The 72089-nt window shown below is 38.1% G+C and overlaps 3 protein-coding genes, 2 non-coding genes and 1 pseudogene across 13 annotated transcripts; 4 read left to right on the plus strand and 2 right to left on the minus strand.

Moving 5' to 3' along the window:
• Positions 1–6318: 6318 nt before the first annotated feature.
• On the minus strand, positions 6319–13245 carry LOC135649913 (P-loop NTPase domain-containing protein LPA1-like). 3 transcript variants are annotated; one of them, XM_065168879.1, is made up of 8 exons: positions 12963–13245; positions 12635–12815; positions 11744–12069; positions 9692–9773; positions 8306–8725; positions 7379–8116; positions 7107–7217; positions 6319–6899 (listed from the first exon to the last, which is right to left on the minus strand). In XM_065168879.1, the coding sequence occupies exons 1-8, from the start codon at positions 13178–13180 to the stop codon at positions 6465–6467; spliced, it is 2511 nt and encodes an 836-aa protein (XP_065024951.1). In that variant the 5' UTR covers positions 13181–13245; the 3' UTR covers positions 6319–6464. The 3 variants fall into 3 exon arrangements, with proteins under 3 accessions (XP_065024951.1, XP_065024965.1, XP_065024958.1); XM_065168893.1 differs by having other exon boundaries at positions 12702–12815; positions 12963–12967; XM_065168886.1 differs by lacking the exons at positions 12635–12815; positions 12963–13245 and adding an exon at positions 12334–12584.
• Positions 13246–17117: 3872 nt separating this feature from the next.
• TRNAL-CAA (transfer RNA leucine (anticodon CAA)) lies at positions 17118–17201 on the minus strand. Its single transcript has one exon. It is a non-coding gene; the product is annotated as a tRNA-Leu (tRNA).
• A 733-nt stretch (positions 17202–17934) lies between these two features.
• Positions 17935–22108, plus strand: LOC135649926 (rRNA 2'-O-methyltransferase fibrillarin 2-like; annotated as a pseudogene).
• Positions 20600–20670, plus strand: LOC135672726 (small nucleolar RNA snoR60). The gene has a single exon (XR_010513082.1). It is a non-coding gene; the product is annotated as a small nucleolar RNA snoR60 (small nucleolar RNA).
• Positions 22109–22974: 866 nt separating the features above from the next.
• Positions 22975–29772, plus strand: LOC103972983 (ubiquitin carboxyl-terminal hydrolase 2). Of its 5 annotated transcripts, XM_009387415.3 has the most exons (7): positions 22994–23025; positions 23731–23848; positions 25611–25660; positions 27004–27050; positions 28561–28607; positions 28677–28779; positions 28857–29772. In XM_009387415.3, exons 3-7 carry the CDS (start codon positions 25627–25629, stop codon positions 29646–29648), a joined length of 1023 nt encoding a protein of 340 aa, XP_009385690.2. In that variant the 5' UTR covers positions 22994–23025; positions 23731–23848; positions 25611–25626; the 3' UTR covers positions 29649–29772. The 5 variants fall into 5 exon arrangements, with proteins under 5 accessions (XP_009385687.2, XP_009385690.2, XP_009385688.2 ...); XM_009387412.3 differs by lacking the exon at positions 23731–23848 and having other exon boundaries at positions 22975–23025; XM_009387413.3 differs by lacking the exons at positions 22994–23025; positions 23731–23848 and adding an exon at positions 23038–23088.
• A 1014-nt stretch (positions 29773–30786) lies between these two features.
• Positions 30787–39533, plus strand: LOC135649948 (protein BTR1-like). Of its 3 annotated transcripts, none has more exons than XM_065168941.1 (8): positions 30787–31055; positions 33136–33374; positions 33444–33544; positions 33885–34075; positions 37985–38100; positions 38574–38723; positions 39117–39178; positions 39268–39533. In XM_065168941.1, the coding sequence occupies exons 1-8, from the start codon at positions 30974–30976 to the stop codon at positions 39353–39355; spliced, it is 1029 nt and encodes a 342-aa protein (XP_065025013.1). In that variant the 5' UTR covers positions 30787–30973; the 3' UTR covers positions 39356–39533. The 3 variants fall into 3 exon arrangements, with proteins under 3 accessions (XP_065025013.1, XP_065025019.1, XP_065025028.1); XM_065168947.1 differs by having other exon boundaries at positions 33184–33374; XM_065168956.1 differs by having other exon boundaries at positions 33187–33374.
• Positions 39534–72089: the final 32556 nt, after the last annotated feature.

A 72089-nucleotide genomic window follows, 5' to 3' on the forward strand; every position in this document is an offset into this window, starting at 1 on the left:
AATAAACACAAGCTTGTATGTCATTTTTGATGTAGCATGCATTCCATTTTTATCCAAAGCATAATATGAACTCATAAACAAAGCTTTGGATATCATATCAATAAACAAAGAGGGCGTTGTGGGACCATATACATAATGTGATTCATCCATTTCTGGATGACCACCAAGCATAAGTCTCCCACGTCTGGGAGCTCCATCCACCCACGTCTGAGTGAAGTCAATGGGGCCGGCAGAGCAATCGCGGGCTCTAAGCATAACTCCCTTTACCATTTCTAGCAAAGGTTCACAATATCACACAAGACACCAGAGTACAAAAGGGTAGTATGAACAATAACATTGACACATATCAGAAGCACATGCGGAACAACGAAGATATGCATGTGCCTTTATCAAACAAGGAAATGCAAACAAAGCATTACATAATAAATTTCATTTATACAATAATTTCAGGATGAACAATACAAGAACTTCAAAGGACTAATATAAAGCTCAATTGAAGAAGAATTTAGCAGAAATCATATTTCCAATAGGATGAAAATTGAATAGGCAAAACCCAACAAAGTTTTCAATTATGACAGAATTTGAATGGTATATTTTCTGAATTGTTTGAGTGACCAAATATGCTCCAAATCACTAAAAATAGGTGTAATTGGAAAGCTATATCAATCTATTTTCCGATGAACTCAGATTTATAATTTTTTGAGTTCTTGACAGGAAGTTACAACAAATAGAGTAAAGGAAGGTCAGAATTGATCATCCCTGTTTTGCAGACTTGATAGAATCAATTTAAATAGATGTTTCATAAGGCAAACATACTTCAAAATTTCCAACTAGGTGTCAAAAGAAAGATATGCGAATCTAGTTTCCAAAGAACTAAGCTTTGTATAATTCAGAATTTTCTCTAGAGAGTTATGAGCAATTTAGTAACGGAAGGTCAGAAATTTCAGTCCATATTTTATAGAATCTGTTGGGTTAATTGAAATAGAAGTCTTAGTAGGCATTTAAACTCCAAATCATTCAATCTTAGTATCAAAATAAATATATTTGAGTCTACTTTCAAATATATTAGGTTTTGCCTAAATCAGAGTTTAGTGCTAAAAGTTAGATCCAAAACAATGTATAGAAGTCAGATTACCAAAAAAATTTCAGATTCATGGCTTTGTATCAAAAGGAAAGAACGGTTTGGTACTAAGCTGAAATCTTTTGAATTATGAAGAATTAAAAGGAAAACAGAGATTAGGAATTCCATAGGAAGAGGTTAGAACACTTGCCTTAGATGAGTTTGATTCCCAAATATAGGGAGTTGATGCAAAACCTCAAACAAAGTTTCCTCTTCTTCTTCTCCTTCTTCTTCTTCTCCTCAAACTAACGTTGGCTGAAAAGTTTCTTTTTAATGGTGCCTTAAATTACTTAGGTTTGGCTCATGCTAAAATAGTGAGGTGGCAAGCATGCATGGGGGTTTAGGTGTCAACTTTAGAATAAATGCTAAGTGGCTCATCCTTGTTAATGACACATGTCCTCCATTTTATTTTATTTTTATTTACTCAATTCTGAATATTCTATAAATCATCTTAAACTTTTAATATTTACTCTTAGGTCCTTAGCCATAAACTTTAATATAATATTATTTAATAAAAAAATTATTAAATAATCCTCATATTTACAAACAAGCATTTACTATTTTTTTTTTTTAAATAGGGGATGTTACAGGTGCAACCGCTCCAGCCAGGCGATGGCACCGCCTGGGGCTCAGTCTCCGAGCGAGACTGGGCGGTGCAACCTCCCCTGACAGGAGGTGGCACCGCTTGAGCTCGGTCTTCGAGCTCTGCCAGGCGGTGCAACCGCCTCAGTCAGGAGGTGCAACCGCCTGAGCTCGGTCTTCGAGCTCTGTCAGGAGGTGCAACCGCCCCTGACAGGAGGTAGCACCGCCTAGAGGCTCAGTCTTCGAGCTCTGCCAGGCGGTGCAACCGCTCCAGTCAGGAGGTGCAACTGCCTGATCCCGGAATTCCGAGAATTGACAGTTTTAAGCTCCAAATTTGAACTGGGTTGGGGCCTATAAATACCCCACCCATTCAGCACTGAAAGAGCAATGAACTTACACCGAAATCTTGATCTTTTTCTGTGATTCTTAGAGCTCAAAATTATTGTAAAGGCCAAAAGCTCTTCTCCCTCTGTTCTTCAAGTTCTGAGTTGTAAAGAGAGGAGAGAAAATTCTGTAAGGGTTGTCTCCTAAGCCCGTCAAAAGGAGTGAAACTGTAAAAGGGTGGTTGGCCTTCGCCTATTGAAGGAAGGCCTCTAGTTGACGTCGGTGACCTCGTCGGTGGAGGAAGCCAAAAGTGGAGTAGGTCAAGATTGACCGAACCACTCTAAATCTCGGTTTGCATTTACTTTGAGCATATTATCTGTACTGCAAACCTCCTCTAAAGCTTACTACTTTCTGCGCATATACGATCGGGTTTCAAGCTTTGCACTTTCCGAATCAGCGTTTAGACGTAAACCTGTTTTTTCGTACGATCATCATATTTCAGTTTGCGTTTACGTTTTGATTTCAATCATAACTGCAAACTGCCTTTATATCCTTGCTTAAACTATATCTCGCCTAATCAAGTGATTTACGAATCAGCATTTAGACGTAAATCAGCTTCTTCGTACGAACGTCGTATTTCAGTTTGCGCTTATATTCTGGTTTTCATCATAACTGCAAACTGCCTTCATAGATTGATTTTCACGTCATCTCGCTTGATATTAAGTTGAAGTAATCTTAGAATCGGCTTTCACACCGAAATCGTTTTTATCGTTCGAACGTGTTTTATCGTTGAAAGATTTCCGCTGCACTAATTCAACCCCCTCCCCACCCCCCCCCCCCCCCCCCCCCCCCCCCCCTCTCTTAGTGCTCTTGATCTTAACAGTATGCAGCTGGTCTCATAGCTGCTCATGTAGGGACACTAGGGATACAGTACAGGTGCTCATTGGAGAATGAGTTCACTGATTGATCCGCTTACGGAATGTTGGATGGTTGATGATGCTTTATTGTCAAATAGCGATTCCGTAGTCCTAGTGGAATATCTGGTCTTTAGACTTGAGATACTAAGGATGTCCTACATGAGTGCTCCACTCTTTGATACCAGACTTATAGGTTTGGCTATCCCAGATCTAGTACAACTGGTCATTGGGAGTGGTAGTCGACCTTACGAGAGCTATTGAGTGTCGATAGAGGATCATCCACTCTCGGCATCATGAGAGGAATATCACATGTGTTCTTGCTCAGACAAATCCTTGGCCAGGGTCATTCGGGTTGAGGTAGAAAGAGTTCTCCGGGAGAATCCGATTAAAGCGAGACTCGAGTAGAAACCATATGGGTCTGACAGCACCATGCTCGATATATGGTCTCTGGGATATTAGATGGATGAGGGACTATAGGTACACGGTAACTAAGGAAAGATATGTACAATGGATTGGATTCCCCTGTATCATATGGGGATTACGGCGTAGTGGCCTAGTACGTCCGTAGTCGATGAGTCAAGTGAATTATTATAGAGATGATAATTCACTAAGTTGGAAGGAGTTCTGACAGTTATGACTCACGACCAGCTCGATATTGGGCCTAGAGGGTCACACACATATGGTAGGCATTGCGATGAGTAGAGGTTCGGATATGAGATATCCGACGGAGCCCTTGTCTTATTGGATATCCAATAAGCCCCTGAATTTTTGGATCCCATGGACGAGATCCAATAAGAGCCCATGAGAGATTATTGGATAGAGATCGAGTAATCTAAAAGGCTTGGGTTATTAGATGCAAATCCAATACCCACTAGGGGAGGATCAATTAGGTCTTGACAGGGGACCTCTATAAATAGGAGGGATTCAGAGCCTCATAGGCTAGAGCCTTTGCTTGCCTCTCCTATTCTCCCGCCCCTCTCCACCTCAAAGCAGGCTTGGAGTTTTTGAGGAGCGTCGTCGCAACCCTGCTGTGTGGATCACCGCCAGAGAGGAGGACGCTTGACCTCCTTCACCCTCTCCTGCAGATTTGCAAGGAAATAGGGATATACGATCTCCCTAGGTAACACAATCTACTCTATATGCAGTTTTTCAGTTTCGCGGATTTTACGCACCAATCTTCGCACGACGACGAACATCTCTTTGGGAATCAGGGATTTTTGTTTTCTTGTTCTTCCGCTGCGCATGTAATATCGCTCCCAAGATTTACCAACAGTGGTATCAGAGCCAAATTGTTCGTGCGATAGATTGGTTTTGAACAGCGTGTGTTGTGTTTTGGAGAAGCTTTTGACATCAAAATCGTTGATGCAAAAGCGAAAAAGGGCAGCAACTATTGATGCCCTCGCCCATCGCAGATGGCAGCACACTACCATCTACGTGCAAGCAGGCAGCCTACTACAGCAGCTGCAAGGCCGCACGCGTGCAGGCAGGTAGCCTACAACAGTAGCCGCAAGGCCGCACGCGTGCAGGCAGCCCCCTGCGGCGGCGCCCGCAAGTAGGGCCACAGGCACGGCGGCCACCTGCAAGGGCATTGAGCTAGCGCGCAAGGGCAGAGGTGCCTGCGGCCGCTGCACTAGCGTGGTGACACGCCGTAGGGCAGTGGCGCCTATGGTCGCTGCTCCTGCGGGCAAAAACCCTGCAGGGGCGGCCACCCAGCGAGGCAGCACCGCCTGTGGGCATTGCCTCGCGGGCAGAACCGCCCGCGAAAGGGGGCGGAGCCCACAGGGGCGCCCGCCCGCGGAGGCGGCAACGCCCGCGGGGACGCCCAACTACAGGGGCAGCGCCGCCAGCGGGCGAGGGCAGCGACCCCACCCTCCGCCGGCAGGATGGCGGCGGTGGCGGCGGCGGCGGCAGCAGGGGAGGATGAGGACCGTAGGGATTTTTGGGCAAAAAGATAGTTTTGCCCCTGTGAATTTGAGAAATTTCAATTTCTATCTTTTGTCCAAATTATGAAAATACCCCTATGAATTCAGAAATTCCTTATATGTCCCTGATTTCATAAAATACTAATTAATTAAAAAGTTTAGTTGATTATTATTTTTATCATTATCTAGTAGTCCTACATGATGATGATTATTTATACATGTGATGTATGATGTGTGGACGGATGATCATGGACCGTGTGATATGTGTACTTATGATTATTATTATTGGGGTCTGCGAGCCTCTATTATATTTCTCGTTTATTATCGAGCCTGCATGCCTATGATTAAGTTGTAATCATATGAGGAGGCGTAACGGGAGCGTGGATGCGATAGCGAGACCCACGAGATGGACGATCGCGATGCATGAAGATGCATCGAGATGTCAATGAAACCGACAATGTCTGCTCCACTTGGTCCGATGCCCGAATCCACAGCCTGAAGCCTTTTGTCGATACGTCGACCGATCCACCGGCCCGACGTCCAATCTTCTGACATGTTCCTCCGGCCCAACATGATTTTTCTTGCTTTAATTGTCTCATCCTAATCAAAGCATCCTACGTCACTCAAAACACAGATTAAAACATAAACACTTATCGATTGGTTTCATCATCAAAATTCGAGATTCAACAATCCAAACTCAGATATATAGAGTTGTCTGAGGTGCCTCCAAGGTGGAAACGCTGGACTCCTAAGATGTCACCTGCATGAATATCAAGGTCGAAAAAGATTTTCCAACTCAGTCCTTTTAACGCCTAAATTAGTAACCTGAGATATTTAAGTGTAGACCCGAGTGGTCAAAAAGATACTCCTCATTCATTGTGTTGAAGATGAGTTTTTATACCTAATCGTAAAATAATAAAATATTTTATAGAATATTCTACGAGAGACAACTTCTAATCACCTCTAACAATCTCCCTTTAACCTTTTATCCATCTGAACAACAAAAGAGGAATAGTTTATAACCGACTTTCACCTTGGACACCATTAGGAGGTTACATATCGAATAATGATTGATTAACGATGTTCTTTCTTATCAAATCTCATCTTCATCGCTCATCTTTTATATAAATTTTAAAAAAATCTTCTACTTACAGAAAATATAGGAGGAGGGTTATTTTTGGATTGATATTTCAAGAATCTTAAGAAATGTAGGAGTATTACTTGGGATTACTATTTCAGGAATATTATGCTATGGGTTCCCTCTCATCACATGCATGCTAAATTACTGTGTATCCGCGCCAATCATCACGTCTGATGAATGGTTCCTTCTTCTTCTTTCATAGCCATATTTTCCCATCATTAGAAGCAACCAATTCAATACAAAAGCTCCAACAAAAACCTGCACGCGTGAGGCATCTCAACAGGTAAGCCACAACATTCCACAGAATCTTCCTTCGTCGTCATCCGGGAATTCAAAACCAAGAAAAAAATATTTTGACAGTGATTCAACATAATAGAATCCATCGTCAACCAAACCTTCCAAGTAATCCTTGGAAAGGAAAAAACTCACAGCTTGTTAGACCTGTGCAAGAGTCATCGTCAGCAGGAGGCCATTGGGCCATACCGAGTCACGACTGCAAGGGCCGGGCTTTTCTGCAGTGCTCTCAGCTCGTCGGTGGCAGCAGGAGTGCTCCGCGTCCGGTACTGAAGTTGCATGGAGTCACTCAAGGACCGTCTCCTTGTTCTCTGGCCCGTGCTTGTCTCGTTTATCTCGCATGGCAGAGTACAAGGGAGAGATGGTTCCACCACACCCTCGCTCCTCTTGAAGATGTGCTCGAGATTGTGTTGGTACTCGCTTGCTGCAACACCTTCTCCTTCATCTATTGGTTCTTGATCATCTGCTATTCTCTTTATGTTTGTTGACTCGGGACAATTGTCATCGGACCAATAACCATTTTCCAGGCCATCTCGCATGGCCAAATCATCATACTCCTCATCCGACTTGGTAGAGTCTTCATCAACAGAACCTTCAACCTGACAAATGGACATCAAGCAATGGCATTTATTTCGTACTCAAGCTCAGAACACGGGACACTGTAATGGAGTTTCTACATTGTAACACCATTTCCAAAATTACTGCACAACACTAAAGTCTAGGAAAGCTGTATCATGGGGAAGGAAGGTTCAGATCGAAGGAAGGTTTTCTTGGGAATAAGAGAATGACAAAGGTCTGGTTCCTACCTCATCATGGATCTCCTTGTGGTCCATGTCGCTAAGGTCCTCATCACTGTCACCATCAGGTGGATAGTCAGCTTCTTCTTCGCTACCAGATACAAAGATTTCTTCCTTAAGCTGAAAAGATTCATAGCACAATGCATAGCATGAGAGGATTTTTTTTTTTTTTGCCACTTAGAAAATGAAAATAATACATATATATTAGTGACATCCAGCATGACCAACTGCAGGATACAAATCAAATCAACAAAGCACAAAGGTATCAGCTAAAACCATACCTCTTTGGCAGGTCCATCCAATGCCTTCGGAGAGCTGCAACAGGAAGAAAAGTATCTGCTGCCAGAATCGGCGGCATCAGCCCTCGAGCCATCGACGCTCCCTGTTTGACTTGTACCACATGTATCATTCGGCCATGCACTGATCCCATAATTTCCAAATTGAAGATTAACTGGCTCAGCCTTCCCAATCAGTAAGGGCCCATACATGGGGTTTCCCAGGCACTTTTCTCCCCCATATCCAGAGAACTTCCCATTAGAATCAACTGATTCAACGGGCCAAGCCTTGGCAACAGAGCCATCCGTGTTGAGTAGCGCCATTAGATGCCTTGAAGAACCCTTTCTCTGGATCAACTGAAACATTCCCTTGGAACTAAGAGAATTTGCCACACACTGATTTCTGTATTCTTCATGTATCACAGACACTGTATTTGTAGTCGGATCATAGAGCTGCTCGCCTGCCTCCCGCCTGCGCAGACAGCCAAAAACTGTGGCATGGATAGCTGCCACACTCCGGTCAACATTTGTGTTATTTATTTTTGGAACCAGATGCTTATCAGCCCTTTTACAAAGATACTCCTGAATTGCTCTGATATTTTGAATATATTTTACATACTTATTCTTTGCTGGGTCCAATGTCATGTATTTGGCACGCACTGCAAATCTTTCCATATGCTTGTCTTCATTTGTTATGTAGATCATAAATGGTACAATCGAAGGATGCTTCTTCATGAGCCCCATCTAACCAAAAAAACAAGCATAGGACATCAATTAGGAATCAAACATGAAGAAAAACCTGGACTCTATGTAAGTTTGTGTGAAAACATCTATGGATTTGGATTTGAGAACTATGAGTCTGAACAATTTTTCAACAAATCCAAATAAAGAAAATTAAGTAAAGGAAATGTATTGCCATTGCCAGGTACCCACCACAAAATTAAGGCTCAAGTGAACACCCTCAACAACAACAGATTCTTTTCGCTCCTCCCAAGCAGTGATTAATCGATCAAGGCTGTCTATGACCATTTCACTTTGTGCTTTAAAACCTTCAATAGCCATTTGCTTTTTGCCAATTAACTCAGTTCCAAGGACCAGATCATGAGATCGTCTTTCAAGCTTTTGATTTAAAGCTCCATCAGATGTCTCTTCCTTAATCATTGTGTGTGAAACAGCAAGTTTTTTTGCTTTTCGATTGGCCTTTGCTTTCGCGACTGCTACTGGGTCTAGACATTCTCCAGCATGATAAGTTGAAGCCCAAAGGAGTGGATTTTGTTTCTCATCCACATAGCTCCTCATCATATGGCGTATTGAATCAGTAGAAATGACGGTTGTCACACCCAATCTGCTTCCCTGTTAAGAAATATGTAAAGAAGATGTCTTCATAAATTTGAATTGATTTTGCCCAACATTCAGTCTGTAAGATATCCATAAATAACATAAGACCGAAGTAGACTATTTTTAAGAGCGCCTAGCAAGTATGATGGTCAAGTATTTTCAAGCTAGAAGACAAAGTGACAAAGATAAATAATGTCAAACTCATCACAAATGTGATTGATTCTATGTGGTTTCTAAAACTGAATTAAGCAGATATTCTCTATAGTTCATTTTCTCCAAAAGAAAGATATATTAGCTAATTAAACGATTACAAACCATGCCTCTAGCTTCAGAGGCCAAAAGAGAGGATAAGTGCGAAGGCTAGTTACTCTGGTAGAGAGAATCTAACAAAATTGGCTAACCAATGATATTCTCTGTAGTCGAAATACCTACATAAAGAGGGCGTCAAAGTTAGAAGTTCAAAATGATCCACTGAAAAACAAGCTTACAAGTCAGCTCTCTTCTGTACACATAACTTACAACATTTTCCTATTAGTATATCAAATGCTGCAACTAAGACATTACAACATAAAAAGTTACTGCTGCATAGGATATATCTCAAGAAAGATATGTCTCTTCTTGAATTTCATTACCATACATTCGCCCGGAGAGGAACTGGTCCCTAAGGAGCCAAGAAGAATTACTTTTAACATGCTTTCACAGCAATTGCTTTCTGACAGGCATTTTAGGCCTTCTTGTTGTCTGTTTGTGTTGATTGTTCATTGCTATATTACCTTTCCTCTTTCTCTTTCTTGTTCTTTATGATAAGGAAACATATAAGAAAATTTTATTAAATTCATTTAGGAAGAATAATCGACGAAATGCATGTTCCAATTCATCTGAATGTAAATTAAACATTAGCTACAGAATCCCAAAATTCATAAATCACAAAAATAATGAGTGGAATTAAGCAAATGTTCACTAAGTATTCTCAGGAAGTACCAGCAAAGCAGACAAAGTTGACTTGCCACAGCCACTAGTGCCACACAAAAGTACTGTCACAGATTCCTTTCTTTCTCGAATCCTAAAAGAATTTTAAAAGGAAAATAATTATTTAGGAATCACAAGACATAAAAATGAAAGCAGAAAATCAAACAAAGAGCAGTTCAGTTCTTCAAAGTGAATAAATTAGCAAGTGCCTTTTATAATGAAAGATAGAAAACAAAAACCTAGCGAAATATTAAAAAACGATTCTATTGGTCAAAACTGAAGCCAACAACTTTAAATAAGGAATAACAATAAATCTAAGAATAGTTCATCACAATACAAATCTCAATTATTCCTTACAATACTACTTATGTCTGAACCTTACAGGATACGGAGAACCAGATATCTGTTTCCATGCTGCACTGTTATAAAGTGGGAGCTACAGAAAATTCTACAACAAGGGAAGCATAGGAAGATACTTAGCATGAAAATATGATACCTGAAATACACCTGTTCGCTTTAATGACTAAAAGTACACTGAATTTTAGATTTACGATGCCTGCTGTCAAGTGTTAACTGTGTCAATATGACTGTACTTGACGTTGATGATGCCCAGTTGAGGTTCAATCACACAGAGGATATTGACCTAAACATGCAAAATTTCAACTACAACCTCTCTTTCTAACCAGTTCATAAAGGTCACGTTTACAGATTATATAGTCTGAATAAGTAAATCACTCATGAGACAACATTAATTAAGATACTGCAAAATCAATGAAAATAGGACATCATTATGAGGCTTTAAGATCAGGACGGTCCTGGAACTGCTGGTCAAGCAGTATTACAGACAGATGATATCAATATGGCAGGCTGCTTGCCAATATTTTGTCATTTAGATCAACAATCTGCTAAAAGAATAAGAGACCTGATACTAGAGTGGAATGTCGGGAGGAATGGAGACATCAGACATAACAGTGGAAACTTGGGATCATGGTAATAATTTAATAGCAAATTGACAATTTTTTAACTTTAATAACCTAACCACTGATGTGCTGCACCTCACCATTAGGAGTACAAGCAAGAGAAAATCTGTCCAAAATTGGTAATGCAAGGAAAAGTGGACACGAGGTTCAGATCCTCTCTATCATAGCTATAGCTAGAACATATTGAGGTTCATTGAATGGTAATGTTACATCATTATATCATCTTTTTATTGATCACGAGGCCAAAAGTTGGCACACTCTACTATGCACCCAAAAAGTGACCAGTGACAAATCTAATCTGCTCAACTAGAGAAACATTAGATACAAAATTTCCATTCTAGTGGAACCTATTATGGTAACTTCAACTTTATATTTGCACAAATTTACGCTTGACTTAATGCAAAATTTAGGTATTTTATATATGTATGTACTAAGTATACCCATCACTTCGATAAACAATTTGTCAAAGTAGCCAACCACTTGACAGAAGCAGAATAAAAACTCCATACTGAAAATCTAAGAAACATGGTGAGTTGTTGTAGAGATAGGAAAATGAAGTAAAATTAACAGACATAATGAATTTATATGTAGAATATCTGATAAGATCTCTTATATATAGTTAAAATTTCTATTTACAGATATACAAACAACAAGCATATATAGAGTAGTTCTACAAAATGTAGTGCATGTGGATTAGGACAAGGATGCTTTTAGCAAGACAAGAAATAGAAACTAAGCATGTTTAGCATACTTCTTATTGCTTACTTGAGGGTAAAACTTATTGGAGAAAAACACTTCTAGTGTTCACTAGCAACATCTCATTCTTGATTGAACAAATATATTACCTAAAGGGCATGACATGATATTTTGGGTCACTGTTCAATGAAGAGAGAAAATCAGAAGCATGCAACTATTTTACATCGTATACAAAACATAAGGAAAATCTCTGTGAAAAATTTTGTTCCATCCTATACATAAAAAATTCAGGATCTGTTGCATAATTATTGAACTTTGATTTAGTTCTTTACCATTTAGACAAATGGTAACTCAGTTTGAGCAATTCAAGAGGAAACAGATGATATACCTGCAGGCTAAAAGCAAATCAGCTCTTTGATTGGGACCGACGTAATTATATAGGGCAAGAGCATCACAGACGATGTCCAAGAAGTGTTCCCTTGAAACAACAACAGTTGTTAGTCTTTTGTACAATTCGAATGAACTTCCACCGCTGGTATCCACATTCTCTACAGTCGACTGATGAGCCATGTTCCCCTGGCCCAAGCCGCAGGTTATGCTATACTCATGTTCCTCATTGGATGGAATTTTCCAGGCATCCGAGCTTGCAGCATCAGAAAGCAAGCTGCCGCCTGAGCACTCATCTCTCATCACATCAAATACTCTTCGGCTGATCTGGGAAAAAAATAAAAGAAATGTCACATTTAGATATCTCCTGAATCCAACGAAAAAAGAATCTCCTGAAGAGCCTAAAACTAATCTTCATTTAGATAGCGTAAGAGCATGAATTTGCAAATCCAACCTAACAAAACATGACAAAAAATGAATAGGCTAAACGTCCATTATTTAAGTACATAATTCTACATATCAATATCCAAACCTTGGTTTCAAATTCTCACAAAACCTTGTCGAAAACATCGTAAGAATTCAAAGTCATACCTATAGAAACTAAGAGTTAACATGACTTTCCCAACCAAGTGGTTCTAAGGTACATGTCCTATCATCTTGTCGAAGCATACACACGACAGGCAAAAATTCACTGTGGGAACAAGAAGAACAAAAGAGCAGATAATTCCCACAAAAGCAGAACGATTGCAATTGTTCGACGCAAGAATCAAGAAGCGGAAGCGTGTTGCTGAGGGAAAGGGAGAAAACATAAGACAAACGGGAAAGAAGCGAAACGTCACGAGGTAAAACGCATCGAACAACTAAAACCATGTCGCCTACAGGATCACGAAACCTTGAAAGCGTGACGAGCCTTGCAACCCATGAGCTGCAGCGTGCTCTGCAGCACGGGCCGCGCGTACCGGAACGACGAGCTCCCCTTCGCCTTCCCGCTCTTGCCATCGCCTCCTTCCCCCTCTCCTTCGTCCACCACCACAATGTACAGCAACTTCGTTACCTCCGCCATCTCCGAGACCCTTCAAGGAAAATTCGAGAAACGAAGATTGGAGAGTAAGGCCAAATCAAGAAGCGGAAAACCAAACATGAGGGTAAAGGATTCGAGGCCGGGGGGCAATGCGGGGGTCCCCGTTGCTCGATCGACGAGATCAGACGCGGCGACGAACCTGGGCCTGACAGGGAAAGACGGACGGTAGAGAGAGAGAGAGAGCGGCTGTTGCGCAAGAGCGATGCGAGGTCGGGTTCTAGGACTACACGGGGAGGGCGGGAGGAAGAGGAGAGGGAATTGGGTCCTCCGCCATGCCCAAGGCATGCACCGCGGCCATTGCCTCCGCCTCCCTGCGCTTCTCTTCTCACCTCGTCGTCTGACACGGCCCCCACCCATCGTTCGCGTGGGGCCTACAAATGGGGCCGGCTCATACGTTCCCCCTCCCTCCGCTTCCGACGGATCCGCTGCAATAATCCGTGGGGGAGGAATTCTAGTAAGGTTCGAATCCCTGACAGCTGTTGCTGTCTCGACCGTTCCCGAATCGTTATTTTCTTTTTTGCCTTTTTCAGGAATAAATAGCGGCTTTAATGACTAAATATCGGTCATTAGCTTCACATTATTAGCGTAGCAGTTCGTTACGTTACTTAATAGGTTCAATGAAACTTAATAGGCGACTCTTTTCGTTTCATTCTTCGAACCGGATGGAGAAGATCGCCTGAGAGATCCCAAACAGGATTCAGTTAGTTCCACCGATAGGAAGACAATGCTTCTTCCGCCGGCTGTGGGCCCCTTTGTTGGAATGGGCCACGAGATGGACCCCGACTCGTGCGATGCGCGTCATCCCGCAAACACCGCCCCGCGATCTGCCGGTCCCGCGGGAGCTGCGGATTGCGCGCTGCTCTTCACGTGTCTTTGTTGGCTCCGCTGAATGTTCCCGACGGGGAACCGGGGGGAGGGGATCGCCTGAACGATGCAGGACAGCGCTGACCGCGTTTCGCTTCGTTCCCCGAAAGTGGGCCCCGCAAATTTGCTAAGACCGAACAAGACTGGACCCCACCTGGCGCGGTACGGGTGATGCTGCCGCTCCTGCGACGCGCGGGCCCCATGGGAGACGATGATCCGCGCCGTGGGTCGCCGGGGAAGGTGAGCGTCTGGAGAAAGGCGACGCGTGGGCCGGGCGTCTGGAATCGAGGCATACGTTTTCTACGCGCCTCGCAGGTCTGTGACCGGCTTCGAGAAGCACTGCCGGGCCCACCTGTCGCTTGCCCCCATCTCTCTCTCTCTCTCTCTCTCTCTCTCTCTTCCCCCGTCTCGCGTACGACGGTGGGCGTTTAAAGAAGGGGGTGGATTTATTCTAATGAAGCGGTACTCCCCCTACACACACGCATCCGACCATTGACCCGACTGGGTGTCTCCTTCAAGTTTAGAATCATGACAATTACAACCAACGTACGTAAGAGACACTGCAAGAGGGATGAAAGGGAATTATTGCGTCCAACTCTTGGCATGTCGACTTCATATCAAGAGTAGACGACATGAACTCGATTGACGCCAAAGAAATAAAGAGGGGGCCAAAGGCGAATCCTCCCACCACAGGCAACACGTAGTCACCAACTCTCCCTACTAGCTTTTGTAGGGAGCCGTTCATTCGCCTGGCTTTCTTTTTGTTGGGAGCTGTTCATTGGAGTAGCCATTGATGATGATTGTCACCTTCCTAATCCTAAGTTTGTCATATCTAAACGGCAAATGTCTCGAAAAGGATAACATTTTATCTCATGTATGTGGTATTGGTTGTTTTCATAGTCCGAGTGATCGAGTCCATGTAACCCAATTCACATGAGAAATTATGAGGATTAAAAGACGACACAAAATATTTCCCTTCCATTAATAATGTGCTACGTTGTTTGGAAATCAAATCGAAGAGTTTGACAAGTCAATCCTGATGACTTTTGGCAAGTCAAACCCCAAAATTCTATGTCTCGTCTGACGAACAAAACCGACATGTTGACTTCCAAAACGAATCGCCCATTGTGAAACTAGAAATCAACGGTGACGGGTAATGACTGAAATGTCCATTCAATATATAATCGAGTTTGCCCAAATCAAACTAAGATAATTTCTTAGTTGGCTTCCATTTTTTCGGATCCGGTCAACGTTTAGTGGTCGACCTGTTTATGTTGACTTGGTCTCCGTCTTTAATTTAATGTCAAAAAGCTGTATTCTTTACTCCCGTGCCAAGGAAACTATGTCTCTTTTATACATCTTTCGGTGAGCCATTAGTCATAGTCAGGTACTCTGATCTGGTCAAACCATTGGGTCAAAGTTGGTAGAACCCATCCCAACGTACATGCTTAACTTGAAAAGGGGTATTTTCTTTTCAAACATTTAGATTTTATAGTATATTATTATTAGATAGATAGAGTTAGAAGATATCTGATTATATATATATATATATATATATATGAGATAAGTCTCATATTATAGTATGCATAAAAATAACTTCATTAAATATTTAATTCTAAATCGATTGAATAAAAAGACTAACATGCGATAAAAACTCAAAGTCATTTCTATCAAAAAAAGAAGTCTTTTAAGTCTATCTTGAAAAAGATAAATTCATACGAAGTCAATCATAAATAGATAAATCTTTACAAGCCCATCACGAAGATATAACATCCATCGTCACGACTCTTTTTATTGAGAGCATTCAATAAACATGTTTAATTTTTTAGTATATTTTATCATGCTCGATGAAGATATGTGATAACATATCATATCACATATATAATTTAATATAATTTTAAAAAATAATTAAAAGAAATTATGGGTTCATATTAGAGTCAACGTGTATGTGATTCCACAATCCAACTCATGTCCTTTGACTCCTTCGTTGCGAGTAGGAGTTAATGGAGAAGATGGATGATGTAGTTAGAACACATGCGACGTCCAACACGCCCACAATATTGTAACTTGGATTCGACGAGACATGGGCGGTGGTCGGACTTCACACGTTATTCCATGTCAAAGAAAGTACTTCACACCTTCGTCGTCTCTTCCATGCGTGCTTTCTCATTTCCTTTATTCCTTCGTTGGCTTGGATGTCTTACTGGCTTGTTGTTGGTGATATATAATAACTTAGATAACTTTATTATAGATGTGAAACTGCTTTGTATCATCGCATTTTCCATTAAATTTGGTTCAAATACATATGAGGTAATTAGGGAGAACATTAGTGGGTGCGGTAATAATTCAAATTGAGCCCAATTTGTCTCTTATATGGGCCTTCAGCCCATATATATATATATATATATATATATATATATATATATATATATATATATATATATATATATATATATATATATATATATATATATATATATATATATATCATCAAAATGATATGATCGATGAGTTAGCACAACGCACTGACATGTCAGCTTCAGCTTGACACTTCGACTCCATGTGGTCAACGTAATGAAACTGCTTGATCGATATGATCGGATTATAAGGCTGATAAGCTGACTCCATATGATTAATACATCAATTCCACATGAAAGACACATCAACTCCATATGGTTGACATATCATTTCCACCGAAGGACATATCAACTCCACATTGCTAACTAACGGGATTCCATGTGGCCAACATGATGAAGCCACTTTGTCGACCACTCATTGTCACCTCATCATCTTATAGGCTCTCTCTTTGGTCGTGCATGATGAATGTCATGTGGAGAGAAATTATACAATTTTGGATTTATAGAAAGTTGATGATAGTTATAGTCAAACTCTAGGCCTTTATGGTTGCACAAATCATACAATGAGCAGTTACATCGGCTTTGACTGACTTAAGTTTTAAAGAGACATTGGAAAGAGTACCTCCAATATAATTTTATAGGGTTTGGATATTATTTGGAGATGTCATATTGAGATCGACTCGAGAAATGAATCAGGTTAAATCTGACGCAACTTTTAGTTTCGTCGATCCAACTTTTAGTTCCGATAATCAAACTCTGTTCAAACAATATATATATATATATATATATATATATATATATATATATATATATATATCTAAATTTAACTAATATATTTAAATTAAATTAAAAATATTTATTAATTAGATCCCAAGATTGGATTGGAAGACAAGTCAATGTCATTCTACGAGGCAGTGTTGATATTTGTTATTATTAAATATGAATATAAATATAAAAATAAATATAAATATAAATATAAATTAACCATGAAATGTATTTCTTAAATTAACAAAAATAAACATTTGAAACAGAAAGTTAAAGGGCAGAAAAAGAAAATTAAATAAATATTTTTATGTCAGAAGTGGGATTTGAACCCACGCCCTCTCACGAGGACCAGAACTTGAGTCTGGCGCCTTAGACCACTCGGCCATCCTGACATTTGCCTTTCTTTTTTTTCTATTTCTATTATAATGTAAATAATATTATTTTAACACTAACCAATAAATTATTTTATTTAAAATCATTTGCAATATTACATAAATCGCTAATATTTCCAACTGCAAATCACTCTAACCAATAAATGTTTTATTTAAAATCATTTGCAATATTACATAATTCGTTAATATTTCCAACTGCAAATCCCACTAACCAATAAAATTTCTTTCATTTAAAATCATTTGCAACATTACATAAATTGTTAATATTTTCTTTTATTTAAAACAAACTACAACATTACATAAATTATTAATATTTTTAATATAAATCTCATTAAATAATAAATAATAAATTTATAATAAAATATCATATAACCTAGACGGTGAAAACTTTCACGGTAAATCATAAGATTTGAATCCGTCTTACTTATTTATTTAAAAAAATACAAATTATTAATATTTTCAACTGCAAATCCCATTAACCAATACATTTTTATTTAAAATAATATTATCTTAATTTGTTTAATATTAAATTTAGATGGGTTGAATTAATAGCACTTAATTGAATATTTTATTGGATGCCAACGTATTGTCCACCTCCATCTAACGATCAAGAGGAGACGGAGAAGTTATCTTGGACGGCCAAGATCGTCAGTCGTATCGCTAAACCCTATACCCTCCGGAAACTATATATACACCTTCACTTCGCCGAGCTCGTCCCAGCTGTACCGCGACACTTCGCCTTCGCAGAAGCCCTTGGCGGCGAGATGAGACCTCCAAGAGGTTAGCCTTATCAAACTGAGTTCCTTGCTTCTCTTCGGTTCTCCGTTTCCTTTTCTCTGGCTTAGAGGACTCCTAGGGGGGAAAAGGGGTTTTTGATGTTGTTTTGGTTTTGACTTGTGAACTGTTACCAGGTGGTGGGCGCGGTGGTTTCAAGGGCCGGAGCGATGGTGGTGGAGGGAGAGGCAGGGGAAGAGGCGGTGGGGGAGAAGGCCGCGGTGGCGGAAGGGGCCGCGGCGGCGGCGGCCGTGGAGGAAGGGGAGGGAGAGGCCGTGGCGGTGGCCGAGGTGGGGGAATGAAGGGCGGGAGCAAGGTCGTCGTCCAGCCCCATAGGCATGACGGAGTTTTCGTGGCCAAGGGGAAGGAAGACGCTCTCTGTACTAAGAACATGGTTTCTGGTGAATCTGTTTATGGCGAGAAGCGCGTTTCCGTTCAGGTGACTCTTCTTTCCACATTTATTGATGTGTGTGGTTCTCGAATGATATTAAGATGCCAAAGTTTAAGCTTTTTCTTAACCAAGTTGTTTCTTTTCTGCAGAATGAGGATGGAACGAAAGTTGAATACCGGGTGTGGAACCCCTTTCGCTCGAAGCTGGCAGCAGCCGTTCTTGGTGGTGTCGACAATATATGGATTGTGAGTGTTCCTTAGTTGATTTGATTTGATTTATATGCATGTATTTTTGTTAAAATTTCAAGATAGACCTTTTTTTTAAAAAAAAATGTCTATGATAATCAAGTCTTAATCGTTGACAGTTCTAGAAAATGATATCCATGTTAGTCAAAATTATACTTGTTGGACTGTCTGCTGGTTTACAAAAGGAACTTAGTTTCGGCTCTCTGGTAGTCATAAGAAAGCTATAACTCTGTATGTTTTCTTTTTGTGTTTGCTGGTTCAATTTGATGTCCCGAAGTATGAATTTTACTTGACTATGCATGCTCAAGAACCCCTTGGTGGGCATGCTTTTGAATGATTATTTGTGTTGTGTGTTTCTGTTTTGTTATTTGTTTTTCCTGTTACAGTCAAGCCCTCATGCCCTATTAGAAGTTGGCATTGATCACAATATTTTTAAAAGGTTCTGTATCCTCAAATATTTGATTCATGCAATTGAATGCATCACTTTTTTAAAGAGAACACACTTGTTTAATTGTGAAGCAAGCATTTCAGTGTCAAGACAAAAGCATGATCTTCCATTTGCATTCTTTAATAGGATTATGATTTCCAGCATCATATTCTTGGTTCTATGACATGTTCTATTAACTTGGTGGGCTGTAATCTATAATATCATCGTGAGTTATTAATAAATGTCACAAGATGTCCACTTTTAAACAGTCTCCTAAAATCTTCTACAAGCTTCTTTTCTTCTCTTTGTGAAACATCGTGGTGTAGTTGTCCAGAGGTTATATTACTGCATACGTTACAAGTAAAAATATTGTGGAGATTGATGATTATCTTTCCCTCAAGTATCATAGAAATAAGTGGATCAGATAAAGGGAGAGAAATAGTGAGATATAATAGAGGAAAATAGATTTATGCTAGGTTTAGGAATACAGCCCAAGAAAGTTCATGTGTAACTCTTAAAGAGCAGTCAAATATCTTGCTTTATATACTTAGTGGTCACAACATCTGCTCAAATTTGAATTATGCAATCATCATGGGGAATTAAAATATCTGTGTCTTCTTTAGCCCATCATTTTTCCCCTTGTTTGTTTTATTTGTATGTGTGGCTTCTATCTTTCCATTGCTAATTCTTGTTTAGGCTCCTGGGACTCGTGTACTGTACCTTGGTGCTGCATCAGGGACCACAGTGTCTCATGTATCTGACATTGTTGGACCAGTAAGTCAAACTGTGAACTTTTGCGGGAAAGTTTTATATGTTAGTTCTCATTTGTGTTGGAAAAATTACCCCAAGTCTTTAACTGTAATGTCTACATTTCTCACATACAATTAAATTGACAGACGGGAGTTGTGTATGCTGTTGAATTTTCACATAGAAGTGGTAGAGATCTCGTGAATATGGCCAAGAAGCGAACTAATGTGATTCCCATAATAGAAGACGCTAGACACTAGATACAGGATGTTGGTTGGCATGGTTGATGTCATCTTTTCAGATGTTGCTCAGCCTGACCAGGTAATTGTTGCAGTTTCTGAGCTATTAGGCTTCAACGCTATGCATATGTTTCTGTTTGATATTCTTCATCAATATCTAATGTATAACCTTCTAAGATAATGAATTCAGGAATTTATTACTTGTCTTTAGTGGTTAATACTTGTGTTGGGAATTGATTTTTGTTTTGTTACCCTGTTTTTCCATTTTTGAAGTGGATCTTGAGATGATATATGGTGGCAGCATTTAATTTTTTTCTTTGATAATTGATGAATATTCATTTTCAAATTTGTAGAAATGCTATTTTGCATTAATTTTATGGTTATTTTGCAATTGGAAACTGGCCTTCTTTTTGAAGCATATTATATGTGTTTCTTTTTTTTTGTGAGAGAAGATGAATTTTTGTAAATCTTAATAATGTTGTATAACTTCTGGTCGATTTTGAAAATCACATGAACCTTTTTTGCTCTTTTGCTTATAAGGTTTGTTCCCTTATTTTGTTTTGCCAATTAGTCCCAAGCATCTGATGAATTACTCGGATTCCCCTTCGGGACATCTCGGATGATGCAAATTCGAGTTTCTGATGTGTGTGGACCAGCTCTTCAAGTGCTTTTTTATTTTGTTCCATATGTTTTTGGACTATATGGTATTAAAATTTTAGTGAAGCCCTATTGTTTTTCTCTTTTAAATCTATTCAGATGAAAATCATAATATCTTCTTCACAATGCTGTTTCTTTGTTCTTTCAATGGCTGGAATCTAAATTAAAACACTACTTTCAAGTTCATTACAAGTTCTTTTTTCTTTTTTTTTGCTTTACATTCTTTCTCTCTCTCTCTCTCTCTCTCTCTCTCTCTCTCTCTCTCTTTCTCTCTCTCTCTCTTTTTATAATGTTCCCAGCATAGTTGATTTGTTTATTCCTTTCAAAGTTGTGATTTGTACCACCTATCTGTGTTCATATCTCTCTTGGTACCACCTATCACAATTATGCAACCGTATGTTTGTGGAGCTTTAGTGACTGCTAAAATTTAGCTAGACATGAAGAGGCTAAGAAGAAACCCAGGATACCCTTTTACAACATTGAGCCATTGACTCAAGAATATTGTTTTGTCTTAGTGCAATTAGCCATTAACCAAATCTCTTAACCATTATTGAAATTGTACTATGGTATGCACTAAGGGGTATTTTCTAGGAACATTTTTTTAAATATTTTTAAATGTGCTTAATCTCTAAGATTTTTTTATTTGCCGTGCTCCATGTCAATAGTAGGTGTACATAAGTAATTGTGCTATCATGTTATTTCTAACCATAATAAGATGAAAAGTAACAAGCTTGTAGCTGAAAAAAATACGAGTGTCGAGGATTATACATGCAACCTCTCTGGAGCTTACGAGCTAGTACTGGGTCTTTCTAGTTCATCATTTGTTAAAAAAGTTCATCACTTGTTCTATTGTTTCTGCAGGCAAGAATCTTGGCATTGAATGCTTCATATTTCTTGAAAAATGGTGGCCATTTTGTGATCTCAATTAAGGTACCCTCAGTTTGTTTATAATGGTTCGAGATTGTCTAAAGGTCCCTGGAAGGTTTTTGGACAATTGTTATAATTGTTTGGCTGCATCATTCTATTACAGGCGAACTGCATCGACTCTACAGTGCCTGCTGAGGCTGTCTTTGCTCAAGAAGTGAAGAAGCTTCAGGCCGAGCAGTTCAAACCTTCAGAGCAAGTTACACTAGAACCGTTCGAGCGAGACCATGCCTGTGTTGTTGGTGGCTATCGGATGCCGAAGAAGCAGAAAGTAGTGACAGAAAGCTGAGGATGGAACTCAAAACTCCATGTCAACCAAAAAACCCTAGAATATTGATGTGTCCGGATTATTTTATATTTCTAGAGTAAAAGTTTCTTTTGTTCTCTTGCATGGCAGCTCTGGGGAAAACATAATGTGATCTTTCTTTCTATTGCGTTGATTATGTTTCAGTAGCATCACTTGGGTGGTAATTTAGTGACCTGCATTCTACTGCCCAATCTTTCAGATTGATGCATTTGAATTCTAGCCCCATTTATCTTCCATCTATAAGAGTTCTTGATGCGTCATTCCAAACTTATAGGTCTTTAGAATAGGATGTTTTGGGCAAAAGAATTTTGTTGGGTATATTCAAAATTATAAAAAGATGGTGTTAAGAATTTTGTTGGGTATTTTGAAAATTATAAAAAGATGGGCAAAAGAATTTTGTTGGGTGTTTTCAAAATTATAAAAAACATTACAAGTTGAGTCAGTACCAATGCATCATTATCAATCGTCCAAAACATCTTATCCTATTCAAAAAAAAAAAAAAAAAAGAACACATATTTTTGGTACCATCCTTAAAACATTGAGGTAAATTAACTCAAAATATAATAAAAATAATTTATATATAAAAAATTAAATAATTATCTTTATTGGTTTAAGAACAAAAATAATTTCTATATTACTTATAGTGTTTTTGATACCTCCACCAACCCATTTAAAAATATTATAACAAATATATGAACATAAAGACCCAATAAAAATTAACTTACTTAAGAAAATAAGGTTTTAAATATGAATTGGTTTATGAATAATAACAAGTAAATAGGGAGAATTTGATGCAAATCTTAATGTTTTTGAATAAACTTGTAATATTTTTAATAGGTTTACAATAAATACTGTAATTAATTTATATACTACTAAAATGTAAATTATAATAAAAAAATCAGAACGTACAGTGGAATTTTCTTTACCCACACAAGTATGTAAACGTACAATGGTTCCACGTTGGCATCTTTTGTGGGGCCACTTGCGATTCAATCAGAGCAAAGGTAGTGATTCGGGTAAACTCGATATATTGTTGGAACTACTATAACATCTGAGAAAACCCTCTCGTCTTGTCACTCCATCACATCCACCGTCGCCAATTGGCACTCACGGGTACTTCTTTTCGTTCGATGTCTTCGTTGTATATTGCTGCTCTCTTTGTTCTTTGAGATCCCTGTAACCCTTCTGCCTCCTGTTTGTACTCGTTTCTAGGTTTTTGAAAGGTTTTTGGGGTTTAGGTTTTCGGTTGTGTTGATTTCTACTTGCGTCTTTTTTTTGCCCATTAGGGTTCCTTCTTCTGTCCTTAATTATCGGTATGAGTTTCTCATGATTTTGATTGTAGTTTGTGAGGAAAAATAAATGAATCGTTGATTAGGAACGAGTTCTGGTTGGAAAAGCTTGTGGCTTGCTGTTAAGCTATGAATGCAATCCTTGAATCGTGGGTTCAATCTATGTCTGTTTTTGTTTGATCTCTCTCGGGCCATTCTTTGTTCGCATAGAACAATAATTTGATGTAGTTGTTTTCTTCTCCATTGTAGTGTTGTTTTTTCCGTTCGTGTCAGCCTATGATGGAAACACACCTTATTTGTTTGTTAAGGAGGGTTATAGAACTGTCACGCATAATCTTCTTTCTTAGTTCTCATGATATTACAAATACTGAAGTTTTAATTTTAAAATTAAAAATAACCTTTATTTTAATTGATCTTGTGGCACCTAAAACCAAAGTTGGACCAGCAAATAAGCCTGCGTCATCTGTTTGTTTGCCTAATATGTAGTATGTAGTTGGACTATCCACTTCTATTCTTTTCCTTTTCTCAGGTGCTCACATTGGGTGAAAGAAATTGCTGTAGTGTTCATATCAATTTTCCAGACACTATTTTCGAAAAGAAAACATAGTTGTTTCCTGCTAACTTAACATAAGATTGTTGCTTGGAAGGTACTCAGTCATCTTTAGTCTCGAAATATCAAGTGGAAAACACTATTACCTTCTGCAAGTTCCATCATGCAATGCAAGTTCATCTGTTCTTTGCCCTGAATTGTGTGAAAATAATTATTCCTCTTTAATTATCATGCCTTCTTCTGAAAAAGTCGGTTGCTTTTGCAAGGAATGTTTCTTCAATGAGATAATCAGAACATCGAATATCAACATTTGATGTTATTTTAAGTAACATTGTACTGATCACAGTATTGAATGCCATGCATGTTCCCAGTCTGGTCATTTGGCGATTCTCTTGGATGATCAAACAGAGAAAAAGAAAGATAATTGGAACTTTTCTTTTCTGGATATATTGATTTTCTTACAAGTAGAAATATTATGCAGTAAGTATTATGATATACCTTTTACTTGGATTGATGGAACAGATTCATGTAGCTTGGGATATTACAGTATTATGATATACAAATAGTTGGGACATTACAGCTTGTTGTTCTTGTTGTAGTAGTATCTTTACTACCATTTATTGATGTTTGCCACATTTTGATCGATTGTAATCCATTGGAGTGAGACTGAAGCAACACATGTATTCTCTATTAGTGGTTATTACTTTTTTCTTTTGATGCTAGAACAAGGTGGTATCAGCTGGAATGCTTCCACTCTTCATACTATTTTCTCGCTTCCCCCTTATATAACTGAATTAAGGATTGTATACAACCTTGAACGCCCCACTTAGACATTCCAACTCTTCCTGCTCGCCCAACATAAGTTGGTCCTACTATGTATTCCTTTCAGAAATAACAAAATTATTGGGTATCTTTTATTTGTCTGTTTAAACTGTTTTGATGCATGCGGTCATGCTTTAGGTCAATTCAACGCAGGATTTGATGTTGGTTGCCTCTCTTCAAGTTTCTATTTGCACATGTCAGAAGTCTATAAGCATAATTTTTTTTGTGCATTTTATTGTATCTTTATACCTTTTAAGATTGCAGTTACTCATGCTCCCTGATATGATATATTAACTTTTTACGGTGAGCTTTTTGAGGAAGATAACCTTGGGTTATCTAAACTGCTACATTGAGTTTAACTTAGTTGTACAAGATCTGAAATTGCTTTAGATTTACATGCTTTAATCTTACCAATTTGGTAGTCTGAAACAAGGACTAAAATCTTGGTTCGGTCCTGTTACCAATCTAAGGTTGGACTTGATGGTACTGATGTCGACAGTGTACTAAATGTTAGTATGGTTGGTACTGGTTGGACCACTACAAGCACAGCGAAAAAGAGAGAGATACACCATGGAGTAGTAAGGCTGGAGTGGAGTGGCAGCATGATGAGAGGATGGCATTGACCTGGTAATGCAGATGGGCAACAAAAGTAGAACATCTGCAGTAAAAGAAGAGAAGTAAATGATGATGAAGAGAAAAAAAAAGAGAAACAAGACCAAAAGCGGTATTATGATGGATAGTTTCAGACGATAAGCCCATAATGAGCTCGATATTTCATACTTACAGGGCAGTTCATTTCATCTTCGGATCGGACTTGGTGGAACTGCCCAATCTGTGTGCTGATTAGGCATTGGATTTATTGAGGGTTTAGGGTTTGGTGTGTAGTTGAAACTTTATGCCTTGGTCCAATATTGATTTACAATCACTGGTGACTTAGGGATTATTTTGCTGAAAAGCTTGATTCAATATATTCTTTTATTTTTAAGTATTTTTCTGGGTTTTTTATAGGTTATTAAAATTTTGGCTTAATTATGCAGGATTTAAATATTTCTCATGATGTCTTGGTGCGCTATTGAGTCTGACCCTGGTAAGTTGTGTCTGAAGCATATATTCGCCTTGGACCTTTTCTTGTTGTTAGTTCCCTAACTTTTTTTTTTGTTTTGCAAAGATTTCTTGTACATATGAGTAGACTACTGTAAGCAAGTGTTTTTGGTTTGGATTTTATATTTGTTGAAACTTTTTGTACTAGGTACTGTGCTTATGTGTCTCCTTAAATTTTATAACTTGTATTTTTTTTTTGTCTCAGATATATTATTTTAATTTATGAAATTTTATAAATCTTGTGAAATTTTTCATGAAACCTGATATTTCCTTCTTTTCCTTAAAAGTAGTTGTCAGCAGGCTTTTGCTTGTGGTATCATTTCTAATTGCCCCCATTGACATGCAGAGATAGCTAGAAATGAAGGTTAACTTACAGTTTTACACATGCAATCTTGAAATATGCAGAGACATACATTTAAGAGGGTCCCTTTGAGCCTGAAATTGTGAATCTAGAATCTGTTCATGTTTTGGCTACATTTCTTGAAACTAGCCTTTACTTTCACTTGTCATTGTGGGTCTCTGGTTTGTAGATAGTGGGCATTTTAAGTTGATGTTCAGTATGATTTTCTTGAATTTCAGACGTTTTAAGATTTCTATAGACTGGTTAATTCTCGGAATGGCCCATTTTAGATATTCCGTTGCAGGATTATAAATGAAACTGAATAACGGTTGATGCACATTAGTCATGAGAACAACTTTCCATGTTTGACAATGTACCAAAATGCTCTTGTTATGCTTTAGTTAGTAAACATGTCCATTATTCTGCAAGCTGGTACTAACATGTACCAACACTTAATATTAGACATCTGGCTTCCTTTATGTTATTTCAAGCTTCTTTTTCCTGATCTTGGCATTTTCATTGTAAATCTGCAGTTGTTCCTATTGCAGTTGTCAATTAATTCGGTGCATCCATCATGTTTCCTATGTGTTCTGGGGCTTTTGTTGTTAGGAAATACTTGACTTATTTTAAAAGTAAATTGATGGGTTCTTATCATTGTTGTATGGATCTCTAAGCTTCATTTGTTACTAGTTGGATTGATTAGTCTTTTTTCTGGAAGTAATGTGTATATATATGAAGAAAAATCTGGATCCAAGGACTAAAATGGAGTCAGGAAATATATAAATTGCAAAGGTATTCATGGTTTAGTTCATAACACTTGGGTATATGCACATCGAATAACTTTTGGAACTAGGATGTTTAACAACTACCACCATGTTGTGAAGCACCTTAGAAATCAGTTTCTGATGTCACTTTAATATACTTTCTGGGTTTAAGTGTTGTTGAAGTACTCTATTTCCTGTTTAATCTTAGTTACATATCTCATCCAGGTGTTTTTACTGAACTCATACAACAAATGCAAGTCAAGGGAGTTCAAGTAAGTTTGCCTCCATTTTTTTCTTTTGTTTTGTATAACTGTCAAATGGTACACCAAATTGTTAGTGCACATCATGTTGGCATCTATTTGATATTTAATTTATTTACAACAGAGATGACTATCAAGAACTGGTCCAATGATTGGTTTTTCTGTTGTTGCTTTCATGCACCAGCACTAGATAGTATGTTATGTATGAAAGGAGACATTGATAACCAATACCTATTCCAGTTATTATTAGCCAATTGGAAATTGACCAATAATTGATTCTACTCAATCAGGTTGCTCTTACCAATCTGCACATTTTAACTAGCAGTGGTATGTGTCAAATGACAGGACTTGAATATACCAACTTTTGAGTTTCTAAATCATCGGCTAATAGATGACTGAAACAAGATGCATCGATTTGTATGTTGCATATCATGATAAATTATTACTTGATATATGATAGAACAGACTTAAGAAGATAGTTTTGAAGATTTTTACAAAAAGCTTATAGGTACCCTCTATAAAGTGAGGGGCTTAAACATATATATTGGGCTCTGTTATTACCCTTTTCAATTTGTTTATTCAAAGTATTCAGATAATTTTCTGACAAATTTTGTTATATGTCTCTCAACATCATCATCTAGTGACCTGTTCTGCATTCTTGTGAGTGATAAAAGACCCGTGGTCCTTTTCCATTATATTATATCATGAACATGCTTGAAGCGGTCAATTGACTCTGTTGTTTTTTTCATCATTTCATGTGGGCTTGTTTGAGACAGTTAATCAACTTCCCTTTTTGCGGTTTTCGTAATGCATTTAGGAAGTAATTATTTAAGAAAAATTTCAAGTTTCCACAAGTTCTTATTCGTCTAATTCTTGATACCATTTCTCTGAATGGTTTGGAACATTTGCCTTGTTACAAGTTTACATTTTAGAGGTAGTTAGGAAGTTTCATATTAGCTTGGTTCATCTTATGGGAAAAAAAAAAGATTTTGATATGTTATTTGTTTACTTATTCTGCTCTAAATAACATGTCTACAGTAGATGAGAGTCAGCGATGAATTTTGCTAAAACATATGGTTGTAACTGATAAAAGTTTGAAGGGCAGCCAATTGCATAAAACATGGTTGTAACTTGGAACTTTGCTAAAGGTGTTCATGTCTTGAGTAGTTCATAGTCCACACATTAGAAGTGAGAGAAAAAAGTTCTGATGAAAGAATAGCATAGTTATCAATTTCATAAGGTCTTATGAGCTGTTTATGGTGTTTTGTGATGCATTTCTTAGAGGACTGCATGCATATCAGATTTAATTGTACTATTTATATTTTTTGCTATAAATGACAGGTTGAACAGTTTCATTTAACTGGCACGTTCAAGATGATTGCATATTAGGGTTTATCTATTTCTCATTAATTTTTTATTCAAATATCAACTTCACTTGTCTTCTTATCTACTGGTACACAAGGTAAGTGAGCTTTTATTTGTTAAAACAAACTGTATGGTGAGAATGAGTTTTTCTGAACAGGTGGAAGAATTATATTCACTTGACATGGATTTTCTTGACAACCTGCGGTTAGAACTAAACCAAAGCCTACATTACATTTTTTGGTGTATTGTCAGAGCTGACGTTAATTCTTGCAGGCCCATATATGGTTTGGTACTTCTGTATAAGTGGCGACCAGGGGAAAAGGATGACCGTCCTGTAATTAAGGATCTGAATCCAAACCTTTTCTTTGCCAGTCAGGTTGGACAAGGATTATATTAAGCTTCTTTAATTACTTTTATGTTCTTTGTATCATTGAGCTACTTGGTTGTGAGCAGGTTATCAACAATGCTTGTGCAACCCAAGCTATTCTGTCGGTTTTGATGAACTGCCCAGATATTGACGTTGGTCCAGAACTGTCCGTGCTTAAAGAGTTCACCAAAAACTTCCCTCCAGAACTTAAAGGATTGGCAATCAACAACAGCGAAGCCATACGAACAGCCCATAACAGCTTTGCCCATAACAGCTTTGCTAGGCCCGAGCAGTTTGTAGCTGAGGAGCAGAAAGTTGGAGGAAAGGATGATGGTGTCTACCATTTCATAAGCTATTTACCTGTTGATGGCGTGCTGTATGAGCTGGATGGACTGAAGGAGGGGCCAGTCAGCCTTGGCCTCTGCTCTGGTGGGCCAGGTGACCTGGACTGGCTGCACATGGCTCAGCCGATAATTCAGGAACGGATTGATAGGTATTCGGAGATCGAAATCCGGTTCAGCCTCATGGCTATCGTAAAGAATCGGAAAGAGATGTACACGGCTGAGCTCAAGGAACTCCAAAAGAAGAGGGAGCATCTGGTGCAGCAGTTGAATGAACATGTGGGCGCTGCCAACAAGCACAGTCCTGCAGTCGAAGCCTTGAACAAATCACTTGCTGAGGTGACAGCTGGAATCGAAGCTGTGACCGAGAAGATAATAATGGAAGAAGAGAAGTTCAAGAAATGGAGAACTGAGAACATCCGGAGGAAGCATAACTACGTGCCCTTCCTATTCAACTTTCTCAAGATTCTTTCAGAGAAGAAGCAATTGAAGCCTCTGATTGAGAAGGCCAAGCAGAAATCAAGCAGCCCGAGATAAACTGGTATGCAATTTATGAAGCTTAGAGAGATTCTCTACTTGTGTGTTCTTGGATCTCCTGGTTGTTAAGCGCCTCATTTTGAAGGTTTATTTCTATATAGTGAAGCAATTGAAGTTGTGCTAACTAAGTAGTCTTCAACTTTGCTGATGATGATACTAGTTCGACTAAAGTTATCATTGGATCCATTAGATTAAGATGTTACTTCTTTTTGTTCTTGCTAATGCCTTACGAAGACATGCTTTAGATAAAGCATAGAAGCCAATCCAATTTGGCCCATATTTATTAGAAAGAATATGGTTACTAGAATCGGACCGGACAATTGGGTTGTTGATTGAACTGGTGAATCGACCACCCATAAGTTTAATATTCTTTAATAAAAAATAAATTTGTTAATAATAATATAAAATAATTTTATAACATAGTGAGGGATAAATACAATAGAATTTTTTTTTCTCTTTCATCCATAAAAAAAAACTTAATACCTTTTAGGGTTAGAATATCTTTGATAATAACAAAAATTAAGGATATAAGAGAATAGTAAATATAATCAAATTTTATTCTCTTTAATCAGACTTAAATACCTTTCAGAATTCAAATATAATTAATAATAAATAAAAATCGAGAATATTTAAATCTTTCTAAGACTCAAATGAGCTAATTAGTAAACCAAACCGATTTAAAGACAGTGTTCGCCTTTTTTATAATTGTGCTCAAATAGAAATTAATGCATAAGGTTTTTCATTTTATAACTCTACTCGAAAAGAAAATTAATCTTAAATAATAAAATGGATGGACATTGAATCGAACCCATTTGAATAAAACAAAAATCAACTACCACATCAAATAAATATCTTCTATTCAGACTTCTTCCGATCGATCCAAGTTTAATATATGTTTTGACGTCGAGAGTTTCCGTCTGCTCAGTCACCTTTAGAAGTTGTGAGCAGGCGAATGAAAGTTGTCATCTAACCGGGTTGTACGGGCGGGCCGGTTTGGGTTGGGCCAGCGTTAATCTTTAAAGATTAAGGAATGAGCCATTTGGATTAATTGGGCCGGTATATGGCTCATTATCATTGGGCAGAGGAGGGTTCATTAATAATGCAGGAAAAGAATAGGTGCCTCCAAAACAGGCAGTAGCCACGAGATCCCGAATCCGACCCTCCTTGTATCCTCTCCCTCTCGCCCTTTATCAGCTACTGGTGAGAGAGAGAGAGAGAGAGAGAGAGAGAGAGAGAGAGAAAGACACGAAGAAGCGTTCTTCCTCATCCCCGCTTTCCCTCCCCCCTCCCTCACCCGCCCCCGCCCCCGCCCTAAATCTGTCGCGATGGAGTCCCCCGACCTGCGCGGCGATTCCTCTCCCGACACCGCCCCCCGGCGATCCCAACTCCCCAGGTCCCCTACCGTAGGTAACACCTGGTCGCCTCCGTGCTTCTCACTTTCTTCGCTTTCTTGATTGCTTCTCTTGATCTCGTCGATTAGTGGCGGATATCTTCCGATGGTTGATTGTTGTTGTTTATTAGTCTACAGGGATGTGGATCGATGATAAGGTAGAGGTCACCAGAGACCTTCAGAGTACATTTGAGGTCTGGGGTAATGGTGGGGTCGAAGTCAGTTATTTGTGTTTGTGCTGGGTAGGCCCTTGATATTGTGGTTTGTTCCAATTTTGTTGAAGGAATGTAGTTAGCCTATAGCAGAGCTCCGAAATTGCTCCTTTTATTCATTCGTAGAATCTGATGGGAGCATTTCTCTGTGTCATGACACGCAAGATTATGGTAGTATTGAAGTGGAGGTATTGAAAACAACGAAACTTTTGTGTTTCATGGATAGTTACTTGAAATTGGGGGTGAAACAACCTAAACAGATTAAAACACTATCTTGTTTGAGTTACATTCTCTTTGTGAATTAGCTGGGAGTCATATAATGATTTGACGGTACCAATAATGATGGTCCATATGTAATTTATTCTCTGCAGTTTGCGTTCTTTGCCTGAATGGCTTAGGTAACAAATGTTTGATTCAGAATGTCTAGAAGAAATGATTTGGACATCTATATCATAGTTTTTATTTTAGGTGTAGATCACTTTTAGTTGTTCCAGTTTGCCTGATGCTTTTCTGAGGGTCAATGATGTGGTATCAATCATATTCTGAGTCTTGTACAGAATAGTTTATCCTATGTATTGAGATCCGGCTTCAAGGTCGGCACCTTAAGTATTGTGCTCCTCTAAATAAAGATTTTTTTTTTCAAACGATTTACTCTGTTTCCGTTCATCTATAGTCACCACCTGAATTTGGTTGCTCATATCACATCATTTGGGCACATCCCAGTGAGATTAGCTTGTAGGTGGCATCCTCTTGTTGACTTAATGCACATTGGTAAAAACTACTGGCAGAAGAATTGTTAAATTTAGCCCCTTGCTTGTGGATGTTATTCTGGTCAGTTTATTGGTGCCAGCTTATTAACTGTCAGTTGAAAATGAGTCTACCACATAGGACACATGCATGGTGTGCCAGAGATAAGTTTGTTGTTCATCTACTTGGCAAGCTATTACTACTGTTATCAAATCCATGGACCACTACTTTTCTGTGGGACCATGACTTTTCTGTGTATGCATTATGTTTTGCATGTACTTGCCATGCTGTCCTATGTTAATATGGTACCAGCATGTTGCATGACAGCAGCACATGTTTGTGCCTAGTACAGAGGGTTGACATAGGGCCCATGCCATCACATAGCCTGTATGTTGGTCAGCATGAATTTTATCAGCACGACCATCATGTTGACATACCACGAAAGAGAAAGTCATATTTGTGAGATATTTCAGTGGAGAACGAGTGTTTTTTGTTCTTAGAGTTCCAAAAACCTTCTTGAATATTATTGCATGATTTAACTAAATTATGATCATATATAGTTTTTTTGGGCTTGACATAGAATGTGAGGGTGGTGGATATGGCTTTGTAGTTCGACAAAAAACAAGATACAAGGAACATGTGGCTGAACAGTAATGGAAATTCACCATTACTTGATGCTTCTGTATTTGAATGATCTAAAAAACTTGGATGTTTAACACAGCAAATATTATATGCAAAATTTAACAACAAAGAGTCTATCACCGTGTGCATGACATCTAAGTTTTTTGGGCGTCAATTTCAGGTATCTTCAACTGTTTATTTCTTACTTTTCCAAACATGACTTTATGTCACCGGTCATATGAAAGTTTGGTGACAGTTAATAGCTAATTTGCTGCCTTATAGAATTTATGGTATGATGACATGTAGAGTGGATGAAAGTTCATGAGCCACTTTTTTGCTGTTCATTTAACTTTTATGTTGTTTTCTAGTAATTTCTTTTTATCCCTGAATATGTGAGTTTCAACCATACTGAATTATGTAGGCATATTTCTGCTATTTGTAATTATGCTTTCTAGTAATTTCTTTTTATTATTTAGATCCACAAACCTGATTTATAAATACTTAAGATTCTTCTTAGGCGATAAGGAAAAACAGACACACATAAGATTTCTTGTATCAAATACAGCAGCTGGGTGTATTATTGGGAAGGGTGGATCGACAATAACTGAATTCCAGTCACACTCTGGAGCTCGTATTCAGCTGTCACGGAATCATGAAGTCTTTCCGGGAACATCAGACAGAATTATACTTATTTCTGGGGTATTTAGTGAAGTACTGAAGGCAATGGAATTGATCCTGGAAAAGTTGCTCAGTGAGGTATGCATTTTACTTATAGTTCTCTACAAAAATTGTATTTTGTCTGAAGTTTTCTTTTCCAACATACAGGTGGAAGACAGTAATGATATTGAAAGTAGATCAAAAGTCAGGCTTGTTGTTCCTAATAGCTCATGTGGTGCCATAATTGGAAAAGGAGGATCAAGCATAAAGTATAGTCTTATTTAAGCACAGTATTCAATTGTTTGATGAAGAATTATGTTGTGATATTTGAAATTAGGAAAACATAAGTGGTTACTCTTAGGCAATGTTTGCATTTTGAAGTTGTCACTAATTGCAGCACTAAGTGACTATTGAATTGAGAAAAGGCTAAGAACCGTAAAGCTAGTCTGAACGGATAGGATTGGCATCTTGATCCTTTTATTTATTTCAGATTGCTTGATCTGAATTGCAATATATTTTATCATTTCACTACCTATGCTCATCTCCTGTTTTTTGTGCCCGTACATTTAATTGACTAAAGGTAGTTGAGGCATGCCATTAATTTTTCAGGTCATTTATAGAAGACTCACGGGCTGGGATTAAGATATCTCCTCAGGATAACATTGCTGGCCTTAATGACAGGCTGGTTACCTTGACAGGGTCTTTTGAGGAGCAAATGCGTGCTATCTTTCTGATATTGTCAAAATTAATGGAAGATGCTCACTATCCACCAACATTCAACTCACCTTTTCCATATTCAGGTGTGTCTCCAGTGTTTGTCTACCCCTTCCTTACTGATGGCCTTTTTGTTATCATTAGTCAGTTCGTATATTCAATGAGATGCCCTTTGTTGCTAAATGTTCAAGCTGGATCTATGTTTAATTCTGTATTCTACTCACCTATTTGTTGTGTGAAGTCTCTTCACCTATTTTATATATTGGTTCTGTTACATGTTTTACAGTATTTGTGAACTATGATATATCAGTTGTTTTACTCATGGATTGGATCGTGTCCTCATGACAAAGGGTGTTCTCATGTCTAAGAAAGGCATAGGTTAAAAAATTCGAACTGGGATCAGAATCAATCAATACAAGTGATTTATGCATGATCAGACTGACAGGATTAAAATTGGTTGAGAAAGTAAATTAGAACTCAAAAAATATATATGTATATATTGTTTGAAGTTTTTAGTCATCTTACAATGTTTTACCTTTTTTATATTTTAATGTTTGTTATATAATATTATTTTTAATTATTAAATTATTTTATTATTATATATTTTTCTGACATATGTTACAACTTATGTTTTTATTAATTATAGTTATATATTGTAATATAATTATTATGAAAGTAAACATTAGTTTCATATTGGATATTATATCATTATATCTATAGTAAATTGTTTGATATAATGGTGTATACTATATTTTGCAACTATAGAAACATTAATTATGTTGTTTAACATATGTACTATATATAATTATTTATTATCTAACATATTATATAAATAATAAAATAACAAGGGATTTTGTTAGATTACATTATAATTCAGTTTTTTCAAAAGGCGCTCGGATGCTTGGCTAGGTGCTCGGGCGAGATGAGGCGAGGCTCAAGCACCTTGCAGAACCCCCAGGCGCAACGCTTCAATGAAGTGCTGCTCGGGCGCTCGCTTGAGCCCAAGCGTCAAGCGCCTTGGGCGAGCGCCCAAGCCAAGTTTGGGACTCGGGTTCAATCGTTGGTTCAATTGGACTTATAAGTTGGTTCAATCGAACCAACATAGTCCAACCCCCTCCCTCGCCCGACTCTGTAAAAGAAAACAAAGGTGAAGAAACCCTACATTTGTTGCCTTTATTCGCTCTGCCAGTCGTCGTCGGCAACCTCGTTCAATCTCATTCGCCGCTGCAGCTCAGTTGCTGTTGCTGCAACTCGTCTGTCGCTGCAGCTCGTTTGCCACTGCAGCTCGTCTAAACCCTAAACCTCCACCGCTATAACTTTGTCTGCTGTTGTAGTAGCTCTGTCTGCCACCGATGGCAACCTCTTCCATTGCCTTCGTTTGACGCCTTTGCATGCTCTTTATGATGCTATAGCTCCGTCCGCCGTTGTCGACAACATCGTCTGCTACCTTCATCCGCCACTGCAGCTTCATCCATTCGCAGCTACAGTTTCGTTCACCGCCCTTTGCTTCCCCCACCTTCCTGTTAATTAAACTGCTTCATCGATTCCCTCATCTTCTTGTTAATTAAATTGCGAACGGACGAGCAGCAACTCGTTTGGAGCAGTTTAAATATATTTGTTGTATCTACAACACCATGGGCAATATGCACTTTGATTTATACGTGAAACACCCTTAGCTTTTACTTGATGATGTCTTAGAGCAGCAAAACATTCCTAGTTAACAAGATGCTTTGGAGCAGTTTAATTCTAACATAGGTCTTCATAAACATGTTGAGCATATTTTTATTTAGTTGTATAATATTTTAATTATAATATTCGGGAGCGGCTTGCTTTGCTCAGGTGGGTGCTTTGGCGAGCGCCTAGTGCCTCGGGTGTTTTGGGACTTTGGTGCCTAACACATTTTAAATCACTGCATTATATATAATGTTACTGGTTAGCAATAAAAAATATATTAATTACATTGTAATTAAATAACTAAACCTTAATTAAGACTAACATTTAACATTTCTTACCTATCCACCCCTTCTTTCTCTCTCCTATATGGATCCTTTTTGAATCTGTTCGGTGATGCACTGGCAGCACATAAGTCTGCTGATGGCTGAAGCGGAGACAACCATGATGACCAGCAAAGAGCCACACTGATGGCTCTGAGCTCTAACGTTGGAAGGCCAGAAGCAGCAATGAAATTACTCCTGTTCAGTGTTTTGCAGGGGTGGTGCACAGATCCACTGCTGATTGGAAGTGATGATGACAAAGACAAATGGCAAGGTGACATACAAAGGGTAGTGACAAAGCAGTATGAAGCCATTGATGTTCGGATCTAGTCCTGTTTCCCCCATTTCTCCCCTCTTCTCCAGTGACTCCTCAAATTCCTTGGTCTGCTGCTCTGTATTTCTTCTCTTAATTAGACTTTTTTCTTCTGATCTACATTTTCTTTTTCTTTTTTTGCTCTTTAAACCATTTGGCTGTAATCAACCGCTTTTGAGACCCCACATGTTGGCAGGCAAGAAAGGGAACTTGGCTGGGATCATTTGATTTTTTTGTCAGTGTGGCTGATTCCAGCCACTTCTGGCTTATTACTGACTGCTTCTTGTTTGTGGTTCAGGTCAAGAATCATTTGAGTATTTAGTGTAAATTTTGGATACGTTAGTATTCCCAATTAGGGTAGAATTTTTTGCCAACTAATAAATCAGAATGTGTTAGGCTGGCTTCACTAATTGCTGTCATAAACTTCCATATAATAGTCCTGTAAGAACTCAAACATCTAGATGGAGGACTGGTTGCTGCTGGATAACGAAAATATTCATTTGGCAATTTATCTCACCAAATGGTATAATTTCAGGAGGGAAAATAGTGACATTTTGGAATGTAAGCAGGAATTAATTAACAGCAGAACTGTCTAGATTTTTGACTTAATTTGAGGCTCATGGTTAAGAAAAGATGTGGAGAGAAGATACGTACCTTTCCTTATTTCTGGTTTCTCTTTGATGAGTATGCTGTTTATACTTGTGTATTTAATTTGAAGATATGTGTTTTTCAAAACAGACCTAAACAAACAGCCCCCCCCACCCTATCACTTGCTATATGGGTAGAAGAAGAAGCAGGTATGAACTTAGATGGTTGAGGTTAAGTTTCTAAATGTAAAAGCACTATTTGCAATATAAACAGCACTTGTTCAAGAAACAGTTATGAATGTAAAGAAAGATATTTATAAGGTAAATGAGTGTCAACACAATATGTTTATGTGGGTAGAAGAAGAAGCAGGTATCAACTTAATGGGACAATTGTAAAGACACAGTTATTATTGTAAAGAAAGATATGTATAAGGTAAATGAGTGTCAACACAATATGTTTATGGGCCAGAAAACAATAATTTCTCTAATACAAAATGAACTCAACCTATATATGAGAGTTATCTCTACTCTAGTTTTTCTTTAATGGGACAATTGCATGTACAAGGTGTGGTACTTCTAGTTCTGTTAACTCCCAATATAGTCTTTGGCTTAAGTACCTTTTTTTTCCTTCTTTTCTTGTTGCATATGATTCTTCTCCATTATCTTAAATGCTTTGGTATGCTAACTCCATTGTGATGGCAATTGAAAATTTTGTAAAACTTAAGCAAGCTTTATTGAGCTTTACTGGATTTGAATTATATAATTTGGTTTCTGAAGTTTTATATTAAAATATATTTGTAGTTAGTCATTAGTTCTGATGATTGTGCCTCTAGGATATTCTTTTCCAATTTTTTTGTTCGTTCATGACCAAATTTGTGACTTGAAATATTGCAGATTCTACCATGATCATCAGTATTAGGTTCAAAATTCCCATTCTCACCCTCTTTTTCACCTTTCAACGTTGATATTTATAGTTTCAGTGCACATATCATGATGAGCAACTTGTCTTTTAAGATGTTGCATTTGAGTCAATTATCTGAGTATGTCATGTTAATGATACCCATTAATTTGCCTTTACTCCTATCTCATCTGGTACTTTAGGTGTTAACTTTCCTGGTTTTCCTGGCTTTCCTGTTGGCTACATGGTTCCTTCTGTAGCATACAGCCCTATTAGTTATGGATCAAATGGATCTGGAGGAAAATATCCAAGTAACAAGGTTAGAAATACTATCCTCTTATATACTAGTTTATGATTAAAACAAAGTATTGCATTTCATAGTCACTACCTTTATTTTAAAAGGTTTTGTTTCAATGGAGGAGCTTTTTTCATCTTGCTTGATAATTAATTTCTTAAATGTCAAGTATAGCTACAGGGATTGTGGTTGTGCCATTGTATGATAGATACATTGATGTGGATTCAGAACAATGGTGTTAGTGGCAAGCCTAGAATATATCCCATTTGGTGTGTCTAATACCAACTGTGTTGATTGGTATAACCCTAATTTTATGAAACCATACTAGCTCTGTGCTGGCAAAAGCATGCCGGTGACAAGGCTGTCTTTACTTTTATACAAATTACAACTTTTCTGGTTTCTAAATATGTATAGTCATGGTTCCTTCAGTTGCAAGATTAGAAAGCCTGGTTTTAGATTCATGTGTCTTGGCTAATAATGCGTTAATTGTTTGGCAGGGTGTGGCATCACCTGTGGTTCCACATCCATCACAGTCACCTGGTGGGCCTCTTGAAGGCCAGAGCAATTCAGTAACAATTGCAATTGCAGATGAACATATTGGTGCTGTTGTTGGTCGTGGGGGAAGAAACATAATGGAGATAAGTCAGGTTTGAAATAGTACCACCACACTTTTATGTCAATTTCTGCTTTGATATGAGCTCAATCCAGTTAAGTAGATTCTCTTGTAATTTTGATGCTTTGTTTAAATGGATATAAGTCCATATATAGATGATTGATCAAATATATTTCTGTTGGTAAAGATATTCATTGAACAGAAAATTGTTTTACAATCTGACACACAGCAATCTCTATTAATACGTGCCAACTTCTCGTCACCTGATATTTGCTAACATTGAATGAACTACAAGACTATGTCAGTTATGTTGGTTTTAAGATGGTAGTTTAGTTGATGCTGGTTTTGGTGTGATTTCATTTTATGACCGTCAGTTGTGATTGATGAATGCCAAACTTTGTTGTTGTTGAAAAATGCCAATTTCCAGGTCAGTGGAGCAAGGATCAAGATATCAGATAGAGGTGATTTCATTATGGGCACTTCAGATAGGTAGTGAAGCTCTCGGATTCCTTTTCTTCTCGGTCCATCTTCTTCTTAACACAGATTTTTTACTATATGATTTGCAATCGAATATACAGGAAAGTAACAATAACTGGATCACCAGAAGCAATCCGTGCTGCTGAGGCTCTGATTATGCAAAAAGTTTCATCTAATTCTGAGAGATGATAAAGCTTTTTTTTTTGGTTTAGGGAATGTCAGCTGCATAGTCCGGATAGTTTCTTTAGGATGCCTTAATGGGAGAATCGTATTCTTTCATGTAGTAATTTTGAATGTGTTTGGCATACTGGTACTGCGACATGTGTACTCTTTGATGCAAAATGGAAGAAATGCGTTGTTTCCTATATCTCTGCATGAGTCATCTTGTGACATATTTTCTGGGAATTTCCTTTGTGTTTGAAGAATTTCCAAGAAATGTGGATTCGTTATTGATGATGCTTGGTTTTGCCCGTGAACGACCAGGCAAGTTTTTCAAAAAATTGCACCATCCTTGAGGAGGGTGCCCTCGGCCCCCTTCTTTCGTCTCTTGGATTCTAAGACTTATGTTAGAGGAGCACCTCCTCACGTTTACTTGTCGCTTCTGTCTCTCGTCGTCACTCGATCAAGGAAGTAGAGCAACTCGAGGAGGCACATGACGATTCTTGAAGTGGTGGGCCATTGGGGGAGGGCGAGGAAGTCTCAACTCGTGGTTGCATTCTTTCTTCCACTCAGCCTCTTTCCTCTTTGTCGAGATCGACGATCATGATGTGTGGGGAGGGCTTGATGGTCGATGAGGCCTTGCGGTAGGGCAGAGGATGAGGGTGCGCTTGAGGTGGAGGCGAACATAGGGAGTTAATGCAAAGAGCGAGGCCTCGTGGTGGGAAGAGCATGATCACGATGGGGCAAAGGCGACGACTTGAGGTAGTTTTATCTTTAAGAAATAAGAGACGTCTTATGAGAATAAAACAAAAAGGGTAGAAAAAGTGAAAACTTGAGGGGTTTTTTTTTCTGAGAATTTTTTCTAATAAGTGTCGAATCTCGGATTTTGATGATGTAATCAATTAGTAAATTAATAATCTAATCCATGTGTTGAGATAAGTAATGTAGGACTAACTATGATCGTGAGAAAGATAACATGATTAAACAAGAATCGAAGTTGGGTCGGAGTCAATGATCGGGCATCGGGCCGGATGAATCGGGGGATACACCGAAGGATCGTTGATGCAGTGAAAGCTCGTCGGAAGTTCGTTGAAAGCTTATTAAAAGTTCGTCGGGAGGTTCACCGAAAGCTCGTCGAAAGATTGATACCAGGGAGGGTAAAATGCAGAATGGATTTCGAAAGGAAACCGATGCAACAGTTTCTCAGATAGAAAATGTCATAGTAGACAAAGAAAGAACTCTTGAAGAAATGTTGCAGTACAGTTGTATTTGCTGGAATGAGTGTTTTGAATAGAAAAGGCACAAACGATAAAACTTAAAAAAGATAAAAAAATAATTCACCACCAAGTTAAAATCATAAAGGGATACAAAAATTCACCACCCTAAGGATTATAAACGAGGATACAAAACAGAAATCAAAAGACTCACCACTAAAGGACACATCCAAGAGATATAGAGTTTAAGGGAGTTCTCCAAAAGAGCTTCAACCAAGATATTATCAGTTTCTAAAGTTCTTTCTAAGTCCAAAACACCAAAATAAATACTAGTGCATGAAACAATACTTGATGCATAGGGAATTTCGAAATTAAGTGTTTACAGCTGCTAACCAACTCCTTTAATGCATTCCTTGGTCATGAAGATATGTTCACAACTACTAACCAACTCCTTTAATGCATTCCTTTGTCATGAAGAAAAGTACCTTGAAACAACTTTAACTTTGTGTAGGGAATATGCTGATGAGCTATCATATTTGAGTGGGCTGAGTTAAAGATTATGAGGCATCATTGTTGGCTGAAAAAAATACTATATCATAATCAAGGTTCATATGATCAGATTGTAGTAAATTAGACACTCCCGTGTCAATCTCCCCTGGTTGAAAAAGACATATCCTCCTCAAGTCCTTGTTTGATTCATCAACATGATTATAAAAATGACTTAAATCAGCCACATTAAATGTTGGGGATACTCCGTAATCTTCAGGTAGCTCAATTTCATAAGCATTTTTACCAATTCTCTTAAGCACCTTGAAAGGACCATTAGCCTTTGGTTTTAGTTTTCCAAATTTGTCCAATGGAAACCTCTCCTTCCTTAGATGAATCCAGACCAAATCACCTGCATTAAACTCTACATATTTTCTGTGTTTGTTGGCAGCATGCATGTACCTCTCATTTTGCTTCTCAATGGTTGCTTTCACACCCTCATGCAGCTTTTTTATTTGCTTAGCTCTTTCATCAGCATCTCCACTAAATTGCTTTATTGTAGAATGAGGGATTCAGTCCAAAGGACTAGTAGGATTAGCACCATAAACAACCTCAAAAGGACTCTTATCAATACTATGATGGATAGAACGATTGTAGGTAAACTCAATTTGTGGAAGAATGAGATCCCACTGCTTAATATTCTTGCCAACATAGCTTCTAAGCAAATTTCCTAAGCTTTTGTTCGTTACCTCAGTTTGCCCATCGGTTTGTGGATGATGTGAGTTGTTGAAATTCAAAGAAGTACCTAGCTTCCTCCAAAGAGTTCTCAAAAAATGACTAATAAATTTTGAATCTCGATCAGACACCATAGTTCTTGGAATACCATGCAATTTAACAATCTTATTAAAATATAAATCAGCAATATGAGATGCATCATTCGATTTATTGCAAGGAACAAAGTGAGACATTTTTAAAAATCTATCAACAACAACCATTATAGAATCCTTGTTCCTTTGAGTTCTTGACAATCCCAAAACGAAATCAAGACTCACTTCCTCCCATGGAGCATTTGGCATAGGCAATGGAGTGTACAATCCAGAATTTTGACTTCTTGTTTTTACCAAATGACACACTTGACATTGCTTTACATGTCTTTCCACATCTCTAAACATCTTAGGCCAATAGAAGTTTGATTGAATAAGAGCTAAAGTCTTATCTCTACCGAAATATCCACCCAAAACACCACCATGAGCTTCAGCTAGAATTACTTGTCTCAAAGAACAAGATGGAACACATAAAGCACTAGCTTGAAAAAGAAAACTATCAAGGATAGAAAATTTTTAAAAGGAACCTGATTTGCAATTATGCCATATTGAGCCGAAATCCATATCATTCTTATAGAGATCTTTAAACGTCTCAAATCCAACAACTTTGACTTCCATTACTGATAATTAAAGAATGCTTTCTGCTCAATGCGTCAACAACCACATTTTGAACACCAGATTTGTGCTTAACTGTAAAGTTATAAGATTGTAAAAACTCCACCCAAGCTGCATGCCTCTTGTTTAGCTTGTGTTGGTGATTTATGAACTTTAATGTTTCATGATCTGAATATAGCACAAATGACCTGGCAAGAAGGTACTGATTCCAATGAGATAAAGCTCGATATATGGCATAGAACTCCTTATCATAGGTAGAATATTTCCTTCTTATATCATTCAACTTCTCACTAAAAAATGCAATCAACTTTCCGTCTTGACTCAAAATAGCACCAATTCCTATATTAGATGCATCACATTTAATCTCAAACATATTGTCAAAATTTGGTAGAACTAAGATAAGAGCTTCGGTCGCCATTCTTTTTAAAAGCTCAAAAGCATCATTAGCCTCATTAGTCCATTTGAATTTATCACATTTTAGACATTCGGTGATTGGAGTGACAATAAAACTAAAATTCTTGATAAATATTCTGTAAAAAGAAGTTAAGCCATGGAAACTCCTCACATCATGCAATGAAGCAGGTGTTGGCCAACTGAGAATAGCTTCTACCTTACTTTGATCCATCATGATTCCATCTTTTGAAACAACATACCCTAAAAACACAACACTAGATTTAAAGAAATCACACTTTGTTAGATTAGAATAAAGCTTTTGCTGCCTCAAAATAAGAAAGATTTCTTTCAAATGATTCATATGCTCCTCTTCGCTCTTGTTTTACACCAATATATCATCAAAGTAAACTACAACAAATATTTCAATGCATGGCTTAAGTATGTGATTCATAAATCTCATGAAAGTGCTAGGAGCATTAGATAGCCCAAATGACATAACCAACCATTCATATAAGCCTTCTCTAGTTTTAAATGCTATTTTCCACTCATCTCTATGCCTCATTCTTATTTGGTGATAGCCACTCCTCAAATCAATTTTAGAGAAAATAGAATCACCACATAATTGATCAAGTAAATTATCTAACCTTGGAATAGGAAAACGATAATCCATTGTGATTTTGTTGATGGTGCGGTTGTCAACGCACATTCTCTAAGAACCATCCTTCTTAGGCACCAACAAGACGGGAACTGCACAAGGACTAATGCTCTCTCGAATTAACCCCCTTTTCACCAATTCATCAACTTGCCTTTGAAGTTCTTCATGCTTCTTAGGACTCATTCTGTACGCTGCCTTATTAGGTAGAACAACCCCCGGAATAAGATCAATATGATGTTGAATGTTTCTTAAAGGTGGAAGGCCATGTGGAATCTCTTTTGGTATAACATCTTGAAATTCCTCTAGGATTGGGTGTATGATTTCCGGTATTTCCTTATGTTGTTCATTCTCCTCTACTACCATTAGGGCCAAAACATGACCACTCTTGTCTAATTTACATTTGCATTCACCATAAGACATAAGAGCACTAATTTCCTTCTTTGGTGCACTGATTTCGAAAGGTTGTAATGGAGCTAAGATAATCTTCTTTTTATTCACCTTAAAAGAATAAGTATGTTTATAACCATCATACAACACCCTTCTATCATAATGTCAAGGTCTTTCCAACAGCAAATGACAAGCATCCATAGGAGCAACATCACACCACACTTCGGCTTTATAATACTTGCCAATAGAAAATGAAACTAAATATCTTTTTGTTACCTTGATGCCATTTCCTTTTTGCAACCAACATAATTAGTATGGATGTGGATGAGAGATGGTATCTAAGTTCAGCTTCTGTACCATCTCCAAAGAAACCATGTTCTCAAAACTGCCGTTGTCGATGATCACTAAGCACACCTTGCCAAGAGAAGTGCATTTAGTATGAAACATGTTTTTTCGCACCCAACTTTCATCATCGGCCACATAAGACACTTGCAAGCTACGTTGCAAAACAATAGACAAACCATGATCTGCATAAGTAACATCTTCCTCATCTTCATCATATTTTGGTTCATCGTTAGCTTCGTCTTCTCCTCCATCACTATGATATTCAACCAAAGTTACAATCCTCCTATTTGGACAATCTGAAGCAATATACCCAAAACCATGACATTTGAAGCATTTTCGACCACTTAGGGTAGAAGAATTAGGTATTTTTTTGCTGCCAGTAGATTCTTCACCCTTTTCTTACACCTTCGATATCACCTTGTTTTGGACTGTGGGCTTGGAACTTCCTCCTTTTGTATAGCCTTCTTTTGAGTCGTACCGAGAACTCTTTTCAAACTTCTGTTGCTTTTCAACTTTTAATGCTAGCTTGCTTATATCATTTAAAGACCAATATGGCTGCAGTTGAACAATTTTAGCAATCTCATACTTCAGACCTCCTAAGAATCTTGTAATGATTTGCTCTTCTGGTTCCACAAGCTCTCCTTTTAACATTAGGTTATCGAATTCTGCAATGTACTCTTCCATACTAAGATCTTTTTATTCAAAATCATGGATTTTGAGAAAGATCTTTTGCCGACAATTGTTAGGTAAATATTCTCTTCAGCTCCCTTTTCATTTTTTCCCATATCATGATCTTACTCTTCCCCTCACGTTCTCTTTGTTTCTTCAGATTTTCCCACCAAAAAGATGCATTCCGTCTAAGTTTTAGTACCACAAGTTTGACCTTCTTTTGTTCTGGTGGTTCATGAAAATAAAAAATTCTTTCTAGTGTATTAAGCCAATCGATAAAGTCATCAACATTTATTTTACCTTCAAACTCTGAAATCTCCAATCTAGGGTTATATTTATTCTGCCACTCGTCTTGGACTCTATTTCTTGTCTGACATCTTCTCGACTCCCTTAGGAGAGGAGGTGTATCTTCATCAGAAGTATATTCATGGACATCATCATTTTCATGCTGGTTTTGTTTACTTTGAAGTTCTTCGATTATTTCATTCTTTTCTTGTAGACTATGCAGCAATCTTGGTAGCTGTAGCCTCAACGACTCGGCATCATCTTCATGATCGCTACCTTCACCAACTATATATTTTCTATTCCGCTTTGCCATGATCTCTAGCCTTTATCTCTGATACCAAACTGATATTGGGTAGGGTAAAATGTAGAATGAATTTCGAAAGGAAACTGATGCAACAGTTTCTCAGATAGAAAATGTTACAGTAGACAAAGAACGAACTCTTGAAGAAAAGTCGTAGTACAGTTGTATTTGTTGGAATGAGTGTTTTGAATATAAAAGGCATGAACTCACGATAAAACTTAAAGAAGATCGAAAAATAGTTCACCACCAAGTTAAAATCACAAAGGGATACAGAAATTCACCACCCCAAGTATTAAAAACGAGGATACAGAACATAAATCAAAAGACTCACCACTCAAGGATGCATCCAAGAGATACATAGTTTAAGGGAGCTCTCAAAGAGAGCTTCTGCCAAGATATTATTAGTTTCTAAAGTTCTTTCTAAGTCCTAAACACCAAAATAAATACCAGTACATGAAACAATCCTTCATGCATAGGGAATTTCGATATTAAGTGTTTACCGCTGCTAACCAACTCCTTTAATGCATTCCTTGGTCATGAAGACATGTTCACAACTGCTAACTAACTCCTTTAATGCATTCCTTTATCATGAAGAAAAGCACTTTGAAATAGCTTGAGCTATCATATTTGAGTGGGCTGAGTTAAAGATTATGAGGCATCATCGTTGGCTGAAAAAAATATCATATCATAATCAAGGTTCATATGATCAGATTGTAGTAAATTAGACACTCCTGAGTCAAAAATTGCCGGAAGCTCGCCGATAGTTCGGAAGTTCACCGAGAGTTCGGATGAACAATTGACATGCCGGACAGCTATAATTGCTTGTATTGTAATTGTCTAGCCTTAATTATCGTAGTTATGGTTTCAATTCGAGTTAGTTTTGGGAGAAGTCCTATTAACTCAATGAGAGGCAAACTGGGCCTTTAACAGGGTTGAATTAGGCTGGTTGGATGGCCCATTCAGCCACTTGGAGCCACGTCAGGCGGTGACACCGCTCAGACTCGGCGATGGAACCGTTTGAGGCTCAGTCTCCTAGGTGGTCTGGGCGATGAAACCGCTGGTAGTTAAAGCTGCTAGGCGGTGGTATCGCTAGAGCTCGGAGACCGAGCTCTGTCAGGCGATCGTATCGCCCAGACTGGGCGGTGGTATCGCCTAATATCAGTCTAATGATATAACCCAATAATGGCGGTAGTACCGTCAGTATTCCGGAAACCCGGGATGAGATACTTTTTGGCTCCATTTTTGAAGCCATTGGGGCTTATAAATACCCTATTCTTTCCTGCATGAAAGAGCAATGAAAGTGTGAACAAAAATCTTGAGATTTTTGGTTGTAAAATTGCTAAGTGTCCTCCTCCCTTTCTAGTTTTATGATCATTCAAGAGAGGTATGAGGCTTGTAAGGGTTATCTCCTAAACCCGTAAAAAGGAGAAAGTATTGTAAGAGGGTGATTGGTCTTCGCCCATTAAAGGAAGACCGTTAGTGGACGCCGGTGGCCTCAACTATAAATTTGGTGTGCACTTTCTTTTTGCTCTTCATTACTGCTATTCTTTGCTTTTAATTGCTGATTACATTTATTTCAAGCGAAACATACTTTCGATATCAATTCCGATATGGGTTTCATTGAATCAAGCTTTTCAAAACATTGAAGTTTTCTGAATCGACGAAATTTTTATCATAAGCACTAACTCACCCCCCCTCTTAGTGCCGACTTGATCATAATAGTTGGTATCAGAGCTAGATTACTCTCTATTTAGTTTAAAACCCAAGAGAGATGGCTTTTGCCGACAATCAAGAGGGACTTTCTATCACTCGTCCTCCTATATTTAATGGGACGGACTATACTTATTGAAAAACTAGGAATAGCGATTTTGAGAAGTCTTCTAAATCAATGAACGAATGAAATGATTTGGAAAATAAGACATCCTTAAATGCTAAAGCGATGAACACTTTATTTTGTACTCTTGATAAAAATGAATTTAATCGGGTTTCTATATGCAAAACTATACATGAGATTTGACACACACTTGAAGTCACACATGAAGACACAGGTAGGGTTAAAGAGTCAAAAAATTTAATTTTTTGGTGTATAATTTTGAGTTGTTTCGAATGAAACCAAGCGAAATCATTAGAGACATGTACACCCGTTTTATGGATGCCGTCAATGGTTTTAAAAGCACTTGGTAAAGTTTTCTCTAATATTAAACTTGTTAATAAAATACTAAGATCCCTTCAGAAAAGTTGGGATCCAAAAGTGACAGCAATACAAGAAGCAAAGGACCTAACAACTTTGCTCTCGAAGAACTTATCAAGTCGTTAATGACCTATGAAATGATATGCAAGACACATGATTAACATGATGAATATGAGAACAGCCTTCCAAAGAACAAGAAGGATATGCTATTTAGAACTAAAGAAGACCACTTGAGCAAAAGCTCAAGTGATGATGAGGACTTGACACTTCTAGCAAGAAAATTCAAAAGAAACAAAACAAATTTTGTAAAACAAGATACTAAGAACAAAGACGAGCTAAAAAAAGACACAATCATATGCTACGAATGTAAGAAGCTAAGACACTTCAAAAATGAATGTCCCCAAGTGAAGAAGAAGCTATCAAAGAAAAAGAAGACACTCAAGGCGACTTGGGATGATTCAAGTACATCTAAAGACGAAGAGCCAACCAACAAAGAAGAAGTTATAAACTACACATTAATGACATTTGGCGACGAGGTAAGTGACTTAATCAAAGCTCATTTATCTTTTGATGAATTATTATGTGATTTTCATGATTTGTTTGATGAATGTAAATTAGTTGATAAAAAATATAAATTATTAAAAAAGGAGCATGCTTCTCTTATTAGTGAATTTGATAAATTAAAAAATGAGCATGATGATAGTATGTTAGCTTCGTGCACTAAGTGTAATGAAATAGATTCACTTAAGAAAGAAAATGTTTTACTACATGAAATATTAGAAAATTTTAAAATAGGTAGTAAATCTGATCCTTATTAATAAGTGTCATGTTCATAAAAAGGAATTAGCTTTGTGAGTAATACTTAATAAAAGCTAACTATCTTCATTAAAGGACCTACATTACATGTCTCACCAAGAGAAAAATATAATTTTTGTGGAAGATGTAGTCATTTTGCTTACAAATGTCCATTTAAATGGTTTAGTTCACACAAATTAGTTTGGGTTCCTAAAGGAACCATAAATCACTCAATGATAGGTAGATCTATTTATAAGGGACCCAAGGTTAAATGGGTACAAAAAAAAAAAATCCATTTCTTGTAGATATGTCTACAATCACAAGCTAGGAGTAAGAGATGGTACCTTAATAGTAATGCTCAAGGCACATGACCGAAGATCCAACATACTTCTCTAAGCTCATTAGCCAATACGAAGGATTTGTCACCTTCGGAGACAACAAGAAAGGAAAAATTATTGGAAAAGAAAATATAGATAACAAATCAAATATTTTGATTAGTAGATGGTTTAAAGCATACCTTGCTAACAATTAGTCAATTATGTGATAAATGTTACAACATCAAGTTTGAATCTAATACTTGTATTACAGAAATACCACACATAAATAGATCCTTGATTACCTTAAGGACTAATAATGTCTATTCTATTGATCTTGATGAGTTTTGTAATGAAACTTGCTTTTCAGTTTTAAATGATGGTGTATGGCTTTGGCATAGAAGATTAGGCTATGCAAGTATGAAACTAATTTCATAAATTACAAGTAAAGAACTAGTAAGAAGTATGCGTAAAATTAAATTTATCAAAGATAGTTTATGATGCATGCTAACTAGAAAAAAAAATAAAAAGTAGTTTTAAATCAAAGAATTAAATAAGCATCTCTAGACAATTATAATTGATCCATATGAATTTATTTGGACTAATTGATACAACAAGCGTAGGAGGTAGTAAATATGTCTTTGTAATTGTTGATAATTTTAGTAGATACACTTAGACATACTACTTGACTCATAAAAGTGATTGTTTTAAATATTTCTCAAAATTTTGTAAACTTGTTCAAAAGGAAAAAGGGTTTTGTGATTTCATCTATTCGTAGTGATTACGGTAGTGAATTTCAAAACCATAATTTTCAAAATTTTTGCGAGTTAAATGGGTACAACCATAATTTTTCTACTACAAGAAATCCACAACAAAATAAAGTAGTTGAAAGAAAAAATAGGAGCTTACCAGAGATGGCAAGAAACATGTTAAACGATCATAGCCTACCCAAATATTTTTGGGCCGAAATCGTTAACATAACATGCTATGTCATGAACATGGTTCTCATAAGATCATTATTTTCCAAAACTCCCTATGAATTGTGGAATAACAAAAGACCCAATATTTCGTATTTTAAAGTTTTCGGTTGTAAATGTTTTGTTTCAAATGAAAAAGATGCCTTATGAAAATTTGATGCTAAATCCGATGAAAGAATTTTTATTAACTATTCCTCTATTTCTAAAGCCTTTCGTGCCTTTAATAAAAAAACTTTGGTTATAGATGGATTCATTCATGTTGTTTTTAATGAGCTTCCCGAAGTTAAGAAAAATAATTTTGATGATGATTTTGATTTTGATGCTTTAAATTTGAATGAACACTCTCCTCCCCCAAGCAACTTGGATGCATCTTCTTCTAAAGAATCTTTACCTAAGGATTAGAAGTATGTAGATACTCATCCGAAGGAGCTAATCATTAGAGATACATCAAAAGGTGTTCAAACTCGCTCTTAATTTAAGAATTTTTGTGCTAATGCATCCTTCTTGTCTCAAATTGAACCAAAATGCATTGACAAAGACTGAAAGATGATTCATGGGTCTTTGCAATGCATGAGAAATTAAATCAATTTGAGATAAATGAGGTATGGAAGCTTATTCCTAGACTTAGTAACCATTTAATAATTGGTACTAAATGAGTCTTTAGAAACAAGCAAGATGAACTTGGTATCGTGGTTAGAAATAAGGCTAGATTAGTAGCCAAAGGTTTTAACTAAGAAGAATGTATCGATTATGAAGAAACCTTCACTCTTGCAGCTAGACTTGAAGTCATAAGAATTCGCCTTGGCTATGCTAGTTGTAATAATTTTAAGTTATTTCAAATGGATATTAAAATTATTTTTCTTAATGGCTTTATTTTCAAAGAATTTTATATTAAATAACCACTTGGATTTGATAATGCTATTTTTTTGAATCATGTATTTAAGTTGTCTAAGGCTCTCTATGGATTAAAACAAGCTCCTAGGTTTTGGTATGAGAGGTTTAATTCTTTCCTTATTCAAAATAATTTATGAAAGGGAAGGTCGATACTACATTGTTTATTAAATATTTTGAAAATAATTTTCTCATTGTCTAAATTTATGTTGATGATATCATTTTCGGTTCTTCAAATGAATCTTTGTATGAATTGTTTGCCAAAAGTAAGAGTTTAAAATGAGCTTAATGAGTGAATTAACTTTTTTCTTAGGATTACAAATTTAATAATTAAGTGATAAATTTTTTATTAGTCAGACTAAGTATGCTTTAGATCTATTGAAACGATTTAATATGGATAGTGCTATAGCTATTAACACATCAATCAGCACTTCTACAAAATTAGATATGAATATTAGTGAAGAATGTTTTGATCAAAAGACTTATAGGGGTATAATAGGTAGTTTATTAAAAGGATTTTTAGATACCTCACAGCAACTAGACCTGATATTTTGTTTAGTGTTGGACTATATGCTAGATTTCAATCTAATCCCAAACAATCTCACTTAAAAGTTATTAAAAGGATTTTTAGATACCTAAAAAGAGCTACTAATCTAGGATTATTGTATCCAAAATCCAAAACTTTGAGTTACTTGCTTATGCTGATGTTGATTTTACTGGTTGTCAAATAGATAGAAAAAATACATTTGGAATATGTCTAACTTTTAGGTCATGCATTTATCTTTTGATTTTCTAAGAAATAAGACTCGATTGCATTATTTATAATCGAAGCTGAGTATATAACAGCAGTTGCATGTTGTGCATAAGTTATATGGATGAAAAATACATTAGAAGATTATGAAATTTACTTGAAAAATATACCTATAAAATATGATAACATAAGTGTAATATGTTTAATAAAAATCTCATTTAATATTCTAGAACTAAATATATTGACATTATGCATCATTTTATTAAAGATTATATTAATAATCATGATATATATTTAAAATTTATTAATATTAAATATTAATTAATAAATATTTTTATAAAATTATTGAATGAAAAATAATTTAATTTTATTGGAAGAGAATTAGACACGTTAAATTTTCAGAATTCCTCACGGGTAGTCTTCATTCGTTACAGCTTGTCGTCTACTGATTTAGTAGACTTGGAACTTACGGAATAAAGCGATCCCGGATTGCGTTCGTGGGAGTGGTCTGCTTTGGAATTCTTTACTATAAATCTTTACTCGTGCTTCCTTCTCCTTTGAATCTTTGGCCTCTTACTATTCGGGTCCTTGCTTCTCCTTTTTTGTTGGTCTTTCTATTAGTTTAGGACATTTCCTTGCCCAGTTTTAGTTTAGGGCATAAAGAAAGACAAGACTGGGAGTAAGTAAGTCTACTATGTATTGTACTTACGATGAGTTTAGGACATAAAGAAAGACAAGACTAGGAGTAAGTCTACTATGTATTGTATTGTGCTAGCGATGAGTTTAGGACATAAAGGGAGTCTATTATTACTATTCTATTGTATTATAGGGAGTCTATTATTACTATTCTATTGTATTGTAGGGAGTCCACTATTACTATTACTATTCTATTGTATTATAGGGAGTCTACTATTACTATTCTATTGTATTGTACTAGCGTTGTCTTTTTTTTTTTTATTGTTCTAGCGTTGTCTTCTTCTTTCAATGCTTTGTCAGAGGTGCAGCGGAGAAGTCTTGCACTTGGCTCCGCGTAATCCCGTCGATCTCCCGTGGCCCTACCCTAGTCCGTTCAACCGACCGGTCCTACAACTTTATTGATTACCTTCGATGGAATTGCTTGATTTATGGGTCTTAGCCTCCAATTACTTAAACAGGCCTACAGTCTTAATAAATGGAGGAGGATCGTCGAATTACAATGAATTGGGACCTTTTCATCTCTGGATTTCATCATAGTATAGTCTCTCGTGACTACTGACTGTAGTATGGGAAGCTTTTACTTTATTGATTGAGTTAGATTGCATGGATTCTTCTCTTAAGGAGATTGTTCCGCTCTTCTTTTCATAATTCCCTACTTCAATCGAGTGACTAACTTTATTCATGGGTTAGCTAGTCCTCTGGACCGGATGGAGTCGCCCCAGCAGTTTTAGTTTAATATTATTTCCCCGTGGAGGCTTTTTCTCTCAGATTATTCCACTTTTAGTAGATGATAACTATATAAAATGAAACAAGCAGATTTTTCCACTTGGTAGATGATAGCTATCTCAAATGCAAAAAAGCAACGGCAATGAGTTTTCTCTTTATCGAGATCATTTCCTATCACCTTCTTGAAGTTTTATGAATTTTTTCTATACTTGATCTCTTATATGATAATTAGTTCTTATGAATCCTTCTTCCTTCTTTTTTTTCATAAATTTTTAGTATACACATTTTGATCTTTTATAACGAATCCTTTCTCTTTACAAAAGTAGAAGCTTGATTCAATAAAATTTTTTTTATGGATTTGATTTAGTTCAAATCCTAGATTTGGTTCTTGATTTTTATTGTGATAAATGAATTCCTCCCATATTCTGTTAGGAACGAGTCGGCACTAAGAGTGAGGGTGAATTAGTGCAGCGGTAAAAATCACATCGGTTCTGAAAATCTCTTCATTTCGTACGATAAAAACTGATTTCGGAAGCTTGAAAGCGTATGCGAGTGTAGGTGTAGTAAAAACACAGTAAGAAGGTAAGGAGGTTTGCAGTATGATAAATTACACAAAAGAAAAGGTAAATCGGATTTTTATAGTGGTTCGGTCGTCGTGATCTACATCTACTCCGTCGATTCCTCTTCCGTCGAGGCCATCAGTATCCACTATCGATCTTCCTTTAATAGGCGAAGATCAACCTCCTTCTTACACCCCTCTTCTCCTTTTCACATATTTAGGAGACAACCTTTACAAGCACACACTCCTCTATAAACAGAATTCTAAGTTTAAGCTAGAGGAGGGGATTTCTCAAGAGACTTCTATAGCGTTTTCTTACTTTTAAACTCTCTGTGCTTATGTTTGTTAACCAGGGATGAGAGGAGTATTTATAGGCTTCAAGTTGATTCGAACTTGGAGTGTAAAAAAGTCTCATCCTAGGTTTCCTGGGTACTGGCGATACCACCGTTGTTCCTGGGCGGTACTATCGCCGTAGGATCTGCCACTGGGCGGTACCACCGCCTGACAGGGGTGGTACCACCGCTGGCAGCATTACTGCCGGTAGTGCCACTGCCCAGAATACCTGGGGTGCTGTTCCCCAAGCGGTGCCACCGCTAGCCAAGGTTTTAGCACCTTGGTTGGGCCTTGAATCCGACCCAAACCAGCCCAAGTTCGGGCCTAGTTGGCCCCTAACAGAGTTGATGGGATTACCTCCCAATCCCAACTCTAATTATATGCTAATTATGATTCCTAAGACATTCTAAGCAAGATAAGTCTGATTTCTTTCGGAGAGCTTCCGGTGATCTTCTAACGATCTCTCGGCAATGTTCCGGCGGACTCCCGGCAAGCTCCTGGACTTCATGACGATCTTCTTGGCGAGTTCTGATGAGCTTCTTTGGCAAGCTCCTAGACTTCTCGGTTGGTTCCGACAGAACTTCCGACGAACGTCTGGACTTCCGACGAACTCTCAAACTCCCAACGAAATCATGTTCTTGACTCCGGAACTTCATTTTGCTTTATGCCTTGTTATCATAGTTAATCCTACACATATAAAGATATACTTCGATCTAGATAATTATTACTAAGCATGAATCATATCGTCTAGCATGTCATTGGTCCATCGTCTCTTGTGGCCAATTGCCTAATCGGCTAATTGACCTCTGCAACTCCGATATTCTTGGCGCAATATCCACTCTTCTTGGCCCGATGCCCGAATCCATGGCCCGAAGTCTTCTGTCGATACGTCGACCGATCCTCCGGCCTAACGTCCAATCTTCTGACATGTTTTCCTTCGGCCTAACATAATTCTTCCTGCTTTAATTGTCTCTCCTTAATCGAAGCATCCTGTGTCACTCAAAACGCAGATCAAATCATAAATACTATCAATTGGTTTCATCATCAAAATCCGAGATTCAACAATCTCCCTCTTTTTGATGATGACAACCAATTGATGATGGATTTAACCTTAACTCTCATAGTTTAAACAAACTCCCCCTATCAATATGCCATATTGATAGAACCTTGAATTCAAGTTGAATTCAAGTCATTGCAAATTTCATCATGAATATTTGCAACACATCATCATGCATAATATGATCATACTTCTCCCCCTTTGTCATGAACAAAAAGGAGAAGTTCCAACTGTCAAGTATTTGAGATATAAGTTCAAATTATTGCATAAAAAACATAATATCAAGTTTTATCATCATGCAATTTGTAAGCTAAAAAATTTAGCAAGTGTTACATCATGCAAGCTATCAAGTTTTAGATATATAAGGTAGTAAGATAGCAAGTTTACAATATACAAGCTAGCAAAAATTTTGAAAGCAAATGCAATATAGCTTTCTTGTTGAAGTGTGTAAGCTAGCGATTCTTGCTTCCTATTGCAATGTGCAAGTTGCAAGTTTTGCTTCTTGAGATTAGCAAGATAGTGATGCTCAAGATAGCAAGCTCTTTCTTCTCTTTTGAGAAGTGCCATTTTTGCTTCCTTTGCAAAATGCAAGTTAACAAAATTTTATATTATTTTACAACAATCAAGCTAGCAATTTGGCAAGTGTTACTTCTCTTTGAAGTATGAAGGCTAATAAGTTTTTAAAAAATAATACAAGATAACAAGCTAGCAAGATACAATGTTTTACATGAAGCAAGCTATATGAAGTACGTTTGCATCTTCTCTTTAGATGTGCAAGCAAGCAAGCAAGTTTTTGCATCTTCTTGACTTGTGTAAACTAGCTATCTCCCCCTTTGTCATTGTCAAAAAGAAGGGAAGAATACAATTTTGTATCTCTTTTTTCCTTTACAATAATTTTCAAATCATGACAAAGGATGAATAATCAAAGATGAAAAATCAAGTCATGAATGTTAAAATAATTTTTCATCATAAATATTTCATCATTGCATGCATCATTATCATAAGTTAAAGTATTACATTCATAATGCCAAATCATCATTTATAATTACATCAATATTCCAATCATTATTTCAATATTTTTGTGCATCATTATAATTTCAATTTACGACATGCACAAATTTAAAATATTACATATCATCCTTACTCTATGCATGATACTAAAAATAAATCAATTATCATATCATACATGATACTCATAAGCTAGCAAATTTATATCATTTTAGAGCATCAACACAATATCATGAGTATTTCATGCATTCATATCATCACATGAAAAATATCAAGAAGAATTAGGTGATGAGATATACACTAAATAAATACAAGGGAGTTTCAAAAGATGAAAGAAAAATCAATTTATGTTTACCATGTTCCAAACTTCAAAGCATATCATCTCAAGTTATGAGTAAAAAAAAAATCATGAAAACATTGTGATTCATTTGGACAAATATTCTCATTAATAAACGGTAAGAAATCATTCGAGAATAAAAAGTGAGGGATCTTGATTCAATTAAGGAAAATATCAAGATTTGATTCCGAGAATCCAAGATCATGAGTTCAATAATATTTTCTTTTAATAATAGCAAGTAGAATCATAGGAGATCAAATAGTAAAAGATCTTCAAAATAAATTTTCAGTCATGAATTCCTAAAAAGATATTTTCTTTAGTAAATCGCAAAAGGAAACGTAGGAGAAAAAGATTCCAATTCATGCATAAGAAATTTTATGATTCAAATTCAAATCTCAAGTAATTCTGAGGAATCAAAATCACGATATAGATAAAAATTCATTTAAATTCAAATAATTAAAATAATCAAAATCTTTTTCAAGAAAATTCAATGAAGACAACGTAAATAGATTCTCATGAGAACTCGACTCATGCATAATGTCTCAATTTTTCATAAATGTCATAAGACATGATTTATTTTAATAAATCTTTCTTTTATAAGTGGATAAAAGAAACATAGGAGATCTTGATTCGTGCATAAGAAATCTCAAGTTATAAATTTTAAAAAATCAAGATAAAGCTAATTTAAATTCAAATCATCAAATCAAGATCATTTTCAAGAGATTACATAAGATAGATTCATCACTAAGAATCACTTGTTGAAAAAAAAATCGAAAAGCTTTAGAGGTATTTTGAAAAAAAATGCATTCTCCCTTTTTATTTTAATCTAAGTGATTTGATTTCATACGAGCATGCCTAAGTTTTTTTTTTTTTTTTGTATAAAAACATACATTATAGTTTAAAATCAAAAAAGCAAATCTCATCATAAAAGTCATCAAGATCAAATCATCATTTCTTCAAATCATCATGCTTAATTAAATTTAAAATCGTCAAACATGATACTTATATTATTTTCAAAATATTCATCATGATAAGGTATATAAGCCAAAGAAATCATTAAACATAAAGCATATTCATCAATCATGGTTTTATTGAGCATAAAACATTTTCAAACAAAATAAAAAATCATCAAGATATATATTGTTACTTCTTAAAACCTACATAGGATTTATCTTAAGTATTAGATTTAAGTCTAACATTTTTATTCATTTATCATAAAATATGTAATTTTCATGATCATTTTTAAAATTACCAGAATGATAAGCATGATCCTAATTTTTTAGTATTTTCATTATATTATTAACCATACAATTTTCAAGAAAAATAATTAAACTAAATTAAAAATAACTTATTAAAAGTATCATATAATTTTGAAATAAATTAAGGGAGTTTCGTTTACTTTGTTGTCAAAAGCCGTTAAGGCGTAGTTTGCCACTTCGCCTTTGTTGATTTTCTCCTCGTCTTCGGAGGAGCCCGATTCATCCCAAAGTTCTTCCCTTTTCTTGTGTTCATAGCAAGTAGTTGCATTTTTTTTTGTTCTTTAATTTTTGTTTTATAAACTTTTTAAATTTTATAGTGATGAGTTCAAGTTCACCATCACTTGAGCTTATGCTCGAGTGGTCTTTAATTGTTCTTAGTCTGAAATCCTTCCTGTTCTTTGGAAGGTGGTTCTCAGGTTTTTTACGTGCATTGCACGTTATTTCATAGGTCATTAGAGATCCGATAAGTTCTTCATTCAAAAAAGTATTCAAATTTTTTGATTCTTGAATAGTCGTTATTTTTAAATTCTAATTTTTAGAAAGCGATCGTAAAATCTTGTTAATAAGTTCAAAATTAGAAAAGTATTTACCAAGAGCTTTTAAACCATTGACGACATTCGTAAAACGGGTGTACATGTCAACAACGGTTTCGCTCGGCTTCATTCGAAAAAGTTCAAAATCATGCATTAAAAGATTTACTCTAGAATCTTTAACTCTAGTAGTGCCTTCGTGTGTGATTTCAAGAGTGTGCCAAATATCGAAAGTCGTTTCACACGTAGAAACACGATTAAACTCAGTTTTATCAAAAGCATAAAATAGTTCTAACATTTAAGGAAAACGTTTTCTTCTTCAAATCATTCCATTCTTTCATTGGAGTAAAAGACCTTCGAAAATCATTTTTAATAATATTTCATAAATTTAAATCCAAGAAAAGTAAGAAAACTCTCATTCAAGTTTTCCAATATGTGTAGTCCGTCTCATTGAACAAGGGAGGACGAATGAGAGAGTGACCCTCTTGAAAGCCAAAAAGAACCATTTTTCTTGGGTGTTAAACCAAATGAGAAATAGAGACTCTAATACCAACTGTTAGGAACGAGTCGGCACTAAGAGGGGGGGTGAATTAGTGCAGTAGTAAACATCATGTCGGTTCTGAAAATCTCTTCGTTTCGTAAGATAAAAATCGATTTCAGAAACTTGAAAGCGTATACGAGTGTAGGCGTAGTAAAAACACAGTAAGAAGGTAAGGAGGTTTGCAATAAGATAAATTACACAAAAGAAAAGGTAAATCGGATTTTTATAGTGGTTCGGTCATGATGACCTGCATCCACTCCATCGATTCCTCTTCCGTCGAGGCCACCAGTATCCACTATCGATCTTCCTTTAATAGGCGAAGATCAACCTCCTTCTTACACCTCTCTTCTCCTTTTCACGGATTTAGGAGACAACCTTTACAAGCACATACTCCTATCTAAATAGAATTCTAAGTTTAAGCTAGAAGAGGGGATTTCTCAAGAGATTTCTATAGTGTTTTCTCTCTTTTAAACTCTCTGTGCTTGTGTTTGTTAACCAGGGATGAGAGGGGTATTTATAGGCTTCAAGTTAATTCAAACTCGAAGCCTAAAAAGGTCTCATCCTAGGTTTCCTGGGTACTGGCGGTACCACCGTCGTTCTTGGGCGATACTACTGCTGCAGGATCTGCCACTAGGCAGTATCACCGCTTGATAGGGGTGGTACCACCGTTGGCAACATTATTGCCGGCGGTACCACCGTCCAGAATACCTGGGGTGCTGTTGTAACACCCCACTTAGTCCCACATTGAAAGTGTGCAATAACTATAATTGGCTTATATGGGCCTGATGAGTGTACTACGTTAACTCTCGTTTAAGCATTTTGGTCCGTGGTTGAAGGATCGAAATAGAGTTATTGGCCATTTAGCTCATCAGACTCGGGTCATGACATTTGGTATCAGAGCCAACTTAGCATTTGGGTAGGATGAGAGGGCTCGAGTAGGAAAGGGCTACTCATGGATGGAGTTAGAGAACTCAACACGATGTGGAGCCACCACTGAGTTAAACTTGACGAGGATGTCAAGCTAATTGAGTGGGGGATAATGTAACACCCCACTTATTCCCACACCGCTTAAGCATTTTGGTCCATGGTTAAAGGACCGAAATTGTTCCCCAGGCAGTGCCACCGTCGGCCAGGGTTTCAGCAACTCTAATTATGTGCTAACTACGATTCCTAAGACATATTCTAAGCAAGATAAGTCCGATTTTTTCTGACGAGCTTATAACAATCTCTCAGCAATGTTCTAGCGGACTCCTGGCAAGCTCTTGGACTTCACGACGATCTTCTTGGTGAGTTATGATGTGCTTCTTTGGCAAGCTCCTGGACTTCTCGGTTGGTTCCGGCAGAACTTCCGACGAACTCTCGAACTCCCAACGAAATCGCGTTCTTGATTCCGGAACTTCATTTTGCTTTATGTCTTGCTATCGTAGTTAATCCTGCACATATAAAAACACACTTCGATCTAGACAATTATTACTAAGCATGAATCATGTCGTCTAGCATGTCATTGGTCCATCGACGCTTCATCCAATTCTTCGGCACATCATCCTCTCTTACGGCCTATTGTCCAATCAGCCAGTTGACCTCTGCAACTCCGATATCCTTGACGCAATATCCGTTCTTCTTGGCTCGATGCCCGAATCTATGGCCAGAAGCCTTCTGCCGATACATCGATCGATCCTTCGACCCGACGTCTAATCTTCTGACAAGTTTTCCTCCGGCCCAACATGATTCTTCATGCTTTAATTGTCTCTCCCTAATCGAAACATCCTGCGTTACTCAAAACGCAGATCAAATCATAAATATTATCAATTGGTTTTATCATCAAAATCCGAGATTTAACATATTCTTCTTCCTCTTATTCTTATTTTTATGGCAAAAGGAAGAAAGAAACTTACACATCTCAAGAAGAATAAAAAAGTACTTGCATATCTAAAGCAAAAATGCTAGCTTAAATAAATTGGTATAAAACTTACTTGAATAGTTTAAAATACTTGCATAAATTATCGAATGATTCTCCTTTTTTTGTTGATTACAAAGGGGAAGAAATAATGAATATTTGGAATCATGCCAAAATAATGTTAAATGTGATATTATGCATGAAGTGATAAATGGTTAAAAAATGCTTTAGTATCATATGTGTTATGTTAAATTTGGTATCATGCTTGAAGTGATAAATGATGCTTTAGTATCATATATGTTATGCCCAAATTGATTGAAAATTGAAAATATGAATGCTTTAGTACCATGAATTGTTGGGAAATCATTGGGGGCGACATCATATGTGCAGCGGAAGAACAAGAAAACAAAAATCCCTGATTCCCAAAAAGATGTTCGTCGTCGTGCGAAGATTGATGCGCAAAAATCCGCAAAACACAAAACTGCGTATAGAGATTGTGTTACTTAGGGAGATCGTATATCCCTGTTTCCTTGCAGATCCTTAGGAGAGGGTGAAGGAGGTCAAGTGTCCTCCTCTCTAGCGGTGATCCACACAGTAGGGTTGCGACGACGCTCCTCAAAACTCCAGGCCTACTCTGAGGTGGAGAGGGAGAGGAGAATAGGAAAGGCAAGCAAAGACTCTAGCCTATGAGGCTGTGAATCCCTCCAATTTATAGAGATCCCGTGTCAAAACCTAATGGGTCCTTCCCTAGTGGGTATTGGATCTGCATCCAATAAGACAAGGGCTCCGTCGGATATCTCATATCCGAATCTCTACTCATCGCAATGCCTACCATATGTGTGTGACCCTCTAGGCCCAATATCGAGCTGGCCGTGAGTCATACCTGTCAGAACTCCTTCTAACTCAGTGAATTATTATCTCTGTAATAATTCACTCGACTCATCGACTACGGACGTACTAGGCCACTACGCCGTAGTCCCCAGACGATACAGGGGAATCCAATCCATTGGACCTGTCTGTCCTCAGTTACCATGTACCTATAGTCCCTCATCCATCTAATATCCCAGAGACTGTATATCGAGCATGGTGCTGTCAGACCCATACGGTTTCTACTCGAGTCTTGCTCTAATCAGATTCTCCCGGAGAACTCTTTCTCTCTCAACCCGAATGACCCTGGCCAGGGATTTGTCTGAGCAAGAACACATAGGATATTCCTCTCATGACGCCGAGAGTGGATGATCCTCTATTGACACTCAATAGCCCTCGTAAGGTCGACTACCACTCCCAATGACCAGCTGTACTAGATCTGGGAACAGCCAAACCTATAAGTCTGGTATCAAAGAGTGGAGCACTCATACAGGACATCCTTGGTGTCTCAAGTCTAAGGACCAGATACACCACTAGGACTACGGAATCGATGTCTGACAATAAGGCATCATCAACCATCCAGCATTCCGTAAGCGGATCAATCAGTGAACTCATTCTCCAATGAGCACCTGTACTGTATCCCTAGTGTCCCTACACGAGCAGCTATGAGACCAGCTGCATCCATCATATGGACGGGTATACAGCACACCAATCTATCCGGTTATCACGATGTCCCTCTCGAGTAACCTATGATCGGGATTATTTAGGATGTGTGTTTAAAGGTGAATCGATCTCATTATCGTGATCTCATCACGATCCGATTCCCATTGCACAAATCCAAGGACATCACAATATATGTATGCATTTATACAATAGTTATAAAGTGATATACGCCAAAATATAATAAGCAAAAAGATTCTGTATCAAGTCACACGTGCCATCACTCACGTGATTGGCTTGCTGGGCACCTATGACTAGCAATCTCCCACTTGACCTAAAGCCAATCACCTATGTGTCTGATCCCCATCAGACTCCTGTGACGCTCAAAGACAATCTGAGACAACGACTTTGTCAGTGGATCTGCAATGTTATCTTCGGATGGAACTCTTTCCATTGCTACATCTCCTCGGGTTACGATATCTCTGATAAGTTAGAACCTCCTCAGAACACTTCTGATGAGACCCGGGTTCCCTTATTTGAGTAATCACCCCATAGTTGTCGCAATAAGGGAAGTCGACTTGTCGCTATCTGTATCGACTCCCAAATCTGTGATGAACTTCTTCACCCATACTCCCTCCTTTGCTGCATCTAATGCAGCAATGTACTCCGCCTCTGTGGTCGAGTCAGCAGTGGTATCTTGCTTGGAACTCTTCCAGCACACTGCTCCTCCATTCAAGGTGTACACATACCCTGAATTCGACTTGCTATCATCGACATCAGACTGAAAACTTGAGTCAGTGAAGCCTTCAACCTTAAGGCTGTTACCTCCATATACTAGTAAAAGATCCTTAGTCCTCAAGTACTTAAGGATACACTTTACTGCTTTTCAGTGCTCCAAGCCTGGATCCGCCTGATACCTGCTCGTGACACTCAGAGCATGCACTATATCAGGCCTAGTACATAGCATGGCATACATGATAGACCTTATTGCTGAGGCATAAGGTATCATATTCATGTTTGCCCTTTGGAATTTTCCATGCCAAACCTTTTGACAATGGTTTCTATGTACCTGGACTGGGACAAGCCAAGCATCCTCTTGGATCTATCTCTATAGATTCTAATCCCCAAGATATAGGATGCTTCCCCTAAGTCCTTTATGGAGAAGTGTCTAGATAACCAAGTCTTTACTGTGGATAGCATTCCTACGTCATTCCCAATGATGAGGATGTCATCCACATATAACACCAAAAAGGTGATAGCGCTCCCACTTACCTTTCTGTATACACAAGGCTCATCTTCGTTTTTAACGAAGTCATAAGATCTGATTGCCTCATCAAATCTTATGTTCTAACTTTGGGAAGCTTGCTTTAGTCCATAAATGGATCTAAGCAACCTACACACCTTATCTGGGCAGTTCTTGGACACGAATCCCTCAGGTTGCATTATATACACCTCCTCCTCGAGGTTCCCATTGAGGAATGCGGTTTTCATATCCATCTGCTAGATCTCATAATCATAGTGTGCTGCAATAGCCAATAGAATTCTGATGGATCTTAGCATTGCTACGGGTGAGAAGGTTTCGTCGTAGTCAACACCTTGCCTTTGACGATACCCCTTAGCCACTAGCCTTGCTTTATAGGTCTCTACCTTTCCATCTACTCCGATCTTTTTCTTAAAGATCCATTTGCAACCGATGAGTACAATACCTTCGGACGCATCAACTAGGTTCCAAACCTTATTGGAGTACATAGAATCCATCTCAGAATTCATGGCTTCTTGCCACTTCCCGGAGTCTATACTCATAATAGCCTCCTCGTAGGTCTGAGGATCAATATCCTCAGCATCCTTCCCTCTAATATGTCCCACATATGTCTCAGGAGGATGAGATACTCTATCATACCTGCGCAAAGTTGAAACTTGTGTATTAGGTACCTGAACAGACTCGGGCTGTAGAGTGGTGCTTGAGCTTGGTTCTCTAACTTCGCTCAACTCTATCATTCTCCCACTGTCTCCGCCAAGAATGTGTTCCTTCTCAAGGAACACTGCTCTCTTAGCTACAAAGACCTTTTGGTCCTCGAGATGATAGAAGTAATACCCACAAGTTTCCTTGGGGTATCCCACAAATATGCATCGCTCTGTTCTTGATTCTAACTTATCGGGGTTGTGTCTTTTAACGTGGGCTGGGCAGTCACAAATCTTAACAACCTTAAGATCAGGCTTCTTCCCTTTCCATATCTCATATGGTGTAGACACTACCGACTTAGTTGGAACTCTGTTCAGAAGGTAAGCTACGGTTTCTAGGGCATATCCCCAGAATGAGATGGGTAGGTCAGCGAAACTCATCATGGACCGTACCATATCTAATAAAGTATGATTTCTCCTTTCAGAGACACCATTAAGCTGAGGTGTGTAAGGAGGTGTCCATTGGGATAATATCCCATGGTCCTTGAGGAACTGAGTAAACTCTGTACTTAAGTATTCACCTCCTCGATCTGATCGAAGAGTTTTGATACTCTTTCCAGTCTGGTTCTCCACCTCATTCTTATACTCTCTGAATTTCTTAAAGGCCTCGGACTTGTACTTCATTAAGTACACATATCCATACCTTGAGAAATCATCAGTAAATGTAATGAAGTAGGAGTAACCTCCAATGGCATGAGTTGACATGGGTCCACATACATCACTATGTATGAGTTCCAACAACTCAGTGGCTCTCTCTCCAGTTCCACTAAATAGAGAGTTGGTCAATTTTCCATGAATGCAAGGCTCACAAGTTGCATAAGACATATAGTCGAATGGATCTAGATATCCATCATTTAGCAACTTTTGAATCCTTCTTTCATGGATGTGACCTAGCCTACAATGCCACAGGTATGCACTGTTCAACTCATCTCGTTTCCTTTTGGACACATTTACATTCATGATATGTGGAGTGGTGTCTAACATAAATAAACCATTATGCAATGTTCCTTTCGTGATGATCTTATCATCTAATAATATCGAACAACCATTGTTCTCAAAAATAAATTTATATCCACTAACTGTTAAACATGAAATGGAGATAATGTTTTTGATAATAGAAGGAACAAAATAACATGCATCTAATGCAATAAAAGCTCCACTAAGCAGATGTAGGGCGACCTCGCCAACAGCTAATACAACAACTTTTGCTCCATTACCCATCTTGAGGTCCATCTCGCCTCTCTCTAGTCTCCTAGGCCTTGCCAGAACCTGCAACGAATTGCATATATGATAAGCACTACCGGTATCCAATACCCATGTGTTATCATAAGAGTCTGACAAATGGAAACTGATCATGAATGTACCTGAAGCTTCATCAAGCTTTTGTTTCGCCCTTTCTGCAAGGTACTCTTTGCAGTTTCTCTTCCAATGCCCATCTTTACCACAGTGGAAGCACTGCCCTTTGTCCTTTGCTGGGTCTTTCTTAGCAACCTTTGCTTTACCTTGTTTGCCCTTGCCCTTTCCCTTCTTAAGGGACCTTTTTGCTTTCCTTTTCTTTCTGGTCTCACCAGTGTAGTGAACTGACTTCTCTTTCTTAATAGTACTCTCTGCCTCCCTCAACATATTGAGGAGCTCTGGGAGAGTCACCTCAAGCTTGTTCATATTAAAATTCATTATGAACTGTGAAAAGGAATCTGGTAGGGACTGAAGCACAATGTCCACACACAAGTTATCCTCTAGGACCATTCCTAGACCTGTGAGTTTCTCTATCCACTCAATCATCTTTAGGACATGGTTCTGAACCGGTGTCCCCTCAATCATCCTAGCGCGGAAAAGGCTCTTGGATATCTCATATCGTTGAGTCCTTCCCTGTTCCTCAAATAATTTGCGGACATGTAGGAGAATTGATCTGGCATCCATCTTTTCATGTTGTCTCTGTAACTCTGAAGTCATAGAGCCCAACATATAGCACTGAGCAAGAGTGGAGTCATCAATGTACTTCACGTAGCGAGCGATCTCATCCTCGCTTGCCCCTTCTTCGGGCGTAGGCATCACTATATCAAGGACGTACACGATTTTCTCTGCTGTGAGAACAATTCTCAAGTTACGGAGCCAATCCGTATAATTTGGACCAGTGAGGCGATTGACATCAAGTATGCCACGTAAGGGATTTGAAAGCGACATTTTCTGAAAATAAAGATGTAACAGAAATGAATAACATGCAGATTTTGCAAAAAATAAACTATCAAGATATGGACTTCTTTCTTAATATGCTCCCACTATTTTACTAACGAGTCACGCGACACCCTCAGCACGTGAAACGGAAGTCTCCGGCAGACTTCTAGTGGGGATCAGGATCCAATCAGCGTCTTAGTGTAACCTCGAGGGACTCGACCAATCACACTAAGCCTAAAAGGTAGACAACTCTTGCCGATCACAACTCCTTGTGATTCCCGTCCTGTTCGGCCTCCGAATCACCATGGCCTCGAGGGACTCGACCAACCATGATGCTCGGTTAAGTCAACACCTTCGTTACAAGATGAGTCTGATTTGATGATATACCCTCGAGGGACTCGACCAAGCATACCATGTCCTCAGGTCACCGGTGACATCTCTATGTCGTAAGCAAGATAGCGAATCGCGATATAAGTGAGTCTCGAGGGACTCGACCAACTCAACCTACACCGGGAATCGGTTCCTACTCATAACGATGGAAGGCCACGTGGGTCAATCTAATTGCCTCACGTTTACCGACTTAATATTATCGAGAGATGTTTATATAATTTGGTCTCCTAATATGACATGTCACACATATACATATTTAATATATATCTACATCGCATGCAAATATATATACATATCTAGTATGTGTATAAGCAATCACACCAGATGATCATGGACCACAACCTAATATGATTAGGCTCGAGCCAGTAGGCCTAATCACTCACATCAAGATCTATGTGTGCAACGGTGCATCTCCATGCTCTGTGATCGTCCATCTCGTCCTCGTCGGTTTCGTCGACATCTTGATGCATCTCCATGCATCACGATCGTCCGTCTCGTGGGTCCCGCTATCGCATCCACGCTCCCGCTGCGCCTCCTCATGTGATTACAACTTAATCATAGGCACGCAGGCCCGACAATAAACGAGAACTATAATGGAGGTTCGCAGACCTCAATAATAATAATCACAAGTACACACATCACACGGTCCATGATCATCCGTCCACACATCATACATCACATGTATAAATAATCATCATCATGTAGGACTACTAGATAATAATAAAAATAATAATCAACTAAACCTTTTAATTAATTAATATTTTCTGAAATCATGGACATGTAGGGAATTTCTCAATTCCTAAGGGTATTTTCGTAATTTGGACAAAAGACAGAAACTGGAATTTCTCAAATTCCGAGGGGCAAAACTGTCTTTTTCCCAGAAAACCCTAATGCCCTTTCCTCCTTTCGCTGCTGCCGCCGCCGCCACCCTGCCGGCGGCGGCCTGTGCGGCGGGGCGAGGGCACTGCCCTCGCCTGCAGGCGGCACGCCCGCTGGCGGCGATGCCGCTGCGGGTGGGCGCCCCCTTCGGGCGCCTCTGCCTCCGCAGGCGGTGCTGTACCGCCGGGCGGCCGCCCCTGTGGGGGGGGTTTCGCCCGCGGGAGCAGCGGCGGCAGGCGTCGCGCGTCGCTGCCCTGCGGCGGCAGGCGCCGCTTCCTTTCGGCGGCAGGCGCCGCTGCCCTGCGGCGCCTCTGCCCGTGGGTTGCCAGCCCCGCCGGCAGCAAGCCTGCTGCAAGCAGGCCGACGGCCGGCTGCTGCAGACGCAGCCCCTGCGCTGCCCGCCTTCGGCTGCGCTTCACGCACGCAGATCGAGGGCAGCAACTGTTGCTGCCCTTTCTCGCTAAACACAACACACGTAGTTCAAAACCAATCATTCGCACGAACAACCTGGCTCTGATACCACTGTTGGGAAATCATTGGGGGGCGACATCATATGCGCAGCGGAAGAACAAGAAAACAAAATTCCCCGATTCCCAAAAAGATGTTCGTCGTCGTGCGAAGATTGGTGCGCAAAAATCCGCAAAACACAAAACTGCGTATAGAGATTGTGTTACCTAGGGAGATCGTATATCCCTGTTTCCTTGCAGATCCTTAGGAGAGGGTGAAAGAGGTCAAGCGTCCTCCTCTCTAGCGGTGATCCACACAGCAGGGTTGCGACGACGCTCCTCAAAACTCGAGGCCTACTCTAAGGTGGAGAGGGAGAGGAGAATAGGAAAGGCAAGCAAAGACTCTAGCCTATGAGGCTGTGAATCCCTCCTATTTATAGAGATCCCGTGTCAAAACCTAATGGGTCCTTCCCTAGTGGGTATTGGATCTGCATCCAATAAGACAAGGGCTCCGTCGGATATCTCATATCCGAATCTCTACTCATCGCAATGCCTACCATATGTGTGTGACCCTCTAGGCCCAATATCGAGCTGGCCGTGAGTTATACCTGTCAGAACTCTTTCTAACTCAGTGAATTATTATCTCTGTAATAATTCACTCGACTCATCGACTACGGACGTACTAGGCCACTACGCCGTAGTCCCCAGACGATACAGGGGAATCCAATCCATTGGACCTGTCTGTCCTCAGTTACCATGTACCTATAGTCCCTCATCCATCTAATATCCCAGAGACCGTATATCGAGCATGGTGCTGTCAGACCCATACGGTTTCTACTCGAGTCTTGCTCTAATCAGATTCTCCCGGAGAACTCTTTCTCTCTCAACCCGAATGACCCTGGTCAGGGATTTGTCTGAGCAAGAACACATAGGATATTCCTCTCATGACGCCGAGAGTGGATGATCCTCTATTGACACTCAATAGCCCTCGTAAGGTCGACTACCACTCCCAATGACCAGCTGTACTAGATCTGGGAACAGCCAAACCTATAAGTCTGGTATCAAAGAGTGGAGCACTCATACAGGACATCCTTGGTGTCTCAAGTCTAAGGACCAGATACACCACTAGGACTACGGAATCGATGTCTGACAATAAGGCATCATCAACCATCCAGCATTCCGTAAGCGGATCAATCAGTGAACTCATTCTCCAATGAGCACCTGTACTGTATCCCTAGTGTCCCTACACGAGCAGCTATGAGACCAGCTGCATCCATCATATGGACGGGTATACAGCACACCAATCTATCCGGTTATCACGATGTCCCTCTCGAGTAACCTATGACCGGGATTATTTAGGATGTGTGTTTAAAGGTGAATCGATCTCATTATCGTGATCTCATCACGATCCGATTCCCATTGCACAAATCCAAGGACATCACAATATATGTATGCATTTATACAATAGTTATAAAGTGATATACGCCAAAATATAATAAGCAAAAAGATTCTGTATCAAGTCACACGTGCCATCACTCACGTGATTGGCTTGCTGGGCACCTATGACTAGCATGAATATCATGCAAAAATGATGTTAATTTTGCTATCATGCATGAAGTGATGAATGCTTTAGTATCATATAGGTCATGCCTAAAGTGATGTTTGATTTATTATCATGCATGAAGTGATGAAATTGTGCATGCTATGCTTTGATGATTTGAAACTATGATTGATGCACAATGTATGAAATTTTGATTTTGATCACTATGATCGAAATTGTTTCACTTGAAATCAAAGGTTATAATTCCTTTTGAATTCAAGTTTGTCTTATCTCAATATGACATATAAATAGGGGGAGTTAAGGTTAACTCCGTCATCAATTTGTTGTTATCATCAGAAAGGGGAAGATTGTTGAATCTCATATTTTGATAATGAAATCAATTGGTGAATTAATGATTTAATCCATATGTTGAGATAAGTTATGCAGGACTAACTACGATCGTGAGAAAGGTAAAACAATTAAAGAATAATCGAGATTGGGCTTGAGTCAATGATCGAGCATCGGGCTAGATAAATTAGGGGATACACCGAAGGATCGTCGATGCAGTGAAAGCTCATTGGGAGTTCGCCGAAAGTTCACTGAGAGTTCAGATGAACAATTGACGTGTCAGATAACTAGGATTGCTTGCATTATAATTGTCTAGCATTAATTATCATAGTTAGGGTTTCAATTCGAGTTAGTTTTGGGAGAAATCCTACTAACTCAATTAGGGGCTAATTAGGCCTTTAAAAGGGTTGAATTAGGTCAGTTGGATGGCCCATTCAGCCACTTGGAGCCACATCAAGAGGTGTCATCGTCTAGATTGGGTGGTGGAACCGCTTGGGGCTCAGTCTCCCAGGTGGTCTGGGCGGTAATACCGTCGGCAGTTAATGTTGCCAAGCGGTGGTACCATGTTGTCAAGCGATGGTATACTTTTTGGCTCTATTTTTGAAACCATTGGGGCCTATAAATACCCCACTCTTTCCTGCATGAAAGAGCAATAAAAGTGTGAACAAAAATCTTGAGATTTTGGGTTGTAAAATTGCTAAGTGTCCTCCTCATCCCTTTCTAGTTTTGTGATCATTCAAGAGAGATGTAAGGCTTGTAAGAGTTATTTCCTAAACCCATGAAAATGAGAAAGTGTTGTAAGAGGGTGGGGTCTTTGCACATTGAAAGAAGGTCGTTAGTAGATGCTGGTGGCCACAACAGAGGAGGAATCAAAAGTGGATGTAGATCACGATGATCAAACCACTATAAATTTAGTGTGCACTCTCTTTTTGCTCTTCATTACTGTGATTCTCTGCTTTTAATTGCTGATTACATTTACTTCAAGTGAAACACAATTTCGATATGAATTCCGATATGGGTTTTATCGAATCAAGCTTTTCAAAATCATTGAAGTTTTCTGAATCAATGAAAATTTTATCATAAGCACTAATTCACAACCCCCTCTTAGTGTCGACTTGATCCTAACAATAAGATTATATGCCAGTGAGTTACAATGTGATGCATAAGTTGACACTCTCAAATTTGCATAAGATCATTGCAGGATAGAGGTTGATGTTAGTGTGCTTGTTTCTTTTCTTTCGAGGCGTCACTTGGGTGTATATCTAGCCCCATCTAAGGGTGATAGATCATCATGGTGGATGAATAAATAAAAGATGTACAAAAGTATCATCTCGAGAGTTTCAAAGGACTTGATCATACGAAGACATGATCAAAGCTACTTGTTGGATGGTAGACTGCTCTAAGACTCATACTCGTTCGAGGGAGCATGACAAGTCAATGGACACAATCGAGCGAGCGAATGTTACTACTGAGGATGCTAAGGAGAATATAATCAACACGAGCTTGCAACATGATGGCAATGACAATATGCGAGAGTTGTAGCCTATTTTTTTTATCAATCAAAGAAAAACCACCTCTTGGAGAATATAGAAGTGTTGAAGTAGGTGGTCAAAAGGGACGATGAATCCCTGAATGCACCATGAGATCTAAGGGTGCATCGATGAAAGTGTTAGATGAATATTGAGCCTACACCAATCTTTGAAACTCATTTTGTGTCTAATAAAAGTTGATTGCTTTGTGTTAAGACTCTCTAATAAAAGTTGATTGCTTTGTGTTACTTATAAAGGCTAATTATATATTATCCTTTGTAGTTAGCTACCTTTAACATCTCGATCCCTATATTTTAAAAAGTTCAATTAATATCCTTATAATTATGAAAATAAAACATCTATGTCCATTTACCCTAGCGAAAACAGAAGACAAAAAGATAATTTTAACGTTTCAGTTGGTATGGCGGACAATATCAGTGGTAGTGGACGATAATGCCGTTGGGGGCTGCGGATGATTGTTGTGGATGAGGAGAGCAACGCTGCTCGACAATTATGTCGACATCGATGTAGATGCAGAGTGACCTCACTAGGCATCTTCATCAACAACCCTTTCGTCGCTCGACAAATACATCGACGTCGATATAGATGTAGAACAATCCTCACTTCTCGTTGTCGCTCTCCTAATCCACAACAACCATCCGCAGCCCCCAGCGGTATTGTCATTTATCACCATCGACATCGTCCATTACTACCTGTTGGAATGTTAAAATTATCTTTTTATTTTTTATTTTCGTGTTTCCGTTGATAAAACGAACGACACTCAAGTAAATACATCTATATGTTTCACTTACGTAATCATACAAATGCTAATATTTTTTAAGGTGTAAGAATCGAAATACTAAACTAACTACATAAGTTAATCTATAATTACACCTACTTATGATCTCGATTATCTTGTCATTTGTGAACTA

Source organism: Musa acuminata, chromosome BXJ1-4 (assembly GCF_036884655.1).
Source record: "Musa acuminata AAA Group cultivar baxijiao chromosome BXJ1-4, Cavendish_Baxijiao_AAA, whole genome shotgun sequence".
Taxonomy (NCBI): Eukaryota; Viridiplantae; Streptophyta; class Magnoliopsida; order Zingiberales; family Musaceae; genus Musa; species Musa acuminata.

Bases quoted from the DNA above. Each gene is read 5' to 3' on its own strand.
- LOC135649948 (XM_065168941.1), top strand. From the start codon at position 30,974: ATGGAGTCCCCCGACCTGCGCGGCGATTCCTCTCCCGACACCGCCCCC. The intron at 33,545-33,884 runs GTATAGTCTTAT...TTAATTTTTCAG, and splicing joins AAAGGAGGATCAAGCATAAA to GTCATTTATAGAAGACTCAC. The intron at 39,179-39,267 runs GTAGTGAAGCTC...TCGAATATACAG, and splicing joins ATTATGGGCACTTCAGATAG to GAAAGTAACAATAACTGGAT.
- LOC135649913 (XM_065168879.1), bottom strand. From the start codon at position 13,180: ATGGGTGGGGGCCGTGTCAGACGACGAGGTGAGAAGAGAAGCGCAGGG. The intron at 12,070-12,634 runs GTTTCGTGATCC...TTTTTTTCCCAG, and splicing joins AGGCTCGTCACGCTTTCAAG to ATCAGCCGAAGAGTATTTGA. The intron at 7,218-7,378 runs GTATGGTTTTAG...GAATCTTTTCAG, and splicing joins TGGATGGACCTGCCAAAGAG to CTTAAGGAAGAAATCTTTGT.
- LOC103972983 (XM_009387412.3), top strand. From the start codon at position 25,627: ATGATGTCTTGGTGCGCTATTGAGTCTGACCCTG. The intron at 27,051-28,560 runs GTAAGTTTGCCT...TTTTCTGAACAG, and splicing joins TGCAAGTCAAGGGAGTTCAA to GTGGAAGAATTATATTCACT. The intron at 28,608-28,676 runs GTTAGAACTAAA...TAATTCTTGCAG, and splicing joins GATTTTCTTGACAACCTGCG to GCCCATATATGGTTTGGTAC.